Here is a 72,089-nt window from a genome sequence, read left to right on the forward strand (position 1 = left end):
AATTCATGGTGAGAGCCAGGCGCCAGGACTGCCAAAATGAAATAAATAAATATATCATTAAATAATTAATCAAATGTGTCAATAATTAATTAAAATGTGAAATACATAAATAATTAATTAAATGTGTCAATAATTAATTAAAATGTGAAATACATAAATAAATATAAACTATTTATTTAATTAATTCCAATTTTAATTAATTATTGCACATTTAATCAATTATTTAATGGTGTATTTAATTAATTCATTATGGCAGTCCTGGCGTTCCATAAACAACTAAGGTGTGTTGCTTATGAAATCCATGAAGTGCTACAGAGAAAATTACATGTTATTTAGGCAATGAACACATTTTGAACTCTTAAAGAAATATAACAAAGCAAAGACACCCAGCTGAACTAAATTGATCCAGCAAACAAAAACTGTTGTCAGCCGCCACCTTCACATCTCCTTTGGGCTGTTGGAGCCTTGACCTGACTTTTAAAAAGTAAGTGGAAAAAAAGCTCTATGCTGCTGAAAAAGAAAAATAGATATTTGCAAAATTCTGCCTAAATATGTTTTTTACCTGGTTAATGTGTGTGGCGGGGCGTGGTCTGCAGCGCCACTGTAGGGGAGGCGGACGCACCTCAGCGGCACCCGCAATCACGCCTTGCTGCCTTAAAGTCTGTGCTCTCTCTGCTGTTCTGTTGGTGTGTGTCGGGCTGTCAGCTGAAAAGCTACAGCCGGCTGTATGCGTACAGCAACCGTGTGTGAAAAGTGCTCAATAAAGAGATGCTGAAAAGCGTGTTCATGGAAACATGGTCGGGTCTGCCGTGATTTGTTTACAATGAGACTTCTGCTCCTGAACCTCTGCTCACAGCGTCTGCAAATCGGGGCTTTCATCTTTACGCAGGACTGTAAGCTGTCATCTGTGAGGCGTGATCAGAGTTTGTTTTTAACATAGTTCACGGTGGAGAACAGCTGCTGACATAATGTGGATCCCAAGATCCATAATTGGCCTACCTGGGGTTGAAAGTCTCGATAAATGCTCAGCGTTTACGCGGGTATATCAGCTTCCGCGAGTGTGACACTTATTATGAGCAATGAAAAAATAATAGAATATAATTTTATATTTATATTTCAATATCACAATAATCTTCCAATTTTAAACTACAAGTTAAAAAAGAACGAACATAAATAAAATACACTTCAGCGAAATACTTTAAAAAACAAATTTATTTTCCCAAACCACACAGAGCCGCAGGTTGCCAACCCCTGTCCTATACCTTGGGCGTTTCTCAATATGCGTACTTGTGCGTACTTGCGTTCTCGTGTACTCGTGATACGTCATCAGTCGGAGACCAAGTACTGTTCCAATTCGAAGTATGCATCAAGCCGAGAACGTGAAAAAGTCCCGGATGTGTTCTCGCTCCGCCCGTTTTATCGAGCATGCATCGGTGGTGACTTGTGTGGACTTGGTACAGCTAAATATCCCAGAATGCATTTCGTCCAAAACTCAAACGCGGCAATGGCGGACGAGCGGGGCTAAAAACTTTTAAATATTACTCTTTCTGGGTCACAAAATAAACTTTTAAGTTATTGTCAAGCGAGAATGTAGCTGTGTAAACTTCAAATATCTGCTCGATTTATCAAGATATCATATATTTCCAAACGCGCTCCGACGTTTTCGGAGACGTCTGTGACCCGCCACCTCCACAGCAGACAGCGAGGTCGAGGATCACTAGAGCCGGCAAGAACAGCGGACTCCCGGCACATCGTTTTCAACCCCTCCGCCCGCGGTCTTTTTACTACTCAGGTTAAAGAAACCCCAGCAGCTGTCTATCGTATTGAGTGTCCACTAGAATAGAAATAAAAGCGTTCTAACATCTCACCTGCTTGTTTTTGTTAAGGTATTGTGGATTTACTGGGATTATTTTACATAACCATCATCTTATCATTGCATTAATTATCATTTCATCAAAGTGTTTATTGAAGCTGCTGGCATTATGTTATAATTTATATTATAGGGGTTATCATAATCAAATATTAACATTTTTATTACAGGTGCAGTTATAACCACTTTAAAATGATTGAGTTAAATATATATGTATCATAACTCATATGCTGAGTGTATTGGTACAGTGGAATACTGGCTGAGCAAAGGCCTGAATGTATTCAGCTTCTTGTGGTATTTGAGTTTGCCTAGTTACAGGTGACGGAAGGATGTCCAGCCCATGGTGACCTCAAAGGCCTTAGATCATCACCATATTCTTAAGAGTATGCCACAAGGAGGAACTTCTGTGTTTGCATTTAATTCTTTAAATACATGAATGTTCTGTACATGCAAATTATGTGCTTGTAAACGCAAGAAGGGGCGTTACAATACCCTGATGTTATAAAAGCAATCTAGAGTGTATTTTGGGGAGAGATGTACAACTGTTTTGCAGTTTGCACCTCTCCACGCGGCGTGCATTCATTAAAATCAATTGTTTGAACGACCTCTTCTGGACTATCATTGTTTTGCTCTCATCCTCAATTTCGAACCCGTAACATTTGGTGCATTGGCCGAGGTTGACTGGAGAGAGTTGGAGGTTGAGACTGAGAGGGTCCAAGGTGCTCAAACAGGCAGACACGAGTCAGTGGTCGAAGTGAGTGGACATAAGCCGGCTTATTCAAAGGTAAGGCACTACCTGTTGAATTATTTCCAAACAGTGCTGATTGGGTCTGACAAAATTGAAAGTCTACTCACTGAAAATTACTGGTAAAGGTCTGTTTTGATTTTGGTGAAAATCTCATGAGAAGTTGAAGTTGAAGTAATGATAAGTTATAAGTAAAAGTGAGTTAGAGTCTCACTAAAGGTACCGGGTTAAAGTCCCAAAGGAATAAGAATAAAGAGGATTAAGAATAAAGAGGATTTAGAATAAAGAGAATTTAGAATAATAGGTAATTGGTGAAGTTTGTGACATTAAAGTCTCAATTGAATATAAAGCCGGGCTTGGACACCGACATGGTGGGTTTGTGATTTTTGGGGTGTCTTCAAAATAATTAAATTGTATAGAACGGGACTCTGGGAGTCTAACAAGTGCATTTTTCGGAGGTGACGCTCCCAATTTCCTGGTGACGACCAGGATCTTCCGTTGGACGGGATAGTTCGATTGGCAATCGTGGACAACTGGGGACGGTCCAAAATAGCCACTGACTGGGTCAGTTTACCGTCCGGGACGGTGGTTTGCACTTTTTTGGTCAGTAGAAACCCGGTTTCGGGCGTGAAACTTTAACTTAAAATTTCAAGAAAGCCTTGGTTGTGAGATGCCATAAATAGAGCTTCAGGGAAAGTTTGGGTTGGTTAACGCTTTTAAATTCAGGTAGGGCACTAGCAATCGGGCCACCGTCGGGGACGGGATAATGGCTAAATTGGTCGCAAAAACTCAGGGAGTTTTCCGCAGGGCGGTTATTATTAAATTTGTCGAAATTCGGTAGGTGTTTTAAAGGCCTAAAAATCTGTGCAGTTGTAAATATAAAGACGTCTGTAATATAAAATACGAGATCTATGAGTAAGATCAGTCTCTGGGTCAGTAATGCACAGCCGGATGTGCACTGATGGTGTGTGTAAATGCAAATGAGCAGTGGGGACGCGCAAAGAGGGTGGTTTCAGTTTCGACAGTATTGAGCGTTTTGCCAATTTTCCTGTATATAAGAGGTTGGTTTTGCTTATTATGAGAGTATGAATACAGTTTGAATATATTAGTGTGGATGTATAGTAAATGACTGAATTTTGATAGATGTATATTTCGTGAGCCATAAATGTTGGTGTGTTTTATTTTTCAGTTATGTGTGTGAGACGGGTCATGGCGTCTGAAAGAGGTTAGAATATTTAAAAGTGTGTATGAAATATATTTCTTTTTTTTGATGTAAAGTAGGATGTTTTACGTCTCTGTGTTATAATTTCTATGTTTGTATATAGGCTCTGTCTGCCACAGGCACTGCAGCAGGCTGGTTATTTTGAGAGTGTGTCTGTGTCTATGTAAATGAGATGCATGTGACTTATTTAGAGTGATATTTCCTGTTTACTAATGAGTGGCTAATGACTGACTGCAGAGCCTGGGTGAAGGACGACGTATATTGGTGTTTTAAGGGAAGAATTGCTTTTATTTCTACTTTGTTGGCATTACGGTTGTTAAATACGATGACTACTTTATGATACATGTCTGTCTCATTTTGCATGTGTGCGATTGGCTTTCAAATGTAGTTTTGTAATGTAACCTGTACACTCCATGGAGGAAACAGACCATGGAGTTTTGGAAGAAGATAGCAGAGATATGACTGGCTTTACGTTTAGTCTTGTGTTGACTCCAATTACGGATGGTCAGACAGGGCTGGTTGAAACAGAGGTGCGTGTTTGCTGTGAAATAGGGGCCACTGACCATGACTCAAAACACAAAGGCTGTGAGATTAAAAATTACTGTGAGTAACGGTTTGACTTTTGACTAGGGAAATAATATGCTTGCTTTTGGGACTATGAAGATATTTGACCTTGAGTGATGTTATGAGAGGTTGAGTTTATTTTTCTGTTTAAAAACACATAAGTATATGCACTTAGTACACCCACTCAAGAAATGATTGTGTGACTGATGCTACAAAACTGACCTAAAGAATGGTGATGTGTGTGAGTGAAAGAGCGCTATTTAAAATGTGTGTGAGTGAAATGAAGGCATATTGTTTTTAGATAAAGATTTAGTAGAATTACTGATTATTTGTAGACTGAAATTAAAAGGAAGTCTCTGCAGAAGCTGTAGAAACAGGAAACCGTGTGTGTGTCTGGGACAGGAAATGCATGCCCATAAAAGGGAAGCTCACTGTGACAAGTGTGCACCCAGAGTAGAAAGGAGAGAGTTTTAGCAATAAAGACTGTGGGGTTTTAGTTTTCCAGTTATGTGTGTGCGGTGAGGATGGTTAGAGGGTTGAAGTGTTGTGATTAAATTTGCTGAATTTGCTGATTTATTATAGCATGCATGTAGAATACTCTTAGGGAAGCGTATTTTGACTGATCTGCACTGGGGGAAGTTCTGTATCAAATAGTAAATAAATACTAATAACACTAGGGAGATTTATAGGAGAATGAGTGAAAAAGTGGAAGTCTGAGAGGAAAGGCAGTGTGTGTGAGACGATTATGAAAGGATTGTGTGAATGAAGAAAAAACTGATAAATGCAAAATTAGTATACTTAAAAGTGTGTGAGAAGAGGGTGTATTATTTTAGATCAAGACTTAGTAAAACCACATAGACAGACGAGTTAAATTCTGAGAAGATGAAGCGAGTGCATGTTTAAGTAAAAGTAATAAAAAGACATTAATTACAGGTTTTAGAAAAAGGACATACCGAGAGAAATAAATACATGAACTGATAATTACATTAATGAATTGAAAACGCATGTACACAAACTGTTACAGGTGAAATTGTTGTTGGAAAGTTAATACACACATGAAATACAGAACGCAGTTTACACTCCTTTAATTTACAGAACCAGTGTGTCCCCTAGATCTGGTAACACCCTTGCCCAGCGGCCCCCGTATCAGGTGAGCATGGAAGGCTGGATAGCCCATGACGGGTAAGATCCCACCTCGAAACCCTGGGACAACCTAAGGCAGGCACAGTCACGATTGCTCGCTAGGTCCCTAAGTGAGCCTGGTGTCACTGGAGGAGATGGGACTAAAAGGTAAAGCCGCTGCGCAAAGGCATAGGGGGAAAGGTCGTTAAGAATGACCAGTGGTGAGCCAAAGACAGAAAACACATCCTGTCAGGAGGAGTCGGAAACATTGCGAAAAACATTTACAAGATCACAGGGATCACAAAGACACATTGATGAAATTACACATACAAACAGAAAATGCACTAACCTTATAAAGATAAGCTCATGAAGATTAATGCGATTAAAACCTGGCTAAGAATACAAACATATGTAATTAAATAAGGTATGCAAAAAAAAAAAAATGGTGATTAAAGCAGGTTAAAAAGAGTGACTTAGCAGTGCTTTTGCACTGAGTGATTAAAACAAGGGATTAGTATAGAAAGAAAATGAAAATAGTTGAATAATGGCAGGAGGTTTAAAAAGTATTTCTCTTGACAAGTTAAATTGTTGAGATATGGCTGAGTATGCAAAAAGTTTGAGAGCTCGTGTGAATGTGGACAGAGGAGCTGGCTGTGTGTGTGTGATTGAGGCCTTAAAGGAGGGGTAGATTGTTCAGAGGTGCAAAATTGGTTAAGAGGTTTTAAATTAGTGTTGACATATTGTGAGAACGTGCTTATATGTTAAGGATGAATGTGAGTTTGGTAAAATGCTTAAAGGGGAATATTGTGTACGAAACGGTGTAGCTCTTTACGTTTTGGGTGTGTTCTATGGGTGAAATTTAAGATTGTTGAAGATATTTGAGGTTGTTGTTTTATTTTTAAAGAGGGAGTTTTAATAAACATGGACATGCTTAAGGGGTTTTGTAACAGTGCACTTATAAAGAAAAAACCTGTCAGGTGATTTTGTTTGGTACTTTGATGAGCTAATACTCAGCTCTCTTTTTTTCTCATTTTTGTTCTAAGCAGGCCTGCAAAAGAAAACAATGAATAACGGCGCCGACAATAGTCTCAGGAGAACAAAAAGTAAGGGGACCTTTTCCGAATTACAATGGGACAGATTGTGAGTCCCTGTCTAAAAGGATTGCAGCGAGCCAATCCAGTCCAAAAGTATAAAGAAATATTTTCCTAGAAACGACTAAAAAGAAAATAAATGATTATATAAATTAACTGAGTTTACTGAAAGTGGAAATCTGATTATTTGTGCGGACGTTTACCACTACCAGATGTTAATGCGTGTGAGTGAATGTGTGGGAATGGACAGGTGAATGGACGGACCAGGCAGACCATAGGTTGGACCGACTGGACCCTGATAAAAGACTGGACTCAGGTTGAACACATGACTGATAATTGTTCTGTTTTAACTTTTGTTTTATAACACAGGTGGGATCATAAGTGGAGAAGGTGAGTATAACAGGTGATGTTCTGGGTAACACACAGGTTTGAAGTTCTGGAGCATTTATACATAATGCGATAGGAGTAAACTTTTGCTTTAATTCCCAAACCTGAGTGAAGGATTTTGATTTTGTAACACATGAGATGTGTCACAAAAAGGGGGGTGTTAATATATGCGATTAGCTACATGAAATGTGCTGTTTTAGGGGTAATAAGCAAATGTCTATGTGACCTGTACCTAACAACCTTTGTGATGATAAACTTTTTTACGACTTGCTCTCTTGTAGAACATACAGAATTAGAAAAGGGGAACTTCAGCTCTGAGTTTAGAGCTTGAAATTAAATGTGGGACTTGAAAAGAGGAAGCAAATTTGGTACAGGACGTACTTGAGATGATCAGACGAGAGAAGGAGAAGGTCAGGAATAGTTTAAACTAAGATTGAGAAATTAAATGGGGTAAAAGGGGGTGTAGCTTCAGGGCAGCTCACAGCCTGGCGTAAACGCAAGGTGCTGTCACACAGCTTAAGTTATTTGGTTGATTTATTTTATGACAAAATAATAAGGAAATATTAAAAATATACAACACGTTGAGAAGATCTCTTATGTTATATTTTAGTGTTTAACATGGAAGATGCCTCTCTGGAGCTTCTCTCCTGATGCTACTCCACCAAAAGAAGTTTATTTACAGAGACTATGTCAGCTCCCAAACAGACAACAACAAACCAAGACTAGCAAAAAACAATATGAATATAAATAATAACAAATAAAGAACAATACAGAATCCAAATCTGAATCGAAGAACAAAATAGTGAAATGTAGATTATTGGGTTTTTCTCTGTATATATGAAGCATTTGTAATGTGTATCTGCTATGAAGGCTTGTAGAGGCCAGTTTATAATCACAAACAAGTGCTCAGCCAGACTGAAAAACAGGACGCTTTAGTGCACAAGGCATATTAATAAATATAGACACAAAAAGAGGAACTCCCCATATAAACAACGTTCAAAAATGTGTGAAGTATAAAGTACCGAAATAACACTATATAAGTCACAGTTGATGATTCTAATGTTAGAGAGCTCTTGCAACTGGCGTCTGAGCTGTGCAGAGGTCTCTCTTAAGACAGGTATTTATGTAGGATAGCATGAGGTTGAGTCCAACAGAAGCAAGGCACCCTAAATGTGCACAGCATGCAGCAGGGGTTGCCAAAATAATATAGGAAACAGTACATGTAGGGAGAGTTAATGTTCCGTCCAAAAGGGTTTTAAGCTTCACTGGTGAGAGTGTCCAGGTGATACATGTTGAGGGAAGATGAGAACATAGCAGGTTAATTGCATGCACGCTTACAAACACACATGATTTATATATAGGCCAGGCCAGAGGCCTGGACTTGATGCAGCTTTCAACTTTACAGCTCCTAACTTGCAGGAATGGCGGGGAGTGTAACGAATGAATGCAAAACATGCTTACAGACACAAACATGACAGGGGTTTATTTTAAAGGGTAAAGGTGTTGAGTGTCTCAGCAGCAATAATGGCATAGAGTTGAATTATGTTAAAGGGTCTACCAGCTCATTCACGTTTGATTTGTGTAACGTCATTAAGTGTACAGGAGCTAATAGTAGTAGGAGAGCGTATGATGTACAGGTCTGCAATCACCCCATGATATGCTTAGGTAAATTTAGTTGATCCAAAGTCTAACCCGCTCGCAGAAAGTTCTATCACCATTGTGACTGATGAGAGGCTAACTTTGAGAGCAGTAGCTCAAAAGCAACAGGAACCAAAAGGGAGAGTATTTCTGACCACAGATTACTCTAGACTGGAGTTTAAGGATTTAATCGAGCGTGTCACTGGTTTCAAGGACAGTAACCTCTGGCTTGATTGGGTGGCTCGAAAATGCTAGAGAACAACATGTATCTGATTATGTTGCCTGTGCTTTAGCCAGGCCACGTTTGTCTACAGAGCGACTGGGAGCTCCACTCATGCTGATTAGAAACCAGGTAAAGACTATTCCATAACACAACTCGCAAACTTTAGCTGCCAGACATAAGAGACAGATTTTGGCCAAAAGAGGGACCTAGAGTACACATGTTTATGATCCTCGCCCGGACTCACTGACCTGGGTAGACTCCATAGGAGTGCCTAGGGGAGTTTCAGATGAGTACAAGCTGGTAAATCTGATAGCTGCAGGATTTGAGAGTATATTTCTTTGGGTAACGCCTAATCAAAATTTTGACCGCATTTGGTTCACTAAAACCTGCTGAGACTCTCTAACCTCACCAGGGACGCCATGATGGGGTTGGAAGAACAATTGGGTCCGAGTTTGCTGATGGGAGTGTAAAATCAAATGACCCTTGACGTGAGAGGGGAGGCGTATGCGCCATGTTCGGAGACATGTGCGGCACTTTTATCGATATTAATACTGCCCAAGATGGCTCAGTAACCTGAGCTCTGGTGGGTCTGAAGATTTTGTTTAAAACAAGGCATGAGCACTCAGGTATCGAAAATCCGCTGGCGTCCTGGATGACATCTGTGTTTGGACAATGGAAAGGTGTGGCTATGTCAGTGATATGTTCATTGGCTGTATTTTTGGGAATGTTGATCATCGCTGGTTGTTGTATAATTATATTGGTAAAGGTAATGGGTTGTGAACCCTTGCTGGGTTGAGGGCATCTATAGGATGAACTTAGAACCCATAGAGCCGAGCAGGGAGTGATGCAACACGAAGTGTGGTGACATTCCTGATTGGAATGTCAAAAGAGGGAATTGTAATATTTAAAGAAATTAGGTCACTGCTGAACTGTATATAACCACCATCCTTAACATTGTATTAATTATCATTTCATCAAAGTGTTTATTGAAGCTGCTGGCATTATGTTATAATTTATATTATAGGGGTTATCATAATCAAATATTAACATGTTTATTACAGGTGCAGTTATAACTACTTTAAAATGATTGAGTTAAATATATATGTATCATAACTCATATGCTGAGTATATTGGTACAGTAAAATAGTAGCTGAGCAAAGGCCTGAATGTATTCAGCTTCTTGTGGTATTTGAGTTTGCTTAGTTACAGGTGACGGAAGGATGTCCAGTCCATGGTGACCTCAAGGCCTGAGATTATCACCATATTTGGAAGAGTATGCCACAAGGAGGAACCTCTATGTTACATTTAATTCTTAAAATACCTGAATGTTCTGTACATGCAAATTATGTGCTTGTAAACGCAAGAAGGGGCATTACAATACCCTGATGTTATAAAAGCAATCTAGAGTGTATTTTGGGCAGAGATGTACAACTGTTTTGCAGTTTGCACCTCTCCACGCAGCGTGCATTCATTAAAATCAATTGTTTGAACGACCTCCTCTGGACTATCATTGTTTTACTCTCATCCTCAATTACGAACCCGTAACAGGACGTGGTGACAGTGTAAAGACAGCCTAAACTTCTGATTTTCAGATGAATTTTTAACATTTGACTCTATGGAAGAGTTGCATGGAGGAGGCTGTGCATTGGTGACATTTATGAAAGAACCGAAACATCTACTTCATAATAATAACATTGGATGAAAGAGGGTATGAATAGCTAAGTTTTAAGGGTAAAATGATGGCTGTTGATCAAATGCTGTGGACACAGCAGCAGTTTAAAGAGAAGATTTTAAGATACATTTTTCCCTCCTCCCACTTTAGCAGTTGACCTGTATTAAATCTAGTTCTTTTTATTATTTTACTCGACACAGAAAACACGACACAGTGTGGTCAAAACTTTATAATTATTTAATTCAAAACATTACTTTCCGGAAAGGAATGTGCACAGGCTAAACCCTCTGCAGATCTCAAGCATTAGAAGCCAAATGTGCATAACATAATCAGTCATACGTCACACATAGTTTCGATAAAAACAACTCCTTATGGGGTGACTTGATGTGTGTGTGTGTTGCTTACGAGGGCAGACGCATGGAGTTTATGAGAGAAGGAACCAAGAGCAGGCACTGACATTACTATGAGTGAGCTCCAAACGTGAGACTACAAACAAGATAGGATGGCAACGACAGAAAGTAAAAAAATAATCTGAACTGGTAAAGCTTGCAGAACAAACTTTGAAATCATAACACACAAGGAAAACACGGGATAACATGCAGAGGTTACACAGATGGACCAGTGGCAGAGCCATTGCATGAGGGGTGCGGTATGGAAAGAAAAAAAAAGAAAGAAAGAATGCTTGGAAAATGCTAGCATAATGGATAGGATTTTGATGGGGCTCCCACACAAACGCAAAGCAGGACATGAAACATCGCCAAATATGTTTCCAAACCAACTTCCTTCCAAGTCAAAGACGAGAAAATATGGTGAAGCATATCTTCCCTTTGGTTTCACCTGCACAGGTGCCAACAGAACAGCAACAGAATTTGTTTTCCCTGCGTCGGGAGCATGCACTGGGCTCTCCAAATCACGGTCAAACACTATCCCACATTTTTGATTTTTAGTTCACAAACACGTCTTGTAATGACTAACTACTCCTGATATTTTAGAGATGTTAGCTCTTTTTACAGTAAAGCTACAGTGGGATGCAAATAATATCAGGCTCATCCTGCTGTAATTTGTTCCCCCTTTCCAAACCACACACCAACAGTATCCCACGGTTGTTTATGTTTTTAAGCCCATTTTGAAAAGAGAGGCATTTTTGAAAAATGTATTGATAGCAATGTTGAATATTATTACTCAGGAAAAAAACCAACTACACGTAAAAAAAAATTACACCATGAAGCCTCTGCCTTTCTAAATGTAGGGACACTGTGTGTGTGTATATGTAAGCATTGTTACGGCCCTGGGCCTTGGAGGGAGTGAGACTGCCCTTTTGTTTATGCAAATCGAAGTGTGCTAGGACTTGTGGAGGATTGGCTGCTGGGAGTCCTGTGCCAGCCTTCTTTTATGCAGATCGCAGTGTGCCAGACCTCGCGGACGATTGGCTGCCTGGAGATCCCATGACCACTCCAAGACCAATTGACTGGCTGATTGTCTGCACCTGGGAGTATAAAAGGCTGAAGATCCTTCACTCTATGGGGAACTGCTGCTCTGAAGTGAACACGCAGTGGCCTCCTCATCTGCTTTGCATGTGAAGCTTGTTTGTTAAAACCTGTTCGCTGTGTTGCTCTGTTTAGACCTGACATACAGCTGAACTTAGTTTCATTAGAGTTTTGCGATGCTGGCTTGCCTTAGTTACCCTTAGCTTTTATTTTGTTTGCCGCCAGTGTTAAGGTTCAAATATTGAGGAGGAATCCAAAATAACCACAGATCCGGTCGGGTGCAATTAGACGGCATTTTAATGAACACATGTGGAGTCCGAACACTGTGCAGATTTCAGCGTCGAACTAACTTACAATAGTCAGAACAAAGGCTTTTTAGGGTTTCTGTTGTCAGGCAGACTTAATACAGCATACGTCACTCCAAAACCACAAATGTTCTGTTGACAACTTTTAACATAGTTTTAAAAAAGAACATTGTCTTCGGCTCGGTGCTTCCCCTCAGCTCGTCTTCGCTGTCACTTATCTCTGGGACATCTGGTGTACTTCCTGGAACAGACTAACACGTTCGCACCCCAACTTTGCAGTTATAGCAAAACATGATTAAACTCTTACCTACTCAAAGGAGTCTATCTAATATGTGTGTATGTATATGTCAGCTTCTGCTGCCCTTTGTTTCACCTCTCAGCTCCCCAGCCAGACCTTGTAACCTTTCCACTAGACAGAAGGCCAGCACAACTGAAACTATGTGTGTGTATGTGTGTAATAATCTTGACTGATATATAAAATATATAAAACAAATCTTTCAATCTAATACAACTACTTAAAGCTTAATCAAAGCTTAATCAAAGATAAATGCATAAAAGACAATAGCATCATCGAAACTGCTCCTCAGAATTATTGCACTGAGACTCTGCTTTCGGTTTCACTTCTGCAGAAGCATGCAGTATCCTGTCTTATTTTGAGGATACTCAGCGTTAGGCCTTTTCTTTCACAATGCAGTCTGACCATAAACTTTTAAGATTATAGATTCAAAAGCATTTCGGGTTATAGATTCAACTCAACAGTTTGAAGTGGTTATAACAGGACCTGTAATAAAGACTAATATAATACCAATATATTTGAACATCTGAATGCATCTGCATGCAACATCACTATTAATAATGAAATGATAATGATGATTATAAAAATAGCAGCAAAAATATCTTTCTCATCCTGACACCAGCTTGCCTTAGTTAAGCCTTAGCTTTTACGCCTGACTGTTTTCTTCGTTATATAATAATTGTTTGCCCAGTGGTCTGTTGAACAGCCCTGTCGGTTTTTGGTTTAAAGTTTGAAATTAAACCCCTTTTACTTTACTCTGTTTGTGTGGGGGCTTGTGTATGTTACTCCTCCCCTGACGCCTAGCAGAGGGGGTCGTAACAGCTTGTAAAACCTGAAAATATTAAGATTAAGAGTATTTTGTCCCTATCTACTGTTGGGAAATCAGTTTCGCCCCGGTTCTTTATTATTCCTCGGGCCTTCAGAGATAGCACCGGACCCAGTAGTCATTTTTACAAAATCTTTATTCATCTTTATTCACCTTTATTCATCTTCATTTAAGCATGCACTTCTAGAAGGGAAGACGAGGCCGGTGTCCCTCTGAAACAATCTTCACCCCTTTGTTAGTTCCAGCCAGCTTTATAGGAGCGACCCCATCATAAATCCCCCACAATGTGTTGCAAACTCTGTGTCTGTGTCTATGTGCACGAGCACGTGAGTGCCTGTGTGTGCGCATACCCGCGTGTCTATGTGAGTGCTCGTGAGTGACTGTGTGTGCATACCTGGTATGTGAGTGCACGTGAGTGAGTGTGCATGTGGATGTGTGAGTGCATCAGTTAAAACACTGTGGGTATGTGTCTCTTCCTAGGGGCCATAAATACCATCTCCCCTCCAGACCACAGTTATCAAGTTAAATGTTGAGACCCCCACACAGGTATCCTCTGGGGAATTTCCACTCAGCATTAACTCCTCTTTGTGTTACTTTCACAGTTCAACTGGGGAGGGTCTCCTAACATCTACTCCTAAGTTCATGACACAGTCAGGCCTTTATTTATATCCAGGGCAGTGTCAGTGTCTCTACCATAATTCTACATTCTATCTTAACACATTTCTAAACTCTAAAACAAACTAAACATTCCTACATGTCTAAACTCTAAAATAAGCTAAACATTCCTACACTACCATTGTAGAAATTTACCTCATGTAAACAATAACGTGACGTGAAAAAAGCCACATACCTTTGATGTTGCGTGACGAAGTCAGTCTTCCTCGAACACACATAAATGCAAAAACAAAGTTTTAAAAAATCTGTTTAAACAAAAATGTTTGGGAAACACTGTGTCTGTGAAGGTTCTCAGTCATCCAGGTCATCGTAGTCTAAGGAGCTTGGAAAGAAAAGCTTCTGGACTTCTTTAAGTTGCTCCATGCTTGCTTAGTTCTAAGGGTCAAATGGTGGAGAGTCCCAGATTTAAACCCAGTGGGAGTTTCCCGCCAAAGAGGGACAAAGGACCCCCGATGATCCTCTACCTAATCACATGAGCCAAGATGTGAAAACGGATGTGGGTCACAATCAGCCAGGGTTTCAGTTGAGCTCATTGTGAAACCTGGCCCCACCCTATCATATGATTTCCTGAGGTCAGATAGCCCAGGATGTGAGTGGGTGTTAAGGCGTCTGGGAAGGATCTCAAAACTAGATTATAGATGGCAGACAGTTGGTGTCGTAAACCACCGCCTCTGTTCAAAGATGGTTGCTCACAGTGCTGCTTAATGAGCTCTGTCTGTCATTTTTGTTTTCAGGTGAAAAATTCAGTATTTCTCAGCTCATTCTATTTGGTCTTACTATTTTTTACTTACTATACTGCTGCCTGACGGTCTGCTGCTCTACAAATACATTTCATTGCTATGCTGACCCTGTGCTAACTTGCATATGACAAATAAAACTGAAACTGAAGAAATGCAATTCCAATATTTAAACATACTTTGGATTCCTGTTCTGTATTCTGTAGCTTTTTTTACAATTTCCATTTAGCCTTGGCAGTAATATCACAGTACAACTTCCTTTCATTTTAAATGAAGATGGTGCTGAGTATGGCAGCCTCATCACGAGCTTCCCCAAGCAACAGTTGTTTTTTGTGTTTAATTTCACTTTTCCTTCATTTCTTCACTAGTAACACATCATTATTTTTTGTGTGCAACTTCCAAACTTTACTGGGCATAAGAGCTAGACTTTCTCATCGTTCTCCAGAGTTCAAGTTTGCAGACCCCTATTCATTTTGCCAGAGACGCATTGTTCTGGGCCCCTGGAGGCCCAAATGGCAATGCATAGGGAGAAGATCCAGCATTCTGGTTCAACTGAGACGGCACACTAACAGACCACCGCTCGCCAGTTTATTACAGACTAATGCGGGACTGCCGCATGATCTGACTTACAGGAAGCTGGCTATCAGACAAGGTACCGGACTTCGCCATACAACTATGGTTCTCCATGCACCACACAGACAGGTCACAGGAGCTAACTTGGAAAAGCAGAGGCGGCAGTATGTGCTTTGTGATCAACAACAGCAGGTGTGATTATGCAGCGTAATAATCAAAAAGTAAGTAAGTTTTACCAAAATTTTTCCTATTTCTTATTCTGACATATTGCTTGGTATTTTAGGTTTCTTGTATTTTGCACACCACTTGTTTCTTGTGAAGCTTGCACACAATAATTTCACTCAAATGTGGTGTACTAGTGTACCAACACATGTGATGTGACAATAAAAGTGATTTGATTTGATTTGATTTTGCGCAGGTGAGCCTGGGCCTGGAGAGCTACCTGAGCTGCCTTGCTTCAGTCCAAGGAGCATAACAGCCTTCACAAACCACCAGGGGATCCCTGTCCCCGAGTATGCAATTGGACAAAAGGTATGGCTGCCCACACAATTCGTGCTTGTAAGAGCAGAATCACAAAAACTCTCACCAAACTTCATCACACAGTTTGAAATAGAGGCCTTGGTCAATCATGTCTTGGTCCAGCTGAAGCATCATGCATAATGTTTTCCATGTGTCCCAAATTAAGCCTGTGATCTCCAGCCCATTGTGAAACATGAGAGATGCTGAATGTCTTTAATATTTTATACACTGAATACAATTGGATGTCCACTTATTCAGCCATGATGGAATTGACCCATTAAGAAAAGAGAAATCAAACATTTGGATTCATTTTAATGAGCTCACACTTGTTGAAAATGCAGCGGAGCTGGTTGTGAACTGCGCTTCAGAGAAACACAACATACTGATATTCACTGTGAAGCTTTGAGTGGAAAAAGACAGAAAACAACATGTGGATCCTGGAATAATGGGAGCTTCCATCTTTAAAGGACTGAAGAGGAAGAAGGAATCATTTAGAAGAGTTTCAAACATCAACTGATTGAATCCATGAATCTGAAAACGTGTTTGTGAGTAAAAGAGACAGACATGTACAGACTGAACTATCTGTTCAACAGTCAGAGTGTTTCTCTAACAGGAGGACACTCTTTATACTCAACTCAGCACAGGGACACTGAGGAATCAAGACCGACTGTAAACCCAGGATAAAGAGTTTGAGTGAATGTGGTGTTGAAGGTGTGGAGATGGATCAGCGTGTCAGAGGAGACTCTGTAGAAGGACAGAGTGCCAGCAGGACAGTCCACATACACTGCTACTCTGCCAGAGACAGAGGAGGAGGAAGAGAAGGAGCAGATGGGTGTTGATCTTTTACTATGACTGACAGACCGAGGAGCACCATTAGAACCCCACAGACTCCAGGACTGATCATTGAGTCCAAACAAACAGTCATCACTGTTTCCTTTCCTTCTGATTCTTCTGTAACTCACTGATATATAAACGCCTCCTCTCCATTCGACCTCCCAGTAACAGCGACCAGTCAGACCATTTCTACACAGCAACTGATGATAAACATCAAATCTGTCTGGATGATCAGGATATGACTGAACCTCCTCCACATGTGTCACCTTCCTCTTGTTGTCAGACAGTTTGAGGTTCCTGTGTACTGTGTTTCTGTCGATTGTGAGTTGACAGGAGTCTGATGGAGAGAACAAACACAATCCAGCTGCAGTTATTGATCCATCATCTGTTCATTGATTGACACTTTGATGATGACTCCTGACATCAGAGATGTGAATTAGTGATGTGACATTTTGAAGATGGTTGAATGTGTGCTGCTTTGTTATCATGAATCCCATTAAAAACACACTTACACTTCCTCAGACCTGGTCTCAACCATCGGACTCCAGCAGGCTCCACCCTGAAAGAAGGAGGGGTCAGAGCAGTCAGCATGCACACATGGACATCACATGGCACTCAAACACATACTTTTAGACACTAAGGGAACAGTCCAACATTTTTATAAACACACTTCAGTCCATACATGGATCAAACTGCTGATGATTTGCACTGAATGACATATGAATTGAATGAAATATGACTGCTTCAAACTGTGACCTTCATTATCTTTATATTCCTCTTCTGTTTAGCTGGAAAGGACACCTTTGCTGCCAGCTGTTTCTCCTCTTGGTGTCAGTGTGGTTACTGTACATGACCTATGACTTCTGAGTGAGTGCAGCATCTGCATAAAGCACACAGCACACACTGTATACAAGGAATCTGTCTTACATGCTGCTTATTTTCATATTTTATTAGAGATTTAAATGATGGATTCATTGTGGAAACTAACTGCAAGTTAAAAGACGAAACAGAAAAATCATCTGATTGCCTTTAACTCTCATGATGTTAATGCTTAACTGGAAGGAAACCTTTACTGGTTAAGTGTTATTGATAAAGGGTAAGATTTACTATCATTACTGCTAAAGAACCCTGAGGAGTAACTAAACCTCTGACACATTGAGCAGGAAAGTGCAGGAGGGACAGGTGAAGAGGCCATCCTGGTGATTGGGCTCCTGGCCCTGTAGGGCTAAGGCCGGCCTTCCTGTAAGGAAATTCAAGTGTGCCAGGACTCACAGGTGATTGTCACAGACCACTGGCTGCCTGGCAATCTGTGGTGGTTCGGGGACCAATAACGCAGCTGTCTGAGTTCATCCGCGACTACAAAAGGCTGAGGATTCTTCACTCATGGGGCTGGTTTTCCCTCATGCCTCTGTCTTTGACCCCTGCTTGCCCAACTCAGGTTAAGTGTGGGAGTTCTGTCTGAGTAGCTTTGAGATGTGTTTTTCGTCCCGAGTGGCTAGTTTTCATTTGTATGTGAACATGTGAGAGTCATTTTATGTTATGTGCTTGCCTAGTGTTAGGGTTCAATGTTGAGAGAGGAATCCAAAAATAACCACAGATCCAGGCGTGTGCAATTTAGATGGCATTTTAATGAATACACATATGCGGAGCCAATACTGTTCAGATTCAGTATTGGACTAACTACAATCGTCAGCACAAAGACTTTTATAGGGTTGAAACAACAAAGCCCCCTCTTTTGCAAAACCAAACAAAGTACAGCTTACGTCACTTAAACCACAAAATGTTCCGTGAACTTTAACATAGTTTAAAGAACATTATCTTCGGGTCGGTGCTTCCCCTCAGCTCGTTTTCGCTATCGCTTCCCTCTGGGACATCTGTTGCACTTCCTCTAAGTACTTCGGCACAATTCTGCCATTGCAGCAAAAATACATCTTCACTTCTGCCCTACCAAAATAGATCTACTATGGTGTGTATGTGTCTGCAGTGTATGCTAAGTATGTGTCATGACCTCGTCTGCACCCTGGCTCACCTCACACCTCTGTCATAGCCAGACATAAGGCCTGAGCACCTACACAGCTAAACTATGAGTGACCCCTAGACTAAAGGTCACCCTGAAACGGTACTCTTCAAAACATTATGAGACTGTTTCAATCTTAAAACTCAGAACTTCAAACTTAACTCAAAAAGGATGTAAGGAATTAAAGATAATAAAATAACTAGATACATCTGTCATGTAAGCACGTGTTTTGCAATTCCTTTCAGAGCTCCTGTTCCCCCTCAGCTTGTATTGGCTGATCATTAATGCCCGCCAAGAGTTTCTGACCTTCACTTGACCAGGAGCCACAGCTCTTCAATAAGCTCAAATGCAATCATGTGTAAAAGATTAAAATCATTTTCATAACACAGGTTTTTCCTTTTCAGATCTACTAATATGTTTGCTCCTCCTAATATAGTCTAAAAGCCACCCCAAGCAAAACAATTTGAACTTTCCCCTATCAGTGATCCCTCTAACTAAGTGTGTGTGTTAATCAACGATACATGCATAATAACACCCTGCTCTTTGGCTTGCACTTAAACTCTGGCTTCAGTTTCACTTCTGCAAAAACATGCTCTGCAGACACGTTTCGTTTCCTGTCTCATTTTGGCACAGAGTGTATTTTCCTGTCTCTGCCCTTCTACACAGAAACCCTGAGATCATAGAAGCATTAAAAACATTTACAACTATAGATTCAACTCAACCGTTTAAAGTGGTTCTTCTTGGACCTGTAATAAACATGTTAATATTTGATTATGATAACCCCTGTAATACAAATTATAACATAATGCCAGCAACTTCAATAAATGCTTGGATGAAATGATAATTAATGCAATGATAAAGATGATGGTTATGAACAGTAACCATAAAATAATTCCTATAATTCTACACTAGTGGTTTGCTGCAAGCAATGCTATCGGTTTTCAGTTCTGAGCCTTTTTTGTAATAAAACCTTTTTTAAACTGGTTCCCCTCATGGTGGCCTTGTTTACGTTACCTCCACTGTCGCCTAGCAGAGCTGGGTCGTAACAGCTGCTAGCGAGTTAGCAACAAACTAAGCTAAGCTAGTGAAATCCTAGACACACAGTGAGTTAATAATGTGACTTCATTCTGAAGAAGTCACTTGGATGAGTCATGTTTCTGTAAATGCTACGTCCAGATGAACAGAATCCAGATGAACAAAATCAATCTTTTGTAATTTACTTACCTGGATGATTGAGCATGCATCAAGACATTGATATTGATAAATTATGAGTTTTTTCTTTTGTGAGCAAAGGAAAAAATATTCCTGCATGTGATCCACCTCTTCCTCCTCTATCAGAGTTTCTCTCCATACCTGAGAGTGTCCAGTCTCCAGCCTGGATCCTTCAGTCCAGCCAACAGCAGCTTCATTCCTGAGTCACCTGGATGATTGTAGCTCAGGTCCAGCTCTCTCAGATGGGAGGGGTTGGCGCTCAGAGCTGAGGCCAGAGAAGTACAGCCTTCCTCTGTGATCAGACAGCCTGACAGACTGCAGACACACAAGACAACAATCCATCTGTGAATAATGATGTTCTGTTTGTCACATACAATTACATCTATTTACATCTATTTAATTTCATTTAACTGTAAGTGACAATTCCCAACAGACAACAATAGTCATGTCATATTTTTAACAACAGAGAGACACAAACTAAAAAGAAAGAAGACAACATTAAGAACATGCAGTAGTGACATAAAACAGCATCAGGACTCAAAAGACAAGAGTGGAGAAGAAACGTTTAGACCATCGTGGGAAGTCCACCTACACCTAAGCCTATAGCAGCATAACTACGGGATGGTTCAGGGTCACCTAGGGAAATTTGAAGCTATTCTTGAAAGAAGAGAGTGTGTCTGTCTCTCATGTTCAACATAGTCACAGGGCTTCTTTGTGTTAGCATGTTTGACAAATCCCAGTAAGAGATTATGAGTGCCATTGTGGTGATTAGCAAAAGCTCTGTCTCAGTTAGTTTTCAGCTTTGTGTGATGTATAGAAAGCAGGTCCTGTTCGCGAGACCTCAGGAACCTGCCCGGGGATGTATGGCTCAAAATTTCACCCTTCAGGCTCAAGAGCTGCTTCTTCATGCTAGTGCATGAAGAAGTCAAAATTCATAGCCAGAATCTTGAAATTGACTGAATTCAATAAGAAGCAAGTGCAGCTGCATCAGCAATAGTGTTGCATGAGAGCACTCAGAAGATTTGGCCAGACACCACTCAGCAGCATTCTTAACAACATGTACAGATCAGAGAGTTTTTGCTTACACAACTAAACAAACAATTACAGTAATCCAAATGTGATTAAATAAATGTATGAATAGCAACTTCCAGTCCAGAGCATGACACTTTTAGTATATAAGTATACAAATATGTTATGTATAATAATAAATAATAGTAATAGCAATATATCTTAAATTGTAAAAACTAAAGCAAAGCAGAGATTTGACATAAGACTCCAAACTGAATGCAGAGTTCAGAATTCCTCAATATTCTTGAAAGATAATTTATAATGAATGATGCAAAAAAGGCAAGAGCTTTCAGTACACTGGCCCCCAATGATAGAAAGTAGGGATGCAACGATACCAATTTTTTCAAACCGATCCGATACCGATACTTGGATCTGAGTACTTGCCGATACCGAGTACAAAAAACGATACTTCTACCACACACAAGTTAAACTTAACCAGTAGTAAAGAAACGACCCCAGACAACTCTTTAACACAAACGAAACGTTTACTGAACGTAAGGGCAGAGACAAATACTGTACAACACATCCCTTTTTTAAACTCAAATGATATTCCAATTCCTTAACCAAATGAAATATACTGTATAAATGAAATAATTCCCTTTGAAATTATATTAAACAACCCAACTTATGTTATCACCTTTTGGTAAGTGACTCACTAATATACACTCCAAAACACGTTATATAAATCCACTAAACATACAATATTCACACATGGGCCCCACACACACTCACATTCACACTTGTTGCAGGCCTGTTTGCTGCTCACGCCGGACGATGGAGAAAAATCCTCTTCTCCCCAGTAAGAGCACAAAAGTCTGACTTACAGTTCCGTTGCTCGGTAGGTCGCCGTTCACCAGTCCCACACTAAATCCACTCCCTGCGGACCCGATGCTGTCTCTGCTACAGCGCGTTAGCCAGTCACTGTCCAGTTCTCCGACAGTCCATAGCGGCTGCCTCCGTGGCGCAGCCAAGCAGTCTGGGCTAGCCTTTAGCCTCGGCGGTCGTAGCTGGAAACACAGTTTTCCACGGTGGTGCGACCGTTGAAACAAAAAGTCACTTCACCCACACTCTGTTGCGAAGCTCTCACACGGTTAGCTTTCTAGTCACACACTCTTTTGTGCTAGTTAAGCTCAGTAAAACTAGCCGAGTCTCTCACTTTGGTTCAGCTAACCTCGTGCATCTCTCCACGCCGTTCTCTTCTGTGAACTGTGAACACCTTATGTTACCGTGGCGTTCAAGTCCATGGGAATTATGAGTATCTACTCCCAAATTCCCATCCGGGCTACATTAGTATCGGTTCATGGTATCGGTTAACTTTTACGAGTACGAGTACGCACACATTTTACAGTATCGGCCCCGATACCCGATACCAGTATCGGTATCGGTGCATCCCTAATAGAAAGTATAGATAAGGACTTCCATTTTATCCTTCTTAAGTTGAAGAAAGTTGTGAGCCACAAACCTTAAATGGAGACGAAGTACCTATTCAGATTATGTAGCTTAAGTATCTTGGGACTTAAAAAAGATATACAATTGAATATCATCGGCATAGCAGTAATAGCAAATGCTCATAAATGCAGCAAAAATGGGTTGAAGAAGGGCACACCATAGCTGAGATAAGAAAAGAAGAGAAGCATCATTCTGACAGACATGATGGAAATCACTTCAAAGCACTTCAAACTTTCTAAAATAATAGGCCGACTGACAATGTAGATGTAGATGGAGAAAGTTTACCTCCTTATTGATTGTTTCTTTTGAAGAGAGGAATTTCACAATCTTCATTTGACAGCATGTGCAGCAGGTGTAATAAAATGTCAAATAACACCTTAGGTTTAACTCTGTACTTTGTAACCATGTATGAGAAATAGTTAGCCTGTTCAGTCCTGGGCCTGTGACCCAGTGTTTTGATTTTGTGTTGTTGTTTGTTAGTCTGTTGTCCTTTTGGTTCATGGTTTATGACTTCTGCTGTTTTGGTTTCAGTCATTTATTTCTTAGCTTGTGTAATCCTTTGCCCCTCATGTCAATCTGGTCCCTGTACTCTGTGTTCCCTCCGTTCTTTTGTGAGAGTTGTGTCTTTGTGTCTCTGAGTTCAGTCTATGGATTTCCTTTTTTTTTGTTTGTTTGTTTTTTTGATGGTTCATGTCTTAGGTCAGTGTTTCTAGTTTCGCTTCCTCTGTCTCGTTAGGTGTAATTTCTCCTGGCTGTATTCCCACCTGTTTCTCATTCCCTCATGTTCCCATCTGTGTATTTATAGTGTGTGTTCTCTCTTGTTTGTCGCTAGTCTGTCTGTGTATTTCCCTGCGTTTCCCTGTGTGGTTTCCCCGAGTCTCCCTGCATCTACCTTCCAAGTCTGTTGTTGTTAGTTGTCTCCAGTTTAGGTTATCCTCAGGTTCTTTTTCATGCCCACTGTGTTCTGTTTATTTCACCTCCCTAATAAAACTCCTTCGCATCTGAGAGCTACCTCCATCTTGGGTCCTTCATTAAATTCCACACGGTCTGCCACCGCAGCCATGACTTAGCCCTCAAATTTCTAAATCAAATTTTAAAACGAATTAAAAGATCACACACCTGCTGTGTAAAATGAAAACATACTATGATGCTTGTAACAACTCTGGCAAAGAGGTCCCAAGTCATCTACTTAAATGGTAAAACCCTTAACTTGAGCAGTCTGGCCAGCTTAGCTTAGCATTAAACTGGAGTTCCACAACCTCACTGGTAGTAATTTTCATTAACATCCAATAGAACCCTAAAAATATATTTGGGGCATTTTCTCTCAGAACCTGGAATACAGATGCAAAATGTATCATTAAGTCTAAAAACAGAAGCAATATATTAAGAAATTTTTAGACAAATGAATGAAATAAAACAATATTGCAATAAAAAATGTTAGGACTGTACACTATTATGTAATTCAGACGGTAATAATTCAACAGAAAGTAAAAGTCACTTGATAATTCTACAATGGTTAAGTTTTTATGCAATTATAAAATTCGCATTTTAAGGATCTATGAAAAGTCAGAATCATGACCTGAGACTTGCCAATTTGCAGTTTAGATTCTTTAGTCCAGCAGAGAGAAACTTAATTCCCGAATCCTGCAGGTCATTATTACTCAGATCTAACAAAATCAGAGTAGATGACTGCGAGGTGAGAACAGGGAATAGTGCTTCACAGGATTTCTCTGAGAAGTTACAGTGGCTCAGTCTGAAAAATAAAATAAAATATACAGTTTACTGAGAAATTATGAGGTTCGGTGATATTTAACATTGCTTTTTCAGTGATAGGCAACACTCAAAGATAAAAAAAAAAAATATAAAACAAGTGGTATGCTAAAATATTTAACTGGACAACTTGGTCGGGTAATTAAAAAAAAAAAAAACACTTGCTTTTACCTCAGAATGTTCAGTTTACATTGTATACTCTTCAGTCCAGCAGAAAGGAGATTCACTGCCATATCCTGCAGGTCATTGATACTGAGGTCTAAATTTCTCAGCATAGAGGACTTCGAGGTGAGGATTGAGGACACAGTTTGACAGCTTCTCTCTGACAGGAAACATCCACTCAGTCTGAAAAAAAAAAAAAAAAACCCATACAAAATACAAATGGTCTATTGAAGATTAAATGCCCCACAAAGGTAATTCTGTTCATCTGCATGTAGTGTTTTGAGTGAGAATATTTTTTGTTGCTCATCCAAGTGACTTTTTTAGCCTTAGTTGACTGCAGTATTCCCCAACCTATAAACCTCACATTTGCATGATGACTGAAACTAGAACCGCTGATGATCAGTCAAGTGTGACATCGATTTCTTTATCATTAATTTCCAAATTGTCTTGACTGTTGCTCAACAACAAAATGGTAAATCCATCCTTCCATCCATCTTCATCCGCTTTATCCGGGGCCGGGTCCCGGGGTCAGCAGCCTAAGCAGAGAAGCCCAGACCTCCCTCTCCCCAGCCACCTCCTCCTGCTTATCCTGGGGAACACCAAGGCGTTCCCAGGCCAGCCGAGAGATATAATCTCTCCAGCGTGTCCTAGGCCTGCCCCGGGGCCTCCTCCCGGTGGGACATGCCCGGAACACCTCACCCAGGAGGCGCCCAGGAGGCATCCTTGTCAGATGCCCGAACCACCTCAGCTGGCTCCTTTCAATGTGGAGGAGCAGCGGCTCTACTCTGAGCCCGTCCCGGATGGCCGAACTTCTAACCCTATCTCTAAGATAGCGATCTTGTTCTTTCGGTCACTACCCACAGCTCGTGGCCGTAGGTGAGGGTAGGGACGTAGATTGACCAGTAAATTGAGAGCCTCGCTTTTACACTCAGCTCCCTCTTCACCACGATGGACCAGTGCAGCATCCGCATCACTGCAGCCGCAACACCAATCCGTCTGTCGATTTCCGGCTCCCTTCTCCCATCACTCGCGAACAAGACCCCGAGATACTTGAACTCCTCCACTTGGGGCAGGAACTCATCCCCGACCCAGAGTGGACACTCCACCCTTTTCCGGCTGAGAACCATGGCCTCAGATTTGGAGCTGCTGATTCTCATTCCCGCTGCTTCATACTCGGCTGCGAACCGTTCCAGTGCGAGCTGGAGGCCTTCACCCAATGAAGCCAACAGAACCACATTATCTGCGAGAAGAAGAGATGAGATCCTGAGGCCACCGAGGTGAAAGCCCTCCGCCACTTGGCTGCGCCTAGAACTCCTATCCATAAAAATTGTGAATTATGAACAGAATCGGTGACAAAGGGCCGGGAACGAGTCCAACTTATTGCTGGCAATGCGAACCAAGCTCTTGCAGTGGTTGTATCAGCAGCACTTCGCCAGCACTATACACAGTGCAGGTAGAACACCGCTTTCCCCTTCTGAGACGCCTGATGGTTTGCCAGAATCTCTTCGAGGAAGTCCGCAAGTCTTTTTCCATGACCTCTCCGAACTCCTCCTACACCCGTGTTTTTGCTTCAGCCACTGCCGACGCCGCATTCCGCTTGGCCTGTCGATACCTGTCAGCTGCCTTCGGAGTCCGACAAGCTAACCAAGCCCGATAGGACTCCTTCTTCAGCCTGGTGGCTTACCACCACGGCAGGCACCAACCACCTTGCGGCCGCAGCTCAGTGCAGCAGCTTCGGCAATGGACAAGCTGAACATGGTCCATTCGGACTCAATGTCCCCCAGTCTCCCTCAGAATGCTGTTGAAGCTCTGCCGGAGGTGTGCGTTGAAGATCTCACGGACAGGGGCCTCTGCTTGACATTCCCAGCACACCCTCACTACGCGTTTAGGTGCACCGGGTCTGTCCAGCCTCCTCCCCCGCCACCTGATCCAACTCACCACCAGGTGGTGATTATTTGGACCACTTATGGACACTCTTATGTTCGAACAAGGTGTTCGTTATGGCCAAACTGTGATTTGCACAGAAGCCCAAAATCAAAACACCGCTCGGGTTCAGATCAGTGAGGCCGTTCCTCCCAATCACGCCCCTCCAGGTCTCGCTGTCGTTACCCACGTGAGCATTGAAGTCTCCCAGCAGGACAACAGAGTCTCCAGGTGGGGCACCTTCCAGCACCCCCCCCCCCCCCCCCCCAGGGACTCTAAGAAGGCTGGGTACTCTGAACTGCCACTCGGCGCATAAGCACAAATGACAGTCAGGACCCGTTCCCCGACCCTGAGGCGCAGGGAACAAACCCTCTCATCCACCGGGAAAAACCCCAACGTACTGGCAGCAAGCTGAGGGGATATCAATGCCCACTCACATCCTGGGCCATTTGATCCAGGTAAGTCACAAGATGATAAGAACATCATCTCCTCCTCCATCCCAGACACCACAAATCCGCTCCAGTTCGCCTACCGACCCAACGGATCTACAGAGGATGCCATTGCCCATGTCCTGCTCAGCACCCTTAGCCATGTGGAGAAGAAACAGGGTAACTATGTGAGACTGCTGTTTGTTGATTACAGTTCAGCATTTAACACAATAGTGCCCAGTAGACGGTTCACAAAGCTGAGGGATCTAGGTCTCAACAGCCGTCTGTGTGCATAGGTGTTGGACTTCCTCACTGGCAGAACTCAGGTGGTGAGCGTGGGTAGATGCGTCTCAAACAGCATCACCATCAGCACGGGAGCACCACAGAGGTGTGTACTCTTGCCACAGTTCTACTCCCTCTATACTTCAGACTGTGTGGCCACCCATGGCTCCAACACCATTGTAAAAGTTTGCTGATGACACAGTGGGGTTGGGCGGCATCTCCAACAACCATGAGGCAGCCTACATTGATGAAGTGAAGAATTTGGTATCATGGTGCCAGGATAACCACCTCCAGCTGAACGTCGGCAAGACCAAGGAGCCCATTATCATCAATGATAAGTAGAGAGGGTGCAGGCCTTCAAGTATCTCGGTGTCCACATCTGCTCAGACCTGACATGGTCTACCCACAATCAGGCTAGGCAGTGCTTGTATCACCTCTGACAACTGAGTAAGTTCAGGGTCTTACCAGTGATCCTCAGAACTTTCTATGCAGGCACTGTGGAGAGCATCCTCACACAGAACATCACATCCTGGTTAGGGAACAGCTGTGTTAAGGACCAAAAAGCTCTTCAGAGATTATTCCGTACAGCAGAATGCTGTTGCAGGATTGCTCCCCCTCCCCCCCCCTTTCAGGAAACCTACACCAGGAGGTGCTGGAATAGAGCAGCTCAGATACTGAAGGTATTGCCATCCTGGCAACAAACTGTTCCAACTTCTGCAATCTGGCAGAAGGTTCCACATGTTGGGAACAAATAATTTCTCAGTGCCTCAATAATGCTATGCTTTTATATTAATAAGTATTATAAAGTTATATAGTGTAGTAATAAGTGGACATAGCCCTAAAAAACAAAGGCTTGAGACCATGTGTCCTTCAGGAGTAGAAAGCTGCAGACTCTGGCTCATGCTTGCCTTGGAAATGCAGATAAGAGGGGACCATCTCTAGTGGAAAGTTACTGAGACACTGTTGTTTAGAGTAGAATGAGAGAGCTTCTGTGATAAAACTTTTAGGACCACACCACCATTATGAGATCCACGGCAACGTGTCATGTGAAAGAGAAATAAAATGTGAAATGGTCTACTGAGCAGTGTTTTGTCTTCCATTGGATGCCTCTGAGGAATCAGAAGGACTCCGTGAAGTGTTGATATTTACACGCACCATCCAGGCAAGTACAGAAAGACTCAAGAGGAGCTTCTATCCCCAAGCCATCCGTGCCCTAAACCATAACATGCCCACCCAACACACACACACACACACACACGCCCTCTCACAGCATCCACAAGTGACTGAGACAGGACTCTCTTTTAGACACTCTAACACCCACCGGCACAGTGTACATTTCAAATTTTTTATTTAAATTTTTCAGATTGTCTATTTTATTTAATACTTTTTATGTAAGAATTAAATAGATGCACACAATGCCACTTACTGCACATAGTGTCCCTCATGTAAATATTCACTTAATGTATAAAATGTTCTTTTCTCTCCTTTTGCACAGTCGAGGATCTTGTGGGGATACATTTCACTGCGTGTTGTACTTGTATAACTATGCATGTGACAAATAAAGAATCTTGAATCTTGATGGTAGGGCAAGGTCTTTTCACACCTTGGCTGTTGTGATTAGGCAGATCAATAGGTGGTCCACAGCCCTCTTGGGTACTTCAACATTCGTGTGGATGATTCAACAAATAGTACCACTAGGGAGTTCCTGAACATTATGGACTGGTTCAATTTTGTTCAGCACGTAGCAGGGCCTACTCACACTGCTGGGCATACTCTGGACTTGTTCTTCACCTATGGTGTTTTCCTTGACCACTTGAATTTAAATGATGTTTGTTTTAGCGACCATAAGTCAGTCTCTTTTACTGTAACTGTTAATTAAGAGTCCCATTCTCAAGGTTTTATTAGGTGTAGGCAATTAATAGATGACACTATCATTTCTAAGTTTTCCTCTCTTTTTAATTTTAAAACTTCTTCCAACGACGTTGAGCTTCTAACTAATTGCATTGCAAGGGTTGCAAAAGGGACTTTACTTACCCTGGCTTTACTCTTGACATACTGAAGGAAATTCAAGTAATGTTTTATCAAGAGTTAGCCGATTAAAGCCCCCTGAGATTATCAGGTGCCACAGGATGCTGTTTTTATTTAAGAAACAGCACAGTGGATAATGTCACTCATAGTCTGCATGTCAGAGTGTAGACAATGGCAGCGAAATGTAAACAATGGAAATAAGTGCTTGCATGAATTCTCTGGGCAATTAATAGGGAGGCAGATTTAACCCTTTAAAGCAGGTTCGGGCGGGCACGCTCTGTTTTGCGTAACTATTTTTAAATCTCAGTAGCACTGCAACCACGTAAGCTAGCGCAATAATTTTTTTTTGCATATGAAACCGGAGGAGTTGTACTTACATCTTATGCCATCAGCTTGTCCTAGGTCATGGTTTCCTTCCACATAAAACTTTGCAAAAATTGCATAAAAATCACTTGCACTAACAAAAACATAATATTCCAGAAACGGGCTTTGCCGATCTGATCAGCTGTTCGTAACACTTCCTACACTGGAATGGACGTCAGCGCGAACTATCGCATGTCCGCCATTACCTGCCCCAAACCGGAAGTGATGTCATTTTCGCAGAAATGTAGTTTTTTTTTTACCATCAGGGCCTTATAAGCCTATACTGGTATTTTTAAAAGTTATGTTTGACTTTATGACTTTCTGTATCGTTTCTGAGATGCTTAGAAGTCAAATTGCACTGCTGGAAATAGTTTATTTTGATGCATATGCTGTTTTTTTATTTGCAAATCTGCATTATAATATTTATTTTCATTTTTTCTGCAGTATATAAAAATTGGTGCATTTCAAAAATAAAACTATGAAGACACTCAAAATAAATTTCCTGTTGTTGGAAACTATTTTGTGCAACTTTTTTGTATTTAGAGTTTTGAGGGATAAGCCTCTTAAATTTCTCTAACTAGAAATATATGTTAAAAAACAAAAAAGATTTTCAAATTTTTTTAGTAGTTTATTGCACTTTTTTTTGCAATTTATGTATTTACTATGCACTTAGTTCTTACATATTATTAAAATTCTTGCTATAATGGTTGTATTGACGTATAGCAACTTGGAATGCTCCCAAAAACGGCACTACAGTATGTAAAAATATAAGCTCTGGCGGACGTGGTTCTATCGTAGGTCTTAAAGGGTTAAAGTCCCGTCTGAACCTTGTTGTGGCACGGTGTTTTTTTATGCTGTGCTACAGAGGAGGGTTGATCAGTGGGTTCCGGAATGGTGTCACAGGAGGCTGAATAAGACAGCTCACCTCCATTTTCTAATCATGGCTCCCCTAATTGAATATGATGCTGAAACCTGATGAGGAGCTGTGTATTGCGTACAGAGAGAGGCTGGTCAGAACCAGGTTCTTGGACCTTAACTCTCCTCACCTGTCTCCCAGCCAACTTTAAATAAACAGCCTTCCTTGTCACCTTTTATTGAAAACAGTTACAGTACACATAACCACCACCCATTGTAAAACCCCCCTATGGTTCTAAAAGATAAGGTACTATGTGTGTATGTGTGTGCACGTGTAAGCATGTGTGTGTGTGTGTGTGTGTGTGTGTGTGTGTGTGTGTGTGTGTGTGTGTGTGAGTGTGCGTATTTGTGTTTGGGGTGCGTTTGTGTGTTCTCATGCCCAGAAAAGGATAATAAAAGCAGGAAGCTTATTAAACAAGAAAAGAGCGCCCTCACATAGATGTCCTATAATAAAACACTATAGCCTCCCCCACCGTCCAACAGGCTGGCGAGGGAGTCAGAAACAAAGGAATGTCTTTGATCCTACAGTTTGAACTAAGACTTACAAATTTAAGTAACACAATGACAAAATTTAACAATTTGATTCCAACACTTCTTTTTTTCAGTTAACCATAATACCTTACTAAGATTGAAAACAAATAAGTTGAACTAACATTTAGTGACTAAGCAATTGGAGAACTTATTCATTCAATTAATCAACAAGAAAATATCAAATGATTTTACCTCAGACTTTCCAGTTTGCATTGTGGACTCTTTACTCCTACAGACAGATGCTTGAGTCCTAAATCCTGTAGGTAGTTAAAATTCAGGTCCAGCTCTCTGAGAGCAGAGGACTGGGAGCTGATAACTGAGGAGAGAGCTTCACAGCTTCTCTCGGTGAAGGTGCAGTGACTAAGTCTGAGAATTTAAAAATTCGAACAAAGAAAAAGTCACTATTTTTTAAAACATAGTCATTGTGAAGTGAGAAACTTCTTGTCATGAAATTCTTATTGTCTTGTGTTAAATATATTAGAAGTGTAACTGTTTGCTAACACTTCGAATTTTTTTTTTAAATATAATAAAGAGCAATAAATAAAGTTAAGCTACATTGTATTTTGGTTAATTTTGCTGAGTCATTAAAAAGGGATGACCTCAGAGTTTCCAGTGTACAATGTGGACTCATCAGTCCAACAGACAGAAGCCTCAGTCCTGATTCCTGTAGGTTGTTGTTACTTAGGTCCAGCTCTCTCAGACTAGATGACTGTGAGCTTATAAGTGAGGAAAGAACATCACAGCTTCTCTCTGAGAGGTTGCAGTTGCTCAGTCTATGAAAAGAAAAAAACAACAACATAAAAAAGTTCCTGTTTGTTAAAATGTAGTCATTGTGCACAAGAAGCTACTATATTTAGCCATATTTTATATGTCTTTGTTGTTGTTCTTGTCATTTTTAAATAATTCTTATAGTCTTGTCTTGAATATATTAGAAATATGAAAGAAAAGTTAAGCTTGATTTGCTAGAATTTGTTAAATTTTGCTGATCAACTAAAAAGGTGTGACCTCAGACTTCCAAGTTTGCAATGTAGACTCTTTAGTCCAACAGACAGAAGCTTCACTCCTGAATCCTGTAGGTCACTGTTACTCAGGTCCAATTCTCTGAGACTAGAGGACGGGGAGCTGAGAACTAAGGACAGAGTTTCACAGCTCCTCTTTGAGAGCGAACAGCCACTCAGTCTGAAAAACAATTTGTGATCAAATGAAAAAAAAAACTTCTCTAGGCTGAAAAAGTCACTTAGATTAGTGATGAACAGAGATTCTCTTGGAGAGAGCGAAACTCATTCTGAAAAAACAAACCAGAAAAAAGCATAAACAATGAAAAGTGAATGGCTTCCATATTTATCAACAACAAATCTTTTTATATCCTTCTGGAATCCTTATTATCTTGTGTTGAACGAAACAAATGTGACAGTTTATGAACACTCAGAAGTAATGACAAATACTAATAAATAAAATGAAGTTAAACTTAATTTGCTATATTTTTTTAATTGATTAATTCTTTTGACTTGCTAAGAAAAAAAGACCTGACCTTAGAGTTTCCACTGAACAATGTGGACTCTTCAATCCAACAGACAGAAGCTTCACGCCTGAGTCCTGCAGGTGGTTGTCACTCATGTTCACTTCTCTGAGACTAGAAGACTGGGAGCTTAGAACTAAGGAGAGAGTTTCGCAGCTCTTCTCTGAGAGGGAACAGCCATTCAGCCTGAAAGAAAAATGTGTTCAAATTACATCCCTTCTCCTGACTAAAGAAATCAACTGTATAAGTGATGGAATGTTTATCTGCTGAAAATCCAAAATCCAGATGTACAGAATCAGCTTTCTGTGATTTCTATCATAGATAATTAAGCATCAAGATGATAAAACACCTGAAATTGGCATGTTACAAATATGATTGCATCTATCTATATAAATTGAAACCTGCAAGGAGTTGGGACACTAAGTGGTTTCTAACTCTGTACCGTATGAGCAGTGTCCCAAGCTTATGGAGACACGGCACATATTTCACTTGGCTTGGCTTAGTTCATCCCCAGTATGCCTTTTTTGCTTTCTTCTGACCACTATTCATGCTAGGGCCTTCATCTGGGTCAGAATTTTCTCCAGGATCCTCTAGTGAAAGAGAATGTAATTGTTCTGCCAGTCACCAGTACTAGTCAGGCGGAACCAGATAATCTTCCACAGCACACCTATGTGGTGCAGCACAGTGGTTGAGAAATACTGTCACTAACTTTTTCAGTTTAAGGATTCAGTGAAGACTTATCTGAGCACTAGGTTTAATCTGTGACATGTGGAAGATTTTATGAATTCAATTCAATTCAGTTCAATTTTATTTAAATAGCACTAAATCACAACAATAGTTGTCCAAAGGCGAGAGGGCGGTGGGAGATGATGTCATGATATTATTGGCATACTCAATCCAAGTGGGTGCTCCATGTGGATTGGTTAGAGGAGGCAACACAGTGTAGGGCTGCTACCAGCTCCTGTTTGGTCCATTCAGCTTGGTCATTAGTCTGAAGGTGGAAGCCAGAATTGAGCAAATTCTTACCAAAAGCCTGTTTTGGCTTCTTTGTATTGGCTGCAAGATGAACTGTATCCTCAGTCTGACAGAATGTTCAGACTAAAATGCAATGTAAGGGGAAAAATGGTCAACCAGGAGTTAGGACATTTCCATGGCTGGAGGGAGCTTGGGAAGAGCAACAAAGTGAGCAGCTTCATAAAATCATAATCTACATAAGCTTCAAAAAATCACTGAGTATTTGTAAATATAACGTGGGGGTAGTTATACAGTGGTACAGCAATAGAAGATAAATAACATAGGGATAAAATATAGGGAAAGAGCACTAACTAACCGAAAAGACTCGGTCAAACAGGTACGTTTTTAGCCGTGATTTAAATGAATGGATGGAATCAGAGGCACAAATAGCAGCAGGAAGATTCTTCCAGAGGCTAGGGGCTGCCAGGGCAAAAGCACAGTCACCTCTGGTTTTTAGCCAGGATCAAGGCTGCATTAAGAGTACTTGTCCCGATGATCTTAAGGCTCTCCTAGGGGTATACGCACTAAGGAGTTCACTGAGATAGCATGTCGCATTTAAATTTAAAGGTAAGCAACAGAATTTTAAACTCATTGTGGTATTTGATATGAAACCAATGCAGGTCAGCAAGGACTGGGGTAATAGAGGCAAAGCTTCCGGTTCCAGTCAAAAGGCATGCTGCAGGATTCTGGACAAGCTGCAATCTATGGAGACAATCTGGAACAGGAGCTGCTAAAGCAGAAGCTGACTATGGTGGGAACAGTATGCAAAAGCAAGACTGAACTCCCTCCCCAGTTACTGAAAACAGAGGACAGGCCTGTCCAGTCATCAAAGTTTGTGTACACAGCTGACATCACCTTGGTATTGTATGTACCAAAGGAAAAAAAAAAGATGTGCTGCTCTTACACTGCACAGGGACTGGAGCAGTTGTGGCCAGGAGCATCAAAAGCCTGAAATGATGATGGACTATAATGCCACAAAAGGAGGGGTGTGCAACCTCGACACGCGTCTGGAAGACCCTACGATGGCCTCTGGTGATATTTTTTGACATGTTGGATATCTCTGCATACAATGCCTACGTCATATGGATGTCACTGAGCCCAGACTGGAATAGGGGAAAGCTGCAGAATGGCCATCTCTTTCTTGGGGAATTGGGGAAAACACTAGTGAGACCTCAAACTGGAAGAAGAAAACATATTCTAGGAATCTCAGCCAATGTGAGCAGGATTCGGAAGGAAGATGATGGTGCCACATTCTGCCAAATTACAGAGCCATCATATGCAGACAGGGTAAGTGTTTGATGCTGGTGCAATATGATAATTTATGTTTCTGAGAAAAGTGATAAAGTGTTAGGGTGATTTGGTTAAAAGTTGTCATTGTTGTGTTTAAATTTGTAAACCTTGTTTTAAACTGCATGATTAAAGATATTCTTCTGTTTCTATTCTCCTCTCCTACATATAAGATAAGACTTTATTGATCCCACAACGGGGAAAGTTTTGCGTCACCTCAGCTCAGGTACAGATACCAGAAGGAAATACAAAAATACAAATAAGTACAATCAATGAAAAAAAGTAAGATAATACAGTATATACAATGGTAGCATACACAGTATGTGATTATGGATATGGCTGTGGAAATATGCAAGACATAAACTATATAGCTTGACATAACTATTGTACCACTACTATTCCTATGTATAGACATGTACACACACACACATGTACACACTAAATCAGAATCAGAATACTTTATTGATCCCTAGGGGAAATTATTTTTTTGTTACAGTGCTCCATAATAAACAGACATTAACAAGACAGACAATACACTAACTAAGAATAGCACAATATATACAGGCATATATATACATAAGTCATTTATTAATAAATAGCTAAAAAGAAACATGTGTAGTTGTGGCAGTAAACAGTGTGTTAAGTGGATGAGTTGTACAGGGAGATGGCCACAGGCAGGAATGATTTCCTGTGTCGTTCAGTGGTGCTTTTCAGTAATCTCAGTCTTTCGTGCTCCTGTGACTGATCAGCATGTCATGGAGTGGGTGGGAGGTGTTATCCAACATTGTCTTTATCTTGGACAACATCCACCTCTCCGACACCACCTTGAGGGAGTCCAGCTCCATCCCCACAACACTACTGGCCTTATGAATCAGTTTATCGAGTCTGTTGGCATCTGTGACCCTCAGCCTGCTCCCCCAGCATGCAACAGCATAGAAGATCGCACTGGCCACAACAGATTCATAGAAAATCCTGAGCATTTTCTGGCAGATGTTGAAGGACCTCAGTCGCCTCAAAAAATAGAGACGACTCTGGCCCTTTCTGTAAAGTGCTGTGGTGTTTTTAGCCCAGTCCAGTTTATTGTCAATGTGTACTCCAAGGTATTTATAGTCCTCCACAATGTCAACACTGACCCCCTGGATTGAAACGGGTCAAGTGTTTCCTGGTCTTCCTGAAGTCCACTATCAATTCCTTGGTCTTTGCCACGTTGAGCTGCAGATGATTCTGCTCACACCACGTGACAAAGGAGTCGACCACAGCCCGGTACTCTGTCTCATCATCCCTGCTGATGCATCCAACCACCGCGGAGTCATCAGAAAACTTCTGAAGATGGCAGGTCTCTGTGCAGTGGCTGAAGTCTGTGGTGTAGAGGGTAAAGAGGAATGCTGCTGATTACTTTGTCAGACACACACTGTGGGAGACGTACATATTGTGGTCTTCCTGTCAGGTAATCAACAATCCAGGACACCAGACAAGCATCCACCTGCATCGCTGTTAACTTATCACCCAGCAGGGTCGGCCTGATGGTGTTGAAAGCACCGGAAAAGTAAAAAAACATGACCCTCACAGTGCTCGCTGGCTCGTCCAGATGGGTGTAGGTACGATTGAGCAGGTAGATGATGGCGTCCTCAGTTCCGAGACGAGGGTGATAGGCAAATTGAAGGGGATCCAGATGTGGTCTGACAATGGGTCGCAGCTGGTCCAGCAGGAGCCTTTCCAGGGTCTTCATGATGTGGGAGGTCAGTGCCACGGGCCTGTAATCCTGGGGGCCACTGGGACGTGGCGTCTTTGGAATAGGGACGAGGCATGATGTCTTCCACATCACTGGTACCCTTTGCAGACTCAGACTCAGCATAAACAGTTTATGAAAGACTCCACACATCTGGGGGGCACAGGCCTTGAGGACGCGGGGACTCACTCCATCTGGTCCAGCAGACTCGCCTGAGTGAAGTCTCCTCATTTGAATCTCAACCTGGTATTGAGTGAAGGTGATGGGTGGGGGAGGGGTGTCAGGAATCCCACAGGAGGCAACAGTGCTATGTGAAGAGAGAGGCTGGCACAGTGGTGTGGCTCTGGATTCCAGGCTGACTACAGGTGAGGTTGTGGGGGTGTGAGCAGACACTGTGGTGTCGAATCTATTGAAAAACAGATTCAACTCGTTAGCTCTGTTCTCACCTCCCTCAGCTCCCCTGCTGTTGGTTGGCCTGAATCCAGTGATGGTCTTCATGCCCCTCTACACTTCTCTCATACTGTTCTGCTGGAGTTTCCACTCCAGCTTCCTCCTGTAATTGTCCTTAGCCTCTCTGATCTTGTCCATGGACCTTCCTCACCTCCTCTTTATTGCCCCCTCTGAAAGCCCTCTTCTTGTTGTTGAGGAGGATTTTGATGTCCTTAGTCACCCACGGCTTGTTATTTGGGTAACAATGAACAGTCTGAGCTGGAACAATGGAGTCGGTGCAGAAAGTTATGTAGTCTGTAATACACTCAGTTAGCCCATTGATGTCCTCAGCGTGAGGCTCACAGAGTGTCTCCCAGGTGCTCCTCGAAACAGCCCTGTAGTTCCGCTAAGGCCTCCTCTGACCACCTCCTAACGTTCCTCGTGGTCAGAGGTTCCCTCCTCACAATTGGCACATAGCAGGGGGTGAGGTGAATCAGGTTATGATCTGACCTACCAAGTGGGGGGAGGGAGGAGGAGCTGTCTGCAACCTTTAGCATACAGTAGGTCTAGAATTTTTTCTCCCCTGGTCGGACAGTCCACATATTGTCTGAATGTTGGTAGTGTATTGTCCAGTGATACATGGTTGAAGTCACCCGAGATCACAATAAAGGCACTCGAGTGCTGAGTCTGTAACCAGCAGTGTTGGGTAAGTTACTTTAAATTAGTAACTTAGTTACATTACTAGTTACTTCTCTAAAAAAGTAACTCAGTTACTTCAAGTTACTCGTTACTTTCAAAGTAACTAGTTACTAGGGAAAGTAACTTAGGTTTTACTCAGAATTCTCTTGTTAATGTGTTGCTTCCGTAGCTGGATACCCAGCAAGATTGCCAGTCTTCTAGCTTGCTTACTTGCCACAAGTGCACTGAGCCACCTACCAATAGAAAGGAAAAAATAATGTGCACATTTCCACGAGAGAAATCCCACGCCTGGACCGTCGTTGACCGCCGCCATGATTCTAGCCTGCTTTTTACATCCAACACAAAAACTGCAGTCGTGGTGCTTTTGATTGTACGCAGAACTTGGAAATTCTGCCTTCTGAATAGGAAGATGTAGGTAACACCAGACTGCAGATAAGCTGCATACAGTGCTGGACTGGGACAAAAAAATCGTCCCGGGCATTTTGACTAGAGACACGCCCACCACTATAGGAAAAATCATAAAGCCTTTGAATGAAAATAAACACTGTTGTGACAGTGATGTACACTGTTCTGATGGTATGTATGTATCAATCTATCAATTGTTTGTTGTAAGACTCAGATAACTATTTTTTTTTTAAAAGCGAGACATTTTAAATGAGAATAATAAAGAAAAGTATTTCCTTGTGCCCCCCTTTGGTAAATGGTAAATGGACTGGTTCTTATATAGCGCTTTTCTACTCTTCTGGGCACTCAAAGCGCTTTACACAACTTGTGCATTCACCCATTCACACCCATTCGCACAAGCACATTTTTCTAAGTGCTTTCTAAGTAACATTCACACACATTCATACTCCGATGGATGCATCGGAGAGCAATTTGGGGTTAGTATCTTGCCCAAGAATATTTGGCATGCAGACTGCAAACTTTCCCTGTTAATGCCCTACATAGACCCCTGGCAACACTTTGCTAGATCCGCCCCTGCACAGTTACCAGCTGTCAGCTACATAGAAAAGGATCCTGGTGTTATTTGTCTCTCAGAAACAGCTCATAACTTCCCTTCAACTCATTCATGTCACCTAAAAGGTAAACCTGTTTCTCCATCACCTGTTCAGATCTGATGATTCAGTAAGGACATCTCCTGGTTTCATCTTCATGTTTCCCTCTCACCAGATGACCAAACCGATATCATGACCAGCAGCTTTACATCTGTGGCTCCAGCAAACCTCAGCTGATACTAGAAATTAATATTAAATAAATTCTAACAACAGCTGATCAAGCTTAAACGTGCTGCTGTTGTTTAGCGCGACATCCGCTGGTTTCCTCTTTCTGGCGCAAAGTGGGCGATAAATAAACAAGAGAGAAAAGCCGATCAGCTGATCATTGATCAGTTTCATGATTGAAGTAGAAACGGGAGAGAGAGGAGAGAGAAGAAGAGGCAGCTGTGCAGCTTCAGCTTTGTGTCTTTTTCATTGTAGCTGAAGTCCGGGACAAACTGTGTTCCTTTTCACCTCAATACGAAACGCGTAATATTTTCTCAGAATACCAGACGATTCCGTTTTTTAGGGGACGGTTGGCAACTATGAACAAAATAAAGTTCAACATCAGTAACATAGCACCCACCCAGCTGTATAAAAACTCCGTAATGCTAGCTAGCACGCAGTACGAAAAAGTCAGCACACCGAAAATAAACTCCACCTAAACTTGGTTTATATCTGACCCAGATAGACTGCAGGTCATAACTTCTTACCTGTAGTTCAGTTCACCTGACACACGGACCGGCGGCCGCCTCGGGTCTCTCCTCTCGCCTCCCTTTTCCTTCATCCACCTGCTGGCTTCCACCACTTGCTAATGTTATTGAATCTGTGGAAGCTCCGCGATATCCACCACACGAAGTAACGAGTAACGAGCCTATCTAAATCCCAGTAACGAGTAACGCGTTCCTGGTTTTGGCATAATAACTAGTTACCGTGCTCGTTACCACAATAATAACGTAGTTACTGTAACGCGTTACTTAATAACGCGTTAGTCCCAACACTGGTAACCAGGCTATGGCAGAGTGAATAGTGTCAGATGCAACTGTGGGGTTAGCAGAGGGAGGAACATAAACAGCCACCAAGATGACGTGAGAAAATTCCCTGGGTAAATAATACGGCCTGAGTCCAACAGCACACAGTTCAATGTCCGGGCAACAAATCCTTTCTTTGATTGTTATGTTGGCAGGGTTACACCACCGGTTGTTAACTAAAACAGCAAGCCCACCTCCTTTCCGCTTACCACTAGCAATGCTGTCCCTGTCCGCCCAAACAGTGTGGAAGCCTTCGACGGAAGCATTCTCATCGGGAATGTCCTGGTGCATCCATGATTCAATGAAACACATCATGCTACACTCTCCATATTCCTTCTGACTCTGTACCAGTGCTGAGAGCTCGTCGATCTTATTCGATAACGATCGCACATTTCCCATTACGATAGACGGCAGACATGGTTTATACCTCCTCCTCACTTCGAGCCTCCGCTGTCTCACCGTCTCCTTCTTTTTTCTCTTCTGTCCTTGACCTCTGCATCCCCGATGTGTTTTTCTCCAAATTTCAGCTGGTACTCCTGCGGGTCTGGCCAGCGAGCCGGCCGGCATCAGGGCGATCAGCTGATCTCTGGAGTAAACAGTCCGTGCGTGTAGGAGATGTGCCGCGGTCCCGTTCCTTAATAAAAGTAATAGTTCCACGGCCACCAGAAGTACAAAAACTCTCTCAATCCACATGATTGAGTGAAAGATAATAAACAGATGAAAATACAAGTCAGAAAAAAACAAGAACATATGTATACATATACATACATATATACCTGCACATGTCGATACACATGGAAGGTCCATTATGCAGTGACTAGTGACTTATGACATCGTGATTGAGAAGTTGTAGAGTTTAACTGCTGTTGGGATGAATGATCTGTAAAAGCGCTCCTTCCTGCACCGAGGGTGCTTCAGTCTCTGACTAAAGGAGCTGGTCAGCCCACTCACATACTCATGCAGTGGGTGATGTGGGTTGTTAGGAGGGTGGAGGAGGTTATAGCTATAGTGTCTAACTGCAGGCACATTCCATGTAAGATTCTGATTTCCTTATCTGGTAAGGGATGTTCACTCCCTGCCATTTGGGGCTTGCCTATACTTGTATATGGTGAACCATTAAAGGGGTTAACCCTTTAAAACCGGTCGGAGTGGGCACGCTCCGTTTTGCATAACTATTTTTAAATCCAGGTAGAACTGCAACCACTTAAGCTAGCGCAACAATTTTTTTTTGCATATGAAACTGGAGGAGTTGTACTTACATGTTATGCCATCAGCTTGCCCTAGGTCAGTGGTTCCCAAACTTTTTTTGCTGGGCCCATCTTTGTTTTACAAGATGGGCCCAGCACACACACATGCCCATATTTGGATTCCAAACTCCATTGAAATTGGTAACATTTCGTAAACAATTAAACAAATACAAGTAAACTGCAAAAAATTGGAAGGAAGTTGGTTTGGAAAAATATTTGGTGATGCTTCATCTCCTGCTTTGCGTTTGTGTGGGAGCCCCGTCAAAAACCTATCCATTATGCTAGCAGTGTCGAAGCTTTCTTTCTTTTTTTTTTAATTCCATGCCCCCCCTGCAATGACTCTGCGCCCCCCCAGGGGGCGGGCCCCACACTTTGTCCTTCCACATACAGATTTGCTAAAATTGCATAAAAATCACTTGCAGCAACAAAAACATAATATTCCAGAAACAGGTTTTGGCGATCCGATCAGCTGTTCGTAACACTTGCTACATTGGAAGAGACATCAGCGCGAACTATCACATGACCCCCATTACCTGTTGGAAACCGGAAGTGATGTCATTTTTTTGTTTTTTACCTTCAGGCTAAAGGCTTAACTTGAAATAAGCCTTCACTGGTATTTATAAGTTATGTTTGACTTTATGACTTTCTGTATCATTTCTGGGATGCTTAGAACTCAAAATGCACTGCTGGAAATAGTTTATTTTGATGCATATGCTGTTTTTTTGCAAATTTGCATTAAAATATTTATTTTTGTTTGTCCTGCAGTATATAAAAATTGGTGTATTTCAAGAATAAAACTATGAAGACACTCAAAATAAATTTCCTGTGGTGAGTTTGTGCAACATTTTTGTATTAACAGTTTTGAGGGATAAACCTCTTAAATTTCTCTAAGTAGAAATATATGTTAAAAAAATGTTTGAAGTTTATTGCACTTTTTTGCAATTTATGCAATTACTATGCACTTAATGCATACATTTTATTATAATTTGGGCTATAATGTTTGTATTGATGTATAGCAACTTGAAATGCTCCCAGAAATGGCACTTCAGCATGTAAAAATATAATATACGCTCTGGCAGACTTGGTTCTATGGTAGGTCTTAAAGGTTAAGTCATATACAGGCGTGGGGAGATGACCCTTTGATAACTAGGGATGTGGTTAAACAGTTGTAAGCATATAATGTGTGGCAGGAAGTCACATATACAGGGACACACACACACACACACACATACACACACTCACTGACATGTTCACACGTGCATACACACACAGTGCTTTAGCTTTTATGACCATAAAGGGTACACTTTGAGGAAGGGTACACTTAGACTTAGAGCTTTTTATTGTCTTTGTGCAGTTTCTTGCACAGCGAAATTGAGTATCTGGACCAAAGAGGTGCAAAAGTAAAGGAAAGAAAACATTATAGAATGAGGGGGGGGGGGGGGGGGGGGGGGGGAAGCAATATACAGTGGGATGTAAAAGTTTGGGCAACCTTGTTAATAGTCATTATTTTCCTGTATAAATCGTTGGTTGTTACAATAAAAAAATGTCAGTTACATATATCATATAGGAGACACACACAGTGATATTTGAGAAGTGAAATGAAGTTTATTGGATTTACAGAAAGTGTGCAATAATTATTAAAACAAAATCAGGCAGGTGCATAAATTTGGACACCACAAAAAAAGACATCAATAGAAATCAATATTTAGTAGATCCGCCTTTTGCAGAAATTACAGCCTCTAAATGCTTCCTGTAGGTTCCAATGAGAGTCTGGATTGTGGTTGAAGGTATTCTCGACCATTCCTCTTTACAAAACATCTCTAGTTCATTCAGTTTTGATGACTTCCGAGCATGGACAGCTCTCTTTAACTCACACCACAGATTTTCAATAATATTCAGGTTTGCGGACTGAGATGGTTGTCCAGGACGTTGCACTTGTTCCTCTGCATGAATGCCTTAGTGGATTTTGAGCAGTGTTTCGGGTCGTTGTCTTGTTGAAAGATCCAGCCCCGGCGCAGCTTCAGCTTTGTCACTGATTCCTGGACATTGGTCTCCAGAATCTGCTGATACTTAGTGGAATCCATGTGTCCCTCAACTTTGACAAGATTCCCAGTCCCTGCACTGGCCACACAGCCCCACAGCATGATGGAACCAGCACCATATTTTACTGTAGGTAGCAGGTGTTGTTCTTGGAATGCTGTGTTCTTTTTCCTCCATGCATAACGCCCCTTGTTATGCCCAAATAACTCAAATTTAGTTTCATCAGTCCACAGCACCTTATTCCAGAATGAAGCCGGCTTGTCCAAATGTGCTTTAGCATACCTCGAGCGGCTCTGTTTGTGCTGTGGGCGGAGAAAAGGCTTCCTCTGCATCACTCTCACATACAGCATCTCCTTGTGTAAAGTGCGCCGAATGGTTGACCGATGCACAGCAACTCCATCTGCTGCAAGATGATGTTGTAGGCTTTTTGGTGCTGGTCTGTGGGTTGACTCTGACTGTTCTCACCATTTGTCGCTTCTGTCTAGCCGAGATTTTTCTTGGTCTGCCACTTCGAGCCTTAACTTGAACTGAGCCTGTGGTCTTCCATTTTCTCAATATGCTCCTAACTGTGGAAAAAGACAGCTTAAATCTCAAAGACAGCTTTCTGTATCCTAAGCCATGGTGGTGAACAATGTTTGTCTTCAGGTCATTTCAGGTCTTCAGGTCCCAACTTGGCAAAAGAGATTTCTGTACCAGGAGGAAATGATGAAGTAGATTCTACTTCTTGTAAATGTAGCTCAATGTTTCTTGGTGGAGTCTGTGAGAGTGACATTGTAGAAGTGGTGAGCAAATTCAAGAGTAAAAAATCCATGGACTGTGACGACCTTGACATGTTGTTAATTAAAGAAGTTCTTCATAGTGTCCTTCAACCGTTAGCATATATTTGTAAGAAATCATTTCAAACTGGAATTTTTCCAGATAAAATGAAAATTGCCAAAGTGATCCCACTATATAAAACTGGTGATAAAAAGATTGTGTCAAACTATAGACCGGTATCTTTACTGCCTCAGTTTTCAAAGATTCTTGAAAAACTATTTGCAAACAAACTAGATTCTTTCATTGATAAATATGATTTATTGAATGATCATCAGTATGGGTTCAGAAGAAATCGCTCAACATCTCTAGCTGTGATGGAATTTATTGAAAATATTGCAACGGCTGTGGATGAAAGACAGTTTGGAATAGGTGTGTTCATTGATTTACGTAAAGCCTTTGATACGATAGATCATTCTTTACTTTTACAGAAGGGTGAAAGGTATGGTTTAAGAGGTGTTGTACAATTTTGGTTAAATAGTTACTTAAATAATAGGTTCCAATATGTGAGTATAAATAACATGAAATCTAAACTTAGAAAAGTAACTTGTGGAGTTCCGCAAGGATCTGTTTTGGGACCTAAGTTATTTTTACTTTATATAAATGATATTTGTACAGCCAGTGATACTTTAAAATATGTGATGTTTGCTGATGATACAAACTTATTTTGCTCTGGAAAAGACATAAAGAAATTACTGAAAACAGTGGAAACAGAACTCATGAAGTTAAATAGATGGTTTGTATCTAATAAGCTATCATTGAATGAAAGTAAAACAAAGTTTATGTTATTTGGAGGTAGTAAAAGTAATATTAAAGTAAAATTGAATTTAAATAATGTTGAAATTGAAAGAGTATATGAGACAAAATTTTTAGGAGTAATTATTGATGATAAACTTTGTTGGAAGCCCCACATAGAACATGTGAAACGGAAATTATCCAAGTCTATTTCTATTCTTTATAAAACAAGAGATTTTTTGAATAAGAACTGCCTTTATTTATTGTATACTTCCCTTTGTTTGCCTTATATGACCTACTGTGCAGAAATTTGGGGGAACACATACAAAACATATTTGGATTCAATATTTAAATTGCAAAAAAGAGCTATTAGAATAATAAATAAAGTTGGATATAGGGAGTCCACCAACCAGTTTTTTGTAGGATCATCTATGTTAAAATTCATGGACATTATATATTCGAAAACTTTAGAAATGATATATCGTGTGATAAAAAAGAATGTTCCAATTTGTATTTTAAGTATGTTTCAACTAAGAGATGGAAAATATGATCTGAGGGGGTCTTATAAGTTTGAAATACCTAAAGTGAGAACCAATGTTAAGTATAGATGTGTGTCGGTTTTGGGAGTGAAATTATGGAATGAACTTAATGATGAACTGAGGATGTGCTTTTCTTTGTTATTCTTCAGGAAGATTTTAAAAATTTGTATTATACAAGGTTATAGAAATTTGGTTTGTTAAATTTTTTTGGTGTGTTGATTTAATTTCTTGATTTATCATTGATTTCTTTCAAACTGTTATACAACTTATTTATCAATGCTATTTATTTTCTTGGTTAAGGATTTGATTATTTCTATGGGGGCAAGGGATAGGATAAGTATAAGCCACAAGGCTTCAGCCTATTCCTTTTTCGGTTACTGTTTGAGTACTTTTATGTAAAATTATAATCTGTGGTTGTTGTTGTTGACTGAAATAAAAATTCAAATTCAAATTCAAATTCAATTCATTTGAGAGTTGTTTTGAGACCCCCATGTTGCTACTCTTCAGAGGAAATTAAAAGAGGAGGGAAACTTACAACTGACGCCCTTAAATACTCTTTCTCATTATTGGATTCACCTGTGCATGCAGGTCAGGGGTCACTGAGCCAAGCCAATTTGAGTTCCAATAATTAGTTCTAAAGGTTTTGGAATCAATAAAATGACAACAATTTGTGCACCTGCCTGATTTTGTTTAAACAATTATTCACCAGTGTGTGAATGTGTGTGTGAATGGGTGAATGACTGGATATGTAAAGCGCTTTGGGGTCCTTAGGGACTAGTAAAAGCGCTATATAAATACAGGCCATTTACCATTTACCATTCAAGCAACTTAAAGAAGTCCAGACGCTTTTCTTTGCAAACTCCTTTGACTGCCCAAACTTTTGCATCCCACTGTATATTTATACATATATGTGAGCGAACTATATACATGATGTATGCATATACCCTGCAAAGGTCGCCAGTCTGTCACAGGGCTACCACATAGACAACCAATTGCACATACATTCACTACCCCATTCACACCTATTGCCCTAACCACAGTAACTGCATGTCTGTGGACTGTGGGAGGAAGCCGGAGTATCTAAAGAGAAGCCACACAAACACAGGGAGAACATGCAAACTCGACACAGAAAGACCTAGGCCTGATGGTGGAAGTGAACTCAGGACCTTCTTGCTGTGAAGCAACGGTGCTAGCCATTGAAGTTCAAATAAATATTACATTATAGTTTTGGAAAAACTTGCTTCATTTGTACATTTGTTTATTATTTCCCAGTTTTCATACATTTCCTTATTTTGTTATGTTAAAAAAAACAGGTAAAATGAGTTGCAGAAGAAGTTAGCTCCATTGAGCCAACTTCTAGTTGAGACTGATAAGGTTCTCTCATCTGCTGACCTTGAAAGAGTGATTTATTAGTGATTAGCAGTGTTGGGACTAACCCGTTATTAAGTAACGCGTTACAGTAACTATGTTATTATTGTGGTAACGAGCACGGTAACTAGTTATTATGCCAAAATCAGGAACGCGTTAGTCGTTACTGGGATTTAGATAGGCTTGTTATTCGTTACTTCGTGTGGTGGCTATCGCGGAGCTTCCACAGATTCAGTAACATTAGCAAGTGGTGGCGGCCAGCAGGTGGATGAAGGAAGGGGAGGCAGGAGGAGCAGAGACCCGAGGCCGCCGGTCCGAGTGTCAGGTGAACTGAACTTCAGGTGAGAACTTATGACTGCAGTCTATCTGGGTCAGATATAAACCAAGTTTAGGTGGAGTTTATTTTCGCTATGCTGACTTTTTTGTACTGGGTACTAGCTAGCATGACAGAGTTTCTATACAGCTGGGTGGGTGCTATGATGTTACTGATGTTCAACTTTATTTTATTCATAAGGTTAATTATTAGAGTTGCCAATCACCCCGTAAAAAACGAAATCGTCTCGTATTCAGAGAAAATATTACGCGTTTCGTGTTGAGGTGAAAAGGAACGCAATTTGTCCCGTACTAAAGCTAGAATGAAAAAGACACAAAGCTGGAGCTGCACAGCTGCCTCTTCTCTCATTCTCTCCCCCTCCCTCTCCTGTTTCTACTCATGAAACTGATCAATGATCAGCTGATGTAGCTGACAGCTGGTAACTGTGCAGGGGCGGGTCTAGCAAAGTGTTGCCAGGGAGCCAGGTAGGGCGTTAACAGGGAAATGGGGGCGCAAAGAAATACTTTTCTTTCTTATTCTCATTTAAAATATCTAGCTTTTAAAAAATACTTATCTGAATCTTACAACAAACGATTGATAGATTGATACATATATACCATCAAAACAGTGTACATCACTGTCACAGCAGCGTTTGTTTTCATTCAAAGGCTTTATGATTTTTCCTATAATGGTGGGCCGGTCTCTAGTCAAAATGCGCGGGCCGATTTTTTGTCCCAGTCCAGCCCTGTATGCAGCTCATCTGCAGTCTGGTGTTACCTACATCTTCCTATTCGGAAGGCAGAATTTTCAATTTCTGAGTACAATAGAAAGCACCACGACTGCAGTTTTCAGTTGGATGTAAAAAGCGCACATGACGCTGTGACGTAGGCTAGAATCATGGCGGGGGTCAATGACGGTCCAGGCGTGGGATTTCTCTTGTGGAAATATGCACATTATCTTATCCTTTCTATTGGTAGGTGGCACAGTGCACTTGTGGCAAGTAAGCAAGCTAGAAGACAATCTTGCTGGGTTTCCAGTTACAGAAGCAACACATTAATAAGAGAATTCTGAGTAAAACCAAAGTTACTTTCCCTAGTAACTAGATACTTTGAAAGTAACGAGTAACTTGAAGTAACTGAGTTACTTTTGATAGAAGTAACTAGTAATGTAACTAAGTTACTAATTTAAAGTAACTTACCCAACACTGGTGATTAGTGATGTATTCCTTCATTTCATCCAGGTTCAATTATTGTGGTAGCATTTATTTTGGAACTAGCCAGTCTCTGCTTTCTTGTTCAAAGTGCAGCACACATAAACAAGACCATACTTGTCCATTTTTGGCTTTCAGTAAATTTCAGAATTGGGTTTATATTTTTATATTGATCTTTTCTAAGATTTCTTTTTTTGTTTTTAAGTCACTTAATGAATTAGTACACTCATTTCTACAGCACTTTGGACAACCTATGTTGGTGTTCTGGTATGGTCTAAATAAACTGACTTGACTATCTGTGAAGCTGATTGAAACTTTAAAGAAGTTTATTCAGATCTTTGAATGATATATTGATGTGGAGATTGTGGCTGAGAAAATCAGCCGAAAAAGGAGTGGAACTTAACAGATAACCAAAAAGAAGATTGCATTGTTTCATGTAACATTTTTTATTTTAGTATGATGAAAATGTCAGACTTTCATTCATTTATATTTGCATTCATTTTTGAGGATTTACTGTTTATTACTTAGGATCCAATAGCTGGTTCTGGACGATAATTTGATCATGATTACATCCACAAATGCTTCGAAAAAACTCTGCTGCTATGAAACATTACAGTTATGTTATACGTGACCGTACGTGCTATATTCAATACTTTTAGAGTTTAAAGACACAGTAACCATTACTAAACAGTACACGGTTTAGGTTTTTTTTGTTTCGTTCTTTTTTTCTTGTTCAATTGTATACATCGCTGTTTTGTTAGGTAGACAAAGAGAGAACATATTTACTTACAGAGCTTTGTTGGAGGCTTTGACCACTGGCAGCAGCCTCAGAAGAGCCTCCTCTGAAGCAGAGTATTTCTGCAGGTCAAACACATCCAGATCTTTTTCGGATGACAGTAAGATGAAGACCAGAGCTGACCACTGAGCAGGAGACAGTTTATCTGTGGACAGACTTCTTGATCTGATGGACTGTTGGATCTCCTCCACTAGAGAACGATCATTCAGTTCATTCAGACAGTGGAACAGATTAATGCTTTTCTCTGCAGACAGATTCTCACTGAGCTTCTTCTTAATGTACTGGACTGTTTTCTTATTGGTCTGTGAGCTACTTCCTGTCTGTGTCAGCAGACCTCGTAGGAGACTCTGATTGGTGTCCAGTGAAAGACCCAGGAGGAAGCGGAGGAACAAGTCCAGGTGTCCATTTGGACTCTGTAAGGCCTTGTTCACAGCACTCTGGTGGAGAGAATTTACATTGTTTTTCTTTTCAAATAATTTAGATTTCTTAGAGGTTGTTTGTTGTTCTTCCAGCAGATTGTCTCCAGACTTGATGAAGCTCATATGGACATGAAGAGCAGCCAGAAACTCCTGAACACTCAGATGGATGAAGCAGAACACCTTGTCCTGGTACAGTCCTCTCTCCTCTTTAAAGATCTGTGTGAACACTCCTGAGTACACTGAGGCTGTTCTGATATCGATGCCACACTCTGTCAGGTCTGATTCATAGAAGATCAGGTTTCCCTTCTGCAGCTGATCAAAAGCCAGTTTTCCCAGAGACTCAATCATCTTCCTGCTCTCTGGACTCCAGTGTGGATCTGTCTCAGCTCCTCCATCATACTTGACCTTCTTCGCTTTAGCCTGAACCACCAAGAAGTGGATGTACATCTCAGTCAGAGTCTTGGGCAGTTGTACTCTCTTTCTCATTTTTAACACATCCTCCAGAACTGTAGCAGTGATCCAGCAGAAGACTGGGATGTGGCACATGATGTGGAGGCTTGGTGATGTCTTGATGTGGGAGATGATCCCGCTGGCCTGCTCCTCATCTCTGAATCTCTTCCTGAAGTACTCCTCCTTCTGTGGGTCAGTGAACCCTCTGACCTCTGTCACCATAGAAACACACTGTGGAGGGATCTGATTGGCTGCTGCAGGTCGTGTGGTTATCCAGAGGTGAGCAGAAGAAAGCAGTTTCCCCCTGATGAGGTTTATCAGCAGCACTTCCACTGAGGTGGACTTTCTAGGGTCAGTTAGGATTGTAGTTTTGTGGAAGTCCAGAGGAAGTCGACACTCATCCAGACCATCAAAGATGAACACAACCTGGAAGTCTTCAAAGCTGCAGATTTCTGCTTCTTTGGTTTCAGTAAAGAAGTGATGAACAAGTTCCACCAAGCTGAACTTTTCCTCTTTCAGCACATTCAGCTCTCTGAAAGTGAATGGAAATATGAACTGGATGTCCTGGTTGGCTTTGTCTTCAGCCCAGTCAAGACTGAACTTCTGGGTCAGTACCGTTTTCCCAATGCCAGCCACTCCCTTTGTCAGCACTGTTCTGATTGGTTCATCTCTTCCAGGTGAGGCTTTAAAGATGTCTTCTTGTCTGATGGTTGTTTCTGGTCTGTCTGGTTTCCTGGATGCTGTTTCAATCTGTCTGACCTCATGTTCATCATTGACCTCTGCAGTCCCTCCCTCTGTGATGTAGACCTCTGTGTAGATCTGATTCAGAAGGGTTGGGTTTCCTGCTTTAGCGATCCCCTCAAACACACACTGGAACTTCTTCTTCAGATTAGACTTGAGTTTAAGCTGACACTTTTGAAGAACCTCTGAAATAGAAACATTAGATAAGATGATTAGTCTGTTGCAATTCATACAGTGTTACGAACCATTTCTTTTTCTATTTTTTGCATCTCTATTATAACTTTCACTTTCATTTCATCAGATATTCGGGTAATTTCATTTCAGACAAAATGGACCTTCTGCTCGACCATAACTGATGTGCATAATGATTTTATGGGACGTCTGGACACATTTAAAATGTTAGATATGTCAAAGACTTACATAGTTTTTTTAATTGTCTGTTGGTTTTCAGCATATTTTCCCCACAGTGAAATTATAGGAAATGTTTTAACAATAATACCTCATAAACAATTACATTGTAACTTCTATTTCTTGAGATAATGTGATTGTGGAGATTGTGGAGATCACGGGAGGAAGCCTGTGTACCCGGAGAGAACCTACGCAAACATGGGGAGAACATGCAAACTCCACACAGAAAGACCCCGGCCTATACTTAGGGTCATTGTCATTTTGGAAGTTTGACCTTCAGCTTAATCTGATTTTGTTTTTGCATATTTGCCACATTGAAGAAATTTAAGTATTAGTCAAAGATAACACAAGTTAACACGAAATGCAGTTTCTAAAAGAAGGCATTTATTATTAATGGGGAAAAAACTGAAACTTACATCGCTCTGTGTGAAAACGTAATTGCCCCATCAACCTTAGAAACTGGGTGGGTCACCCTTAGCAGCAACAACTGGAGTTAAGACTTTGTAAGACTTTGTGATAACTGATAAGTCTTTTACATTGCTGGAAAGGAATTTTGACCCACTCATCTTTGCAGAATTGTTGTAATTCAGCCACATTGGAGGGTTTTCGAGCATGAACTGCCTTTTTTTTTTTTTGCCTGTCCCATTTGGTTCTTAAGCCGTCAGAATTGTTGTCTGAAGACCAACAAGGATACCAAATGGATTTATTTTGCCAAATGGATCATCATGGCATTGCCGTATTGGTCCATTTGATCAAACTTTGTTATTATTATTTATTTTATTTTCAGTTGTTACAGATGGGACAGACATGACTGGGGGATAGGAAAGGGAGAAAGAAAGAGAGGAAGGAAAAGAAAAACAGAAGGGAAAAGGGACAGTGAGAAAGGGCACTTACAAAGACAAAGAGAAAGAAAAAAAAATCTCCTGGATCACCTGTTGAGAGAAAAAGGAGAAGACAAGCAAAAAAAAAAACAAAGCAACATACTGAACACAACACCATCACGTTAATCTAGCTAAGTGTGAACAGCAGTAAATACTAAATATTGAAAGTTGTTGTGCAGCACGCAGAACAGACAGCGCACAATGTGCTTTGAAGTAGCAGCTAAGAAAGGTGTAGTTTATGTCTACGAACAGTGAACACCCGTGTGCACACCTGTGTGGATCAACGCGCTTGTATACAAAAGGTTTCCCCATGTAACGGTCTGCTAGAGGGTGTGGAGGCCCATAGCCCCGTCCCCCAGGGCATGAAGCAGGCATGGAGGAGATCCAGGCTCCAGACATCCAGAGGCCCCAGAGTGTGAGAGCCCAAGGAGTACCACCGGAGGGGCATCCGTGCCACCTTCCTGGGAAGGGCTGAGGAGATGCCCAGACGAGGGGGTCACCCAGTAGCCACGGAGCAGAAGCCAGAGGGGGCTGCACCGGCGTGCCCGCCGGCTCTGCCGGCAGCCAGCTGTGCCAGAGTGAACCGAGTTGCAGGCCCCGAGGCCGGAGGCCCGAGGGCCCCCTTTGCCCCGGAAGAGGCCTGACCGAGCGACAGGCACCAGGCCCCGCCAAGTAGCCACCGGGAGTGAGCTGGTGCATACCTGAGCGCCCAGCCCCGGACACCAAGAACCACCAATGCACCAACCCCTGAGGGCATCAGTTACCAGCAGGGAGTGTGGTGAGGGGAGATAGGCCTCCACACTTGGAGGGCCTGGCTGCTGAGTGACCCCTCATCTGGGACTCTCCTCAGCTCTTTCTGGGATAGTGGCGCGGCTGCCCCTCTGTTGGTCTTCCTTGGTCTCTTGTGTTCTGGGGGCCTCTGGATGTCTGGAGTTTTGATCTCCTCCATACCTGCTTCATGCCCTGGAGGACGGGGCAGTGGCCCCCCACACCCTCTAGCAGATCATTACATTAAGGAACCTTTTAAAAACAAGCGCGTTCATGCTCACAGGTGTACACACGGGTGATCACACACAAACTACACCCTTTTGGGCTCCTACCTCAAAGCACACTGTGTGCTGTGGATCTCACGTGCTGCACCATAATGTTTAATATTTAGTATTTACTGTCATATTCCCATATATCATTGTGATCTTGTTTATTACTCTCGTTTTCTTCTGCTTGTTTTCTTTTTTCTTTCTCAACAGGTGATCCAGGTGATCGATATGTATTTTTTTTGTCTGCTTATTCTGTTGGGGTTTTTTTTTGCCCTTTTCCCCGTCCCTCTTCTCAGGTTTTTTTTTTTTTTTTTTTTTTTCCCTCTTTCTTTCTCCCCTTTCTTTCCACCAGTCAAGTCTGTCCCGTATTCAGCAAGTGAAAATAAAATAAACAATAAAAGGTAAATCAGATGGACCATTACAGCAAGGCTGGGATGGTCCATTTGGTAAAGTAAATCCGTTGGGCATCTTTCTTCGCCTTTAGACAATAATTCTGATGGCAAAAGAACCAAACGGGACAGGTTAAAAAAAAAAGAAAAAAAAAAAAAAAAAAGGAGGGCCTGGGAGATGAACTGCCTTTTTAAGGTCATGCCACATTATCTCAATCAGATTCAGGTTGGAACTTTGACTAGGCGACTTCAAAGTCATTCTCCTGCTGCAAAATCTGAATGTTTCAGCTTGAGGTCACGGACAGATGGCTGGACATTCTCCTTTAGGATGTCTTAGAAGACAGCAGAATTCATGGTTCAATTTACGACAGCAAGTCACCCAGGTCCTGAGGCAGCAAAAGCCCCGGACTTGAGAATCAGCAGCAGAAATCTGGGACTCACCACCATTTGTTCTTAGAACTTAAGAAGCTTCTCGGATGAGAGGTGAAACCTCTTCAGGAAACTTTGACCTAGAAACAATGAACTGGAAGACTGAGAACCTTCACAGACATCTTCTTCGTATGCTTTAAAAGATTGTAGCATTGGGCTGCAGTATATAACAAAATTGCCTTTTGTAAAGTGTGTTCTTAATACTAAATACCGTGGCTCCCATGAAGAAGACAGCTTCAAAAGTACTTGACTCCCTGGTATAACACTCAAACACGCTCCTTAAAGCAGGTAACTTGTAAAGAACAGAGGAAATGGTATTTCACTAATTTAAAACTTCTTAATTTAGCCTTCAGGGAGAGTTTGTTTCTTGAGAAAAAAAAAAGCCCTCCTTCAAGGAATTTATTACTGATGGAAATCTAGAAAAAAAACTTTGTTTCCCTAGGGTAGCCATGACTATAACCAGGCTGACATTCACTCATCTCTGTGCCTGTTCTGCTAGACCTCAGTGCAGGTTTCAGTACTGTTGACCACATCTGTCAGGGTCTGTGTGCAGGTGGGAAGAAAAGGACCTGAAATTCAGACTCAAATACTGAGGCAAAACTAACTTAACTAAGCTTGAGCATACAAAATAAACTAAGCAGGCAGAACACACAGCGGGAGATTGCGACACTAACACCGAGTCCAAAAACAAAACGTCCACATAAACACTGGAGGACAGGGAGCAGTTCACAAAGAGTGTAGGGGACCGACCCAGAGGGTGACGGGACAACAATCTATAATTCAAAAGTTCAGGGGCCCAACCCGGAGGTCGACAGCACTGAAGTCCATGACTGAACAGTTCAGGGGGCCGGTCACGTGGAAAGTGGCGGCAACTCAACAGTTCAGTGGAGCCAGTGGCGGCGACTGAGCAGGTCCTGAGGCTGGAAAAGCTCTCCAGAACCAACAGCTGACGTGGCATGAGGCTGGACGGGCTCTACAGAACCCCCAGCTGAAGTGGCATTAGGCTGGATGGGCTCCTCGGAACCCTCAGCAGGAACAGACAAAGAGCCAGCAGGTACAGAGAACCCTGGATGATGTGGTGCTAACTGTAGCTGCAAAGGGCACGCAGCCGGCTCAGGATGCAGTGGCTTGGGCTGTGCAACGCAAACAGTCTGTCTGGGCTATTAGCGAGATGCAGTCCCCTGCTGGCTGGATTCACTCACCAGAGATTCCAGCAGAGGATGGAAGTGGCTGAACAGGTGGCTGAGCAGGTGACTGAGCTTGTAAATGAGCTAATGAGTGAACTGGTAGCAGAACTGATGCCTGAGCTGAAGGCTGAGCAGAAAACTGAGCAAGTAACAGAACTGACAACAAAGCAAGAGACTGAGCAATAGAAGTAAGGGTTGTAGTAATGGTTGTTATGATGAAAGTTCAGATGGTGGTTGTGGTGGTTGCTGAGCTAGTTCTTCTGAGCCTCCCGAACATCGGAAAAACTGCTGGATGAGCTCACCTGAGCCTCCAGGGGAGACGGGAACAGGTGCAAGCACCTGCTGGACACTAGCCACTCCCACCCGAGGAGTAGGTACGGGTGCAGAGGTAGGCCGTGTCCTGGCTGACCTCACCCTGGGGACCAGCATGGATGCAAAGGCAGAAAGGACACCAGTCACTCCCACCCGAGGAGTAGGTGCGGGTGCAGAAGTAGACTGGTTCACGGCCACAATCACCCTGGAAGCCGGAACAGACAACGGCTGGGCAGCTGATGGCCCCACTCGAGCAGCTGATACGGGTGCAGGCACTGACAGAGCCTGAACACTTGGGTGGAGTGTGGAAAAAAACAGTCCCTTTCACTCACCAACTTGCTCAGCGAGCATAGAGCAATGGCGGTGTGAGCTCCGTTTTCTAAGGGAAGAGGGAGAGAGGTGAGCCAGTCAGTGTACAGTTCAGAAATAAACTGTAATGTCCATGAGTGTTGGCAGTGCAGTTATCCTCCGATCAGGGTGGAGTTAGGGTGTGTTTGACAGCCTGTGGGTAAAAACTTCTATTAAGTCTGTTTATCGTTGACCTGATGGACCTGTAGCGTTTACCAGAGGGAAGGGTGGGAAAAGTGAATGTCCACGGTGCGAGGGGTTCTTGATGATGATAGTGGCTTTCTGCTGAAGTCTGCCAGTATAGATGTTTCTGGGGGGACTTAGTGAAGTGCCAATTGCCCGCTCAGCTGCCCTCAACACCCGCTGCAGTTTCCTCTTGCCCTCCACGGTGCAGCAGTTGAACCAGAGTGTGCAGCAGTAGGTCAGAAAGGTCTCGATGGAGAGGTAAAATTTATTAGCAGTTTCCTGAGAAAGTACAGCCTTTGTTGTGCTTTCCCTACCTGGTGGAAAATGTTTGTGGACCAGGTAAGGTTGGCCTCTGCACATAGCACATGAAAAAAAACTCTTAATACACCAAAGAAGCACATGACAGGCAACAGGGATGGGTAAAGGGTGAGAGACGATGTAGACAGTACATCCAGTCCTGCGGGCTATGCGCTGGTCTCCATGATCCACCGTCAGTATCGGAAGGGAATAAGCGTCGAAGGCGTTTGGAGGGGGAGGGTGGATGAGTGTACATCAGCATGTGTATATATATGTCTGTGTGTGTGTGTGTGTCCAGAGTTCAACTGAGACAGTGTCCTTCACCCTGCCAGGCTAAGTAAACAGTCTTCCAGCCAACCCAGGTGGCCTTGCATAGAATGGGAGGAACAGTCCAAACACAGTCCATATCAGGGTGATTTTGTTCAGTTCCAGCCTTGAGACCACAGCTGGTGCCGAAGGGATAGCCGCATTATGATGGTGTTTTTTTCTTTAGTGCGAACAACTCATGAGAATTTCAAAGCTGTTCTAACAGTCCACACTGGTCTCTCAATCTCCCGTTGGAGAGCCGTGAGCTTCTCCATGATGTTATCAACCTTACGGTCCGTGATGTTGTCATTCTTGTGCTCAAAGAGCCAATTCTGAGAACTCACGACCGCAGTGAGCTTCTCCAAGATGTAATCCAGTTTGCACTCAGAGGTCTTATTCTGAGTATTCACGGCAGCCGTAAGCTTCTCCAAGATCCTATCCGTGCTGCACTCAATGAGACCATTTTGAGAAACTCACGCCTCGTTCCATCGTTTCAATCCCAGCGGGCTGCTTTGTGCGGGTTTGAACAGCCGGTTCCGCTTCATTAATTCTTCGATAAGCCAGGGCCAAGCCAGCTCCGATCAGCAAGAACTCCATTATCATGGTTCCGAATAGTTAGATATCTTCATCGTCTTCGATTGACAGTCTGGCCAGGCACACGATCTTCCAGTTCTGCCACCCGTCCATCGTGTATCTGGCAGGGAAAGTACATCCAGGACACTTCGGCTCACCCGAGCCCAGACTTCTGGTTGAGAAAAGGGTGTCAACTGCATTCAGGGACCAGTTGATCAAATCTATAATTCCTCTTTTAGGTTTTAGAGAACAGACTGTGAGAGAGTGTTCCAGGGAAAAGTAATACAAAAAACACCAGACTAGACATCGACACAAGAGGCTAAGCAAGGAAGCTAGGGGAGAGGAGGAGGAGGAGAGGAGAAAAGTGTGCCTGCCTTCATCAAGAGCAAAAAGAGAAGACACAATAAAGTGTTAAAATAATTATTATTTTTGATTTTCCTTAATTTATGCAAATATTTCTAAGAACTCTGATACAATGTTGTCAATATACATTAGGAAGAATAAACTGTTGGAAAAAAATTCAATTTAATCATTTTCAAAGCACAAATAGTGAAGGTCGGAATGTTTTCTGAATTATTTATATAATTTTCCTAAACCACAACTTAAATAAAAATTTACAATTTCAAAAATATTAGATGGCTTTTTTCAGATTTCTAAAATAATATAATCTGTTATGAACCATTTTCACATCTCACCTAAAAGTTTGTACCTGTGTCTTTTGTTTAACTGGATGTGACAAATAAATATCAGGTTACTGCTGTTACATTAAGTGAAATAAAATTAGACCTCTACGCAATGTTTATTCATTAGAACTGTGACTTTAGTCGAGCAACACTGAGACTACTTAGACACCACATGGAAATAACAAGATTGGTCAGCTCAGATTTCATGTGTTTCTTCCTGACCAGTGTCTTCTTAAACTATAGAATTCTTACCTTTTGATAAACGTGATGAAGGTGCCTGGGCTGAGGAAATTCCTGTTGGAGGAAAGGGCACCTTAAATAAAGAAGTGATCTTTTTAAAAGCTAAAATCTTAATTGCTTCAAGATAATGTGAATAGAATAATGCAAATATAGCATTTGTATATAATTTGGGAAAAGAGAAAATTAAAAAGTGAGAATATAATAGCCTCAGTTTAAAATTTCATAAAATAAACTGTGACAACGTTGTGTCTGCATACCGCACTGAGTGTTTGTTTCTTTTCCCTCTGACTGTCCTTTTAGAATCTTCTTTAAAATTGACCTTGCCACCTCCATCACACAGTCAGTGGTATATGTTTCTATCATGAGATCCACTGTTCTTGTTCTGCTTGCTTTCACCAAACGGCTCTTTTTGATGGTTGTGAAATCAGCTACAGGTACATTCTGCAGATACCAGTGGAAACGTTCCAGCTCTTCTTCTCCCAAATCATCCAGCATGTCCAGCAGCTGCTCTGGAACAGGGTTCTCCATCTGTAAAAGATGAAAGCAGGTGAATCACAGTCTCATCACATCTAGTTTTTACTTATTCACTATATTTAACAGCAGACTGCATGTTCTGTTTCATAATTATGTATGATTTACTTACAAATTAATTTTCTGTATCTGTTGTTGCTAAGTAATAAATATTAAACAATGAGCAGAGCTGATATGACAAAAACCTACCCAAAATTACCAAAAGTATCATTAAACCAGAGTAGTATTAGAAATAAATGTTTAACTTTATTTTTAATTTGTTTCAGAATCGTGTTAATTGGCCATGTATATGCCCAAACACATACAATGAATTTGGTTCCAGTATATGGTGACTCTCAAGCACAGCTATGTAAATCACAACAATATGTAAACGACACAATACACACACACACACACACTGGGCAGTTCCTGGGCAGCCAGGACACCAGGTCAAGGGGGGAGATATCATCACCCCCACCCGAGATTGGGTACCAAGCCCCGAATGCAACAGGAGAAAGATCGTTGAGTGCGAGAGGAACTGACCTGAGAGATAGGATCATGGCAAAGCTTGAAACCTGGACCCCCTATAGTCGGTTACCAAGATTACATGAAGTACCCTCAGAAGGTCTGCTAGATGACGTTAATGCAGCACTACAGATGATACCTACGGCCACCATTACTAAGACTATCAAGCTGATTTACAATACAGCAGCAGTGATCAGTAAAGAAAAGTAAAATCTTATTTATAAAGCACCTTTCAAGATAAAATCACAAAGTGCTTCAAAGAACCTAGAACATAAAACATAACATAAAACAACATCAACCAAAGGCAAGTTTAAAAAGATGGGTTTTTAACTGTTTTTTAAAAGAACTGACAGAGCAGGGCCGTGCAGAGACGTTTAAAGGGGCGGGTGCTCAAAGTTAAAAAGGGGCACATTGAACCAGGCTGAATAACAACAACACACATTCATCAGGAATCTAATATGGGATCGCATCATACTATACCACTGTTGTGAGGTGGCGACAAGGCAAAGCAAACGTAGCCTATGTTTCACCTGATGGGTACAATGTTGCTGCTGAGGGGTTTCTGCTGCTCCTGCTGCTGATAGTGCTGGAGGGCTGTGCTGATCTGAGACTGTAGACATTAAAAAGTCCATAGGAGAGATGGTAGCTGATTAAACAAGTGTCATGAGATAATAACAAAATGCAAAGAACATAACAAAATGTGCTTGGAACCACAAGGCAACAAAAAACTATGAGAAATAGTAAAATGTAATTCTAGATGTTTGTTATTTCAACATATTATTCTATATCAGTTTGACGATAGATGACTGAAGTTGTTGTTATAACATAGAATTACAAGTTAAAAACGTCCCAATTACACCAAAAAAAGCTAACTTGAAAACTCATGTCCAGCTAAATCAGCAACTTATGTGAACTTGACAATGCGGGTAAGTTGAGCACAGCAGGATTCAAAACTGCCTCACGTGACTGCTACCGAGGTGCATCATGGGGAATTGGCGGTTAACGACATGCTCACTTTACTTGGACGTTTTCTAATCGTCTTCTTTGGAATATGCTTTCAAGGTGAGTAACATTGGTTATAACTATAAGGAAAGAGAGCTACAAAAGTTGGAACATGTTTTGAATTTATGGCATGATGTGTGTTTTTCTCTTGTACTGAAGTGTTTGCTTTAGCTAATGTAACTTTAGCCAACAAGGTCCAGCTTGTGTGTCATGACCAAACTTGACCTAATAAACTGACACATGGCCTTTTTTATGGGTTTAATGTGGCACTGACCAAATCATAAGTATTGTGCCGCTAGCTTTAAGGTTGTGCACTCAACCACTGTTGCGATATTAGCAAGCTAACTCAGCTAATTAATAAAGCTTATTTCATATTGTCTCTGTACTTGTAAATTTCTTTCAAGTTCACAGGCTGTTGTATTTTGGTGGAAGTTCATTTTGGCAATATTTCCAGTAACTGGCTGGGTTCAAAAATAACTTTTTGGCAGGACTCGGATGCTTGTTGTCATCTGTTTACCCCTATGTAATCACTTAAGTTGTTATTAACGGCTGCATGCTAAGCTGCAAGAGTGCACTGAGGACTGAGACAAAATATGGTCTACAAACCAGCATTATATTAGTTTTTATCAGATAGTCCTCCAGTGTGCTTATTTTTTGCTTTAATTCTATTGTGCAGTTATTTGTTACCCTGAAATGCTTTATGCTTAACAACAGCTCACTATTTTGACTTATTTTTGAACTCTTGTGATCAGTATGACTAGATTGTGTGAGTTTCCATACTAAAAGAGCTGTAGTGATAAAATAATTGGCATCAGAGACACTGATTTTTGGCATGGTATACTGCAGAAGTTTTTTTTTTTTTTTTTTTTGCATAATTTACCTTTTAATTCTCTGTATTGTAACAAAACTAACATTGTTTATATGTCAGAAAATTAGCAAACATGAATAAATGGCGAAAACAATATAATTATAACATATATTTTTATTTTACTTATTTTAGGTCTGTGAAGCCAAACTTGATGCTGGGGATTTATTTTTGTCAGTGGAGTCAAATGGTAAGTTACAATTTGTGCATTTTGTCATACTGGAAACACCACAGATTATATTATAACTTAATAGCTCTGTAGAACAAATGATATAAAGATTGTAGTGTCAGGGTACTTCTTAAGAAGTAATATGGCACTATTGATGATCGCATGCAGGTGGCATAAACTAAATATTCAGATGTGTTACCAACAAATGATTCATTAACAAAAGCAATGGAGCAGACTGTTTAGGTTCTTGTGGTTGTAATAACATCCATAACTGCAGGTTTGTCATTAATTTATTTTCACAGGTCTAGATGATCACATCTGACTTTGTCATTAAAATGAGGTGGACTTGCAAACTTTGCGCTCTTTTGGGTAAATTGCTGTCCACTACATATACACAGAATGTGCACAGTATTTCAGATCTAAAAAGGGAGTATGTAATGGACTTGCTGGCTTTAATGTAAAAAGCCTGTTGTGTAACTTTAATGAGGCAGTTGGACTAAAACAGTATTGCTCATCAAGGTAAACATCTGAGGAATAAGGAAACTGTTACTTGTCCTTTTACTCAGTGTTCTATGGGCAGAAATCTGTGCCATCAGAAACTGAATTTGAATAAGTTAAATTTGAATTTGAATTACTCGGATTGAATCTGAATTGTAACTTGAATGAAAGCTTTTGAAAACTGAATTTGAATTAGTCTAATTTGAAATTGAATTTATGGTTTGAAAATGAATTGATTTGCTTTGAAACTGCATTTTATCCTTTAAAAATTCAGCTCTCGAATAATTTCAGATTCACTTCTCACCATTCAGTTTCAGTTCTACAATTCAATTTCAGTTCCAAAATTCAGTTTTTTGGGACTTACATCCGGTTCCGGTTCAAGCGCAGATTAATAGAACTACAGACTGATAGCGTTACTGACGGAATCTACAGCGTCTTGAGCTGAATTAAGACTTCAGAAGTCATTCGTCATGTCGAATGACCAGCGGATAAACTCTCAGGTTGGTAATAAATGTATTACATGTATAAGAACAAGCGTCATGTTAACAAATGATAGACGTACAGTAACTTTTATGCTTATTGTAGCTGCTAGCTAAAAACGCTAATTTAGCCTAGTTTGCCCTGAATTCAGCTTTGACAAACAAATATGATCGACTGTTTCTAGTAGAATTCCAAAGTTGTCATCTTGTACCCTCTCAGAGCCCTGTATGCTTGCAGAGACCCCTAGAGTAAGGAAACATGCAAAACGCTGTCCAAACCTTTGTATTTGAGCTTTATTTATGTCTTACACAGCATCCCAACTCGTTAGCTAACTTAATAACTTTAGCTAAAGTGAATAGTTAGTCTAATTCATTAGTGCAGCGTTACTGGATCACCTCTGTTTGAAGTAATATAATATGATATACAACTATCACTGAAACAGCAAACTTTGTAAATAAACAACACTTCTCATTCTCTAAACGTTTGGCCACAGCTGTAGATTACACTATCAGTGCTTGTTCACTCTTGACAATAATTACATTTCTAAATTCTCTTTGTGCATTTACAGGTAAACAATATCTAATATTTTATCTAAATGACTGCTTTGTCTTTGAAAAGGTGAAGAGCCTGAGGCCGGTGACACTCCAGTTCTACTCTAAGTACATCCTTACGGTGGCTCACAGGATAAGGCGACATTCCTGTCCTGCCAGAAGAGAAGATTAACTTCAGAGTCTTCATGAAGTTCAACCAAAACCTGTCATATGGAATATGACAGGGGTCTCAAACTCCATTCCTCGAGGGCCGGTGTCATGCAACTTTTCCATGCCCTCGAGGACTGGAGTTTGAGACCCCTGCCGTATGGTGTTCATGCAGTTTTCTACCCCACAGTTACAGCATGTCTGACTGCCTGTTCAGCATATGCAAAAATATATGATGAGTTTAAGCATGTGATGACTAAGGCCTTCCATTATGGTGTTTGTCATCACATGTCACAGACATCTGGATGATCATTTGGAATAAACAAAAAAACAAAAAACTTGTTACTTCATCTTTTATCTTTATTATTATTATTGTTCTTATTTTACATTTTTCATTGTTAGGCATTGGGTTTATTTGTAGTAGTCCTTTCCAGCTTCTTTCCCTCTTCCATGTTACTGTGTCAGCTTGTCAGCATCTATTTGGGGTTGGGAGTGGAACAGGAAGTAAGGAACAGAAAGTGCCATTTAAACCAGGAGAGGTTCTTATATTTCAGAAGAAGGGATTAATTCAAAAGAAATGACCTCAATGCCATATTTTATTTAGGAACCCTAGAGAGCACTTTGCAAAATAACACATTCTTATAATTTCACCCTCAGATGAGCCAAGCTACGACTGTCAGGGAAGGTGATGTAGGTACAGAGCATGTGAGAGTGGTTAAGTTAATGTCTCTTGTCTAGATGAAGGCACAAGAGGGATCAATGGCACGGCGTAGAGATTCAGTATCTTCAGTCTTCAGTGGACACTCCATTTCTGGCACAAAACACCTGTAAAAGATGGTCGATTTAGGAGGAGACCCGACAACTTCAGCCTGTCAAACATAGCAATGGAGCAGTATGTTTAAAAAAAAAAAAATCTAATTAAGCATGCACTCAGTACCCTAAGAATTATTATGATAGTTAAAGACAGTGATAGTTGTATATCATATTATATTACTTCAAACAGAGGTGATCCAGTAATGCTGCACTAATGAATAAGACTAACTATTCACTTTAGCTAAAGTTATTAAGTTAGCTAAAGAGTTGGGATGCTGTGTAAGACATAAATAAAGCTCAAATACAAAGGTTTGGACAGCGTTTTGCATGTTTCCTTACTCTAGGGGTCTCTGCAAGCATACAGGGCTCTGACAGGGTACAAGATGACAACTTTGGAATTCTACTAGAAACAGTCGATCATATTTGTTTGTCAAAGCTGAATTCAGGGCAAACTAGGCTAAATTAGCGTTTTTAGCTAGCAGCTACAATAAGCATAAAAGTTACTGTACGTCTATCATTTGTTAACATGATGCTTGTTCTTATACATGTAATACATTTATTACCAACCTGAGAGTTTATCCGCTGGTCATTCGACATGACGAATGACTTCTGAAGTCTTAATTCAGCTCAAGACGCTGTAGATTCCGTCAGTAACGCTATCAGTCTGTAGTTCTATTAATCTGCGCTTGAACCGGAACCGGATGTAAGTCCCAAAAAACTGAATTTTGGAACTGAAATTGAATTGTAGAACTGAAACTGAATGGTGAGAAGTGAATCTGAAATTATTCGAGAGCTGAATTTTTAAAGGATAAAATGCAGTTTCAAAGCAAATCAATTCATTTTCAAACCATAAATTCAATTTCAAATTAGACTAATTCAAATTCAGTTTTCAAAAGCTTTCATTCAAGTTACAATTCAGATTCAATCCGAGTAATTCAAATTCAAATTTAACTTATTCAAACTCAGTTTCTGATGGCACAGATTTCTGCCCATAGTGTTCTTTTAATCGCACGTTTACTAAAGTTTTACATCACATAAGTCATTTTCACAATCATTCTACTTTAAAAGATTTCGAGACAGAGCTTATTGTTCTCTGAACTTCTGTAGAGATACAATAATTTTACTGCTATAAAATCAGCATTTTAAAATATAAATCTACTATAATCTGTGTCTTAATGTATGTTCTTTAAAATACAGCGTGTTTTTTTTTAATATTATAATTATAATAATCCATAATTATGTGGACATGCATATTAGATCATTTTAAGTGAAATATAATCCCCCCAGAAAGGCAGGAAAACCCTGTAACTTACTTTAAAACTAAATATGTTCCCTAAAACGGTGGACAGAGCTACAGACCCATGGCAGCCTTACCCAGTTAGCCAGCAGCTATGACCAGCACTACTTGTGCAGTTAATAAAAGGACAGGTAATGTTTGTCGCGCTGTTGCACGCACAGCACGCTCGTTTGTTTCAGTTCGTCAGTTGCAACAAGACAGCTTACCAGCGTGTACGTAATAAGCTAATACTCCTGTGTGCTTTAGACTACAGTGTGCGCTGTACACCTACTTACTGGTTGTGTCGTATCAGTCTGTGTCTGAGTTAATTTGTGTTTCTCCTACAGCTCTGGACCGCTAAAAATGCGCGTGCTCTTTGTGAGCTCGTTCCCGGCTCGTAACCAGCGCGTTCTGCAGTCATGGGCGATCATTGGTTAATGGTGATCATGTGACTGATGAAAGCCAGATTCTTTTATTTAGCAAAACTGTGATTAATAGTTAAATATTATTGTTGAGGGGCACAGACAGGACTCCACACGCACACACAATTAAAAAGTTTTCTCAACAAAAGGGCACTTTGGGCACCCATCAGGAAAGGGGCGGGTGCTCAAGCCCCTCCAGCCCCCCCCCCCCCACTCTGCACGTGCCTGTGACAGAGTCTACAGATCTCAAATTCAATGGAAGAGTGTTCCAGAGTCTGGGAGCCACAGAAACAAAAGCTCTGTCACATTTTGTTTTTAATCTAGTGTGCTGGACAACCAGCAAGCCCTGGTCACAAGACCTCAGGGACCTGCTGGGAATATAAGGTTGAAGAAGGTCACTGATGTATATTGGAGCCGGTCTGTGCAGAGCCCTGAAGATCAGAATTATAATCTTAAAATGGATCCTGATTTTAATGGAGAGCCAGTGCAGCTGGATCAGCAGGGGAGTGACATGGGAGAACCTAGAAGCCTTAGTAAAAAGCCTTGCAGCAGCATTTTGAACACCCCGCAGATGTTCCAATGAGGCATTATGTAGACAGGTAAACAACGAGTTCCAATAGTCTAAACGAGATGAAACAAAAGCATGTGTAATCATTTCAAGTTCGGAACGTGAGACAATAGGACTTAGCTTAGCAATATTTCTTAAGTGGTAGAAGCAGAAGCGAACCAGAGATTTAACATTAATATCCAAGGACAGAGCTGAGTGAAATGCAACACCAAGATTCCTAATAGAAGATTTAACAAAAGAAGCAAGGGGGGCTATATTCCCTTATACCAAAGGTACAATTTTATCAGGAGCAAAGAGACGGACTTCAGTTTTCTCAGCATTAAGTTGAAAATAATTATCAGACATCCAACCTCTGATAGAACTTAAGCATCTCTGCAAGATTAGAAGTTTAGAAACATCATGTGGCTTAAAGGAGACATATAGCCGTATGCTATATATCTCCAACAATGGCCTACGCTTTGAGATGTTTAGTGAGATGTTTGGCTGCAAATTGAACAGCCACAAGGGGAGGCTAGAGGTTAAGATCAAGGTAGCACGGAGGGAGGTTAGCCAACTATCGAAGTTGCAGAAAGGTGCAAGAAGAAGAAGTACAGCGAGCTTTCCATACCTGAGGCCTTTGAAACTGCCAAGCAACAACTCACAGCCTTGGCCAGCCACTTGAAGAGGTACACCAGAGAGATTGAAGGCAGGAGAATAAAGCAGCTGCTCTCCACTCTCAGTGGCAGGGGGAAAATATGAGAACAGCACCACCAAGGCTGGACACGGAACAATACTATATGGGAGAAGGACGCAACCAATAACGGCAATGCTCAGTGGCTAACGGATCTGAACAGGGTCCAGTAACCATCACATCAGCAGACATCTAAGAAAGGGTCTCCAATGTGAACATTTGGACAGCACCAGGGCCCGACATGGTTCACGCCTACTGGCTAAAGAAGCTGACTGCACTCCATGAGCATCTGGCAGCACAAATGAACCAGCTGCTAGTTAATGAGAGACACCCAGAATGGCTAACCGAAGGCTGGACAGTCCTGATCCTTAGGGACTCTGGGAAGGGACCCGTCCCCTCCAGCTACCGACCAATAACCTGCCTCAGCAACTCGTGGAAGCTCCTGTCAGGCATTATAGCAGCAGGCTCAATACATGAGTGGGGCACGGAAAGGGATGGGCAAGAATACCAGAGGCGCAAAAAAACAGCTACTGGTAAACCGAACATCGGCCGAGAATGCAAGACGATACTGACCAACCTGTGCACTGCCTGGATTGATTAAAAGAAGGCCTATGACTCAATGTGTCATGCCGATAAGAGGCTACGGAAGACAGATTGGGCGATCTGAGGGCTCAAAGAGCGAAGTGAACAGAGACCGAGAGCAAAAAAAAGGGGTAAATCATTATGAATTATGCATAAAACTAAAGCAGAAAGGGAGGAATTGGGAAAGAAAGCACAGGAATATTTAAATTAGAAGCAAGGGGAAATGTGTTTAAAGAATCAGAGAATAAAAGTATCAAATAACCAGGGATGAAAATGATAATAAAAAAATCGCTTACTGTGATACTACAGGTGACCACGGACCTGGTCCTCCACAAGCACATCGGCCGGAGCAAAATGATAGATTAACATAATTGGAACGACGACTACATGGTTTTGGTGAAAGCAACATGGTTTGGCTGAAAATCTCCACCTCCATGTAGAAGCTGCGACGGTCAATCTCTCCCTGAAGACAAAAGTGCCTTAAAATTTATTTGAAAGGTGAGGCTGATGGACTTGTGGAGATATAATATGCATCTCTGTTGTCCTGTCATCTTGGTGGGCTACGAGTTGATTATATTATTTTTAAAAAACACAAGTGGGGGAGAGAAGGCTGACACAGGGCCCGGCCCGGCATTTCTCCTCTCTCATATAAAACAGCAAACAGCACATCATTTTCCTCTTCGTCCACTCCTGTTTGTTTTTTTTTCTTTTTTCTTTTGTTTTTCTTTGTATGCCCCATTACAGGCTGCTTTGTCGGCCCTGGAAGCTGAGGCTGACCTGGGCTCCTGCTCTCCCCTCTACCATCTTCAACGTGATCCTGACCAAACGCTGCAGCAGCTGGACCCACCACAACAACCTGAAAATGTCAACAGTGCTACAGGAAAGGGATCTTATGCAGTGGAGACGGACGATGCCAAACCCCGTTTCACTACACAGTGGAAAATTCCTAGACAGCTTCAGCTGACAGAGCTGTGATGCTGACCTTGATAACTCTGCATTAACACTGTGCAGGGCAGTGACGGACGAGTGACGGAGGATCTGGCAGCAGAGAAAAGGGCGTGCCAGAGACAGAAGGAGCAACTGAGGTCAAAAGGCACCTCAGAACGGACACAGAAGAAGATGCAGGTTTCACTTGCAGCGAGCATGGACACTGGAGAAAGGACTGCCCCAATTAGGGTCAGAACCAGGACGGACAGAACTTTGAGCAGCAGCAATGGTCGCAAACAGACTGAAAAGGAGGAGGGCAGGACCCCAGGACACGCTTCAGGCCGTGGTTTACCCAAGACAACAGAACAGGAAAGTGATGAACACACACACACACACATCTACACACACACACTGACTCAGCATGAAGTGATATACACACACATGAACACACGTGCACTCATTGATTGAGTGAGAAATGACACACACACCAAAACCAAAATGCTGATTTACTGAGAAGTGATCCACACACAAAATACACATGCACACGCTTGTGCAATGAAGAGTCATGCACACACACACACTGATGCAATGAAGAATGCTTCGCTAACAAATGCTCATGCTGATATGCAAAATTCTACATATACACGCACACACACACACACACACACACACACACAGAAGCAGAATCTATTACAAGAAGCCATTGATTACACAGAATGCATTTTATGTCATCGAGAGAGCACATATGTACATTTAACAAACTATAACTCTGTGCTCATGAAAACAATGTCATGTATTTGGTGAGAGAGTGGAGTTTCTTGCATGTGACTGCATGCCTCAGGATGTTTTTGGCTGCTCAAGGCCTGGACTGAATTGTTCACTATGCTTCACATAGTCTGATGAGAGATATGAGGAGCAGTGGTACAGAGTGAAAATGATAAACTAACTGTGTAATGTTTAATTCGGAGCGCCACATTTTCTATGACTGAGATTTAATTCCTGGAGGAACAAAATAAATTGCATTTCCCCTTGATAGGTCTAGTGACAACAGTTTGAGTTTTGAGATCCCTTCCCAGACGCCTTAACGCCCACTCACACCCTGGACCATCTGACCTCAGGAAACCACATGATAGGGTGGGGCCAGGTTTCACAATGAGCTCACCCGAAACCCTGGCTGATTGTGACCCACACCCATTTTCACACCTTGGCTCATGTGATTAGGTAGAGGATCATCAGGGGGTCCTTTTGTCCCTCCTTGGGGGGAAACTCCCACTGGGTTTAAATCTGGGACTCTCCACCATTTGACCTTAGAACTGAAGAAGCTTCTCGGATGAGAGGTGAAACGTCTTCAAGCAACTCAAAGAAGTCCAGACGCTTTTTTTTCCAAGCTCCTTAGACTCTTGTTTATTGATTTCTATTCCTGTTATTACGGAGTCTTGTCTAATCATTTGCACCAATGGCTCAATATACAAGGCAAATAAAGTTGGACAGACAGCAACGCTGTCTAGTTCCTCTTTCATTGGAATGTCTTTGTCAATGAGCATTAACTTTTATTTAACTTTTATTCTTGCAGTTGGTTTGTCATAGAGAGATTTGATTGAATTGTTACGTGTCTGCAGGCTGCATGTTTCCCTTCCCTCTCCTTTTGTTTGCCATTCCCTTAGGTACACAGACTGCAGGCTGGTGTCAATTTGGGGATCTTCAGCTAATTAGAGGAAGGAGGCTTTGATTGGACAAACCAGGAGTGCACACCTTGATAAGGGGACTCAACTGTGGCTGCGTGCGGCTCTATTCCTTCCATGCTTAGAATTGTTTGGCACATGTGTAAAGCGCCTCTGGTGTATTTCTTTTGTTTTAAGGTTGTGGTGGGTAGTGATGGTGAGATGAAGCCTCATGATGAACTGAAGCTTTCCACCCAATTGGTCGACTCATGGTTCGAAGCATTGTGATGATTCATTTGCTCTACTGCGCCATCAAGTGGACAATTCAAGTGAAGTGCGCTCTGTGATTATAATGATGTGTAAACCTCTAAACTGAATAAATAAATTGTTTTCATGGTTATTTATCCCGAATATTGTCTCAGTATGTGTGATACAAAAGAGAAAGTGGAAACTATCAGGACTATTAGGAGTTTTGGTATGATTGTGTAACTGTTAGCCTCAGACAGTCAGTCAATAATATAATTCAGATCATAGATCAGTATATTTGCATATTTTTATAACTATAAAAAGAAAGCTGACACTTTTGAGACTTTATCTAATGTGTAAGCATCACAGCAGATGCCTTTGTGTCAACATAGCTGAGGCTGAAACAGAAAAAACGATAAAACCAACCGAAAGAAAACCATTAATCAACAAATGAACATTACCTGATGCTGCTGAATTGAAGCAGAGCAAATTACAAAGGTTTTATTAGAGACACACCTTAGCGTTTTGCATTTTTGCATAATGTTAAAAAGTTTAAATTTGTTTAGTAGCCTATTGAACAGCAGAAATTAGGTTTTCTTTTCGGAAGTATTTAAAAGGGAAAAAACAGCGGCTGACGGCGCTGAAACAACGGTAGACTTATGCGTAACAAAGAAGCGAATAATGCAGAAAATAGATTTTTAAAACTGTTGTAGATGTTTGAAACTGTTCTTGAAGTATACTGTGTCTGTATGTGTGTGTGTGTGTGTGTGTGTGTGTGTGAGTGAGTGAGTGAGTGAGTGAGTGAGAGAGAGAGAGAGAGAGAGAGAAAGCTGTGCATGAAGTGTGATTTTATCCTGGTGAAAGCAAAACAGCAAGAGGAAATTCATGACGATGTTTATGTGAAGTGTAGTTTGGATCTCCTTTTGCTGCTGGTTCGGTCAGTATTGCTTCCGGCGCCGCTCCGAGCTGGCAGCCAGTATCAGCAGCTCCGACCTGACCGAGTCCTTTTTTGTCTTTAATATATGTTTCTCTGTTGTTTTTGTTTTTGTGTTTATTGTTTTTATTTTTCTATTGTAGACTGCTGTCCCCCACAATGGAGCTCAGATTTCTATGGACAATCGTGTTCTTTATTACATTTTTTACGGCGTCTTTGTCCGGAGAGCGCGTGGAGGTCCGACCTCCCATTGTTTACAGCAGGGATCAGCTGTTAGCCCTCGGAGCATCCGCTGCCCTGCCTACTGCCGAGCAAGCTAACATCCCCCACGAGGTGAGGAGGAAGAGACGCGGTACTCGGGCCGGGATCGGGCGTCGCAGTAAAGTTAGGAGGTACCGGCCAGCGATTCCATCTATTATTATGGGGAATGTGAGATCTCTCCCCAATAAAGCAGACGAACTGGCGGCCTTTACCCGACATCAGAGGAGCTACAGGGAGTGCAGCCTGATGTGCTTCACAGAGTCGTGGCTAACTGCGCTAACTCCGGACTCACACGTAAACATGGATGGTTTTCATCTGATCCGGGCTGACAGAACAACGGAGAGTGGTAAGAAGAGAGGAGGGGGTCTGGCTGTGTTTGTGAACGATAGATGGTGTAACTCTGGGCATTTATCTATCAAAGAGACACTATGCTGTAAGGACAGTGAGCTTCTAGCGGTTAGCATGGGACCGTACTATCTACCGCGAGAGTTTACACACGTGATTATGATAGCTGTGTATGTCCCGCCCTCTGCTAACGCTGCAGCAGCCTGTGAGGTCCTGCACACTGTAACCAGCAGACTCCAAACACAGCACCCTCAGGCCCTTTTCCTGATCTCTGGGGACTTTAATCACATCTCTCTGTCCTCCACTCTCCCCACCTTCACCCAGTATGTTACCTGCCACACTAGAGACAATAAAACTTTGGACTTATTGTATGCCAACACCAAGGAGGCATACAGCTCATCACCTCTCCCTTGGGGGGCTCAGATCACAACCTGGTTCATCTCCAGCCTGTGTATAAACCTCTAGTACACAGAGAACCAGTTGTGAAACACACAGTAAGGAAATGGTCGGCAGAGACTGAAGAGGCCCTGAGGGACTGTTTCCGTTCTACTGTGTGGGACAACCTCTGCAGCCCCCTGGAGGATGACCTCAACAGCATCACAGACTGCATTACGGATTACATGAACTTCTGTGTGGACAACACCATACCCATCAAAAAGGTACGGTGTTTTTCTAACAACAAGCCATGGATAAATCCTGAAATTAAGGCTCTCCTCAAGGAGAAGAGAGTCTTTAGATCTGGAGACAAACAGGAGCTGAGAGTTGTCCAGAAGAAGCTGAAATGGAAGATAAGGCAAGGAAAGGAAAACTACAGGAGGAAGATGGAAGAGCAGCTGCAACAGGACAACATCAGAGGGGTTTGGAACAGCCTGAAGACAATCTCAGGACAAAAACCAACCCCCCAGGCTGCAGGAGACTTGAGGTGGGTGAATGACCTAAATAAATATTTTAATAGGTTTGATCAACCACCCCTCCCACAGCATCGTCCCCCCTGCTGCAATCTCCTTCATCTTCA

At 41.6% G+C, this 72,089-nt stretch overlaps 1 protein-coding gene across 1 annotated transcript; it reads right to left on the reverse strand.

The window, feature by feature from the left end:
- Window positions 1-16,206: 16,206 nt before the first annotated feature.
- LOC134643595 (NACHT, LRR and PYD domains-containing protein 12-like) lies at window positions 16,207-56,729 on the reverse strand. The gene is made up of 13 exons (XM_065472005.1): window positions 56,604-56,729; window positions 55,554-55,769; window positions 54,980-55,274; window positions 48,731-50,531; window positions 32,465-32,638; window positions 31,939-32,112; window positions 31,533-31,706; window positions 31,126-31,299; window positions 24,473-24,646; window positions 24,111-24,284; window positions 20,156-20,329; window positions 17,298-17,344; window positions 16,207-17,122 (listed from the first exon to the last, which is right to left on the reverse strand). Exons 1-13 carry the CDS (start codon window positions 56,727-56,729, stop codon window positions 16,587-16,589), a joined length of 4,239 nt encoding a protein of 1,412 aa, XP_065328077.1. The 3' UTR covers window positions 16,207-16,586.
- Between the last annotated feature and the right edge of the window lie 15,360 nt (window positions 56,730-72,089).

This window comes from Pelmatolapia mariae, linkage group LG15 (assembly GCF_036321145.2).
Source record: "Pelmatolapia mariae isolate MD_Pm_ZW linkage group LG15, Pm_UMD_F_2, whole genome shotgun sequence".
NCBI classification, from domain to species: domain Eukaryota; kingdom Metazoa; phylum Chordata; class Actinopteri; order Cichliformes; family Cichlidae; genus Pelmatolapia; species Pelmatolapia mariae.

Bases quoted from the DNA above. Each gene is read 5' to 3' on its own strand.
- LOC134643595 (XM_065472005.1), bottom strand. From the start codon at position 56,729: ATGATAATGGAGTTCTTGCTGATCGGAGCTGGCTTGGCCCTGGCTTAT. The intron at 55,770-56,603 runs GTGAGTTTCTCA...CTCTCCATCGAG, and splicing joins TTGAAACGATGGAACGAGGC to ACCTTTCTGACCTACTGCTG. The intron at 24,285-24,472 runs GTAAAAGCAAGT...TTTATTTTTCAG, and splicing joins TGTAAACTGAACATTCTGAG to ACTGAGCCACTGTAACTTCT.